This window comes from Trachinotus anak, unplaced genomic scaffold (assembly GCF_046630095.1).
Source record: "Trachinotus anak isolate AG129_WGS33_773 ecotype Australia unplaced genomic scaffold, CSIRO_AGI_Tana_v1 ptg000015l, whole genome shotgun sequence".
NCBI classification, from domain to species: domain Eukaryota; kingdom Metazoa; phylum Chordata; class Actinopteri; order Carangiformes; family Carangidae; genus Trachinotus; species Trachinotus anak.
The window spans coordinates 17,430,288-17,496,906 of NW_027273866.1; the positions used below are offsets into that span (position 1 = coordinate 17,430,288).

Genomic DNA, 66,619 nt, shown 5'->3' on the forward strand with positions numbered 1-66,619 from the left:
TGTTTCAGGTCTGTGGTGGAGGTTGTGAAGATGCTGCTGGACTTCATAGAGACCCTGGAGGAGAAGCTGGACTCGGTCCACAGCTGCATCACCACCAGAGACCGGCTCACTCAGCTGGTCAGTGCCCTGATGTCTCAGGTTGACTGTTGGTCTCAGGATCAGGATCAGGATCCGGATCAGGATGATGTGATCCTGATCCGGATCCCTAACCTCAGAGTGATTTAGAGAACAGATCTGGTATCAGATTATAGACTCTGTAAACCTCAGTGTGTGGAGCTAAAACCTGGTAAAGGTGTAGCTGTGTCCCAGTTCAGGGGCCACATGCTTCAGAGGACCTGGTCCACGAAGGTGTGGCCCCGTAGACCATGAAGTCTGAACCTAAATGAGACGGTCTGGTCTACGGAGGACTTCCTCTTTTTGTCACCAGCTGTTCCCGCCCTTACTGTTACATCACAGAGTGCAGCTCCTGTTGCCTAGCAACCTTGACAACAGGTAACTTGTCATCACAGCAAGTTTTTGTTTTCAGGTCCTTGGTTTTAACAGTTGTACTGTTACTGTTGAACTGAGCTGAAACACAACACTGACAACAGCTGATCCTCGGACTCTGTCTGTGCTGGTTGATGACAGATTATTATTATTATATATATTATATGTTGACTATTTACTGGTGCAATGAATCCTGGGATATGTTGGAATATGAAGGATCCACCTATCCCAGGTAAAGAAGGACACACCTGAAGGAGCCTCTGAACTGGGGCAGTCTGGTCTCTGCTGTGACACAGTCGGTTACAGGAGCGCAACAGAGAGCGTCCTCAGTTGGAAAATAGGAGGGACCTGTCCCGGGTGGTTCAGACTGCTCAGAGGATTGTGAAAGCTGTACTCCCGACCCTGGACTGTGTATATGCTGACCACCTGCAGAGGAAGCCAATCAGGGAAGAGACACCACACCTTAAAAACCTGGACTAACAGGCTGAGGAACAGCTTTTTCCCCAGAGCTGTAGATAATGAGCGTGTCAGTCCTGACACTAAACGTACCTCACCTCACAACACTGTGACTCTGTGATGTTGACAACATGGAGATCTCCAGCATCTGTGAGACGATCTGTTCACCAAACAGTAAATGTTCTCTGTAGAACCCACATCATAGAACAGTTCATACGGTCCCTCTAGATGTTCTCCAGCTCCAGAGAAATGAAGCAGCTTCATCAGGTCGACCCGGTGTGATCGGAGCCAGAGATGGAACCATGTCAAAACGACTGAACCATCACAAGATCAGGATGTTTCTGTGAACAGGAGAAACATCACACATCAACACACAGGTTGTGTTGGTCCTGATGGTCCTGATGGTCCTGGTGGTCCTGGTGGTCCTGGTGGTGCTGGTTGTGCTGGTGGTGCTGGTGGTCCTGGTCACACAGGTCCTGATGGTCCTGATGGTCCTGGTGGTCCTGGTGGTGCTGGTTGTGCTGGTGGTCCTGGTGGTCCTGGTCACACAGGTCCTGGTGGTCCTGGTGGTCCTGATCACACTGGTCCTGGTGGTCCTGGTGCCCCTGATGGTCCTGGTGGTCCTGGCCACACAGAGGAGAATCCACTACTTTAGTAAACAGAATAATCATCTGTAATTATTTAATCTGTATTTGTTTATTTCTGTTAGGGTTCGTGTTGCAGGCTGTTCCTCGTGTTTTCACCTGGATGATTTCATTTACCTCTGAGTCTATCTCTCTCTCTTTCAGAATACCTCTCTTGCCCAGCTGCTGGCTCAGGTGGCAGAGGTGCAGAGTTTGTCCAATCAGGTTCTTCAGTGGAAGGAAGTTGGGAGCAGCCTGCAGAGTGACAGCTCTGCCTGACGACCTCTGACCCCCTCCTCCTGGATGTGGACTCTTTGACTTGAGGACTGTTGTTTTGTTTTTTGTAATAAATCAGATTTTGGTAGAAGCTCCTCTCAGCAGTGACACTGTGTCTCTGTCCTCAGACATTTTGATAAACACCAGGGCCCAATTCTCCAGATCATAATCTTCATGATTTGACACCAGTCTGGATTCTCTGGTTCTTTGGAGCTGGAGCTGTTGTCATAGCAACAAGTCCTTAAAACCAACCCTGTATAAGTGCATCTTATAGAGAGGGTCAGTGGGGTCACAGGGTCAGTCTGTATATAAATGTAATTATCAGTCTGTATATATAAAGATAATTATCAGTGTATATATAAGGATAATTATCAGTGTATATATAAGGATAATTATCAGTGTATATATAAGGATAATTATCAGTGTATATATATAAAGATAATTATCAGTGTATATATAAGGATAATTATCAGTGTATATATATAAAGATAATTATCAGTGTATATATAAGGATAATTATCAGTGTATATATATATATATATATATATATATAGAGAGATAATTATCAGTGTGTGTATATATAAAGATAATTATCAGTGTATATATAAGGATAATTATCAGTGTGTATATATATCAGAATCAGTTTTATTGCCAAGTATGTTTTCACATACAAGGAGTTTTTTCTGGTGATTGGTGCAATTGAGGATCAGGGGGGTCAGCAACAGTGGGGCTCTCTAGCCTTGTTGATGAGGCTAATAGCAGATGGGAAGAAGCTATTTTTGTGGCGAGAGGTTTTGGTCCTGAAGGACCGCAGCCTCCTGCCAGAGGGGAGTGACACAAAGAGTTTGTGTCCAGGGTGGAGGAGTCAGCTACAATCTTCCCTGCACGCCTCAGAGTCCTTGAGGCGTACAGGTCCTGGAGGGACGGAAGATTGCAGCCAATCACCTTCTCCACAGAGTGGATGATACGCTGCAGTCTGTTATTGTCCCTCTCCGTGGCAGCAGCATACCAGATGGTGATGGAGGAGGTGAGGATGGACTCAATGATGGAGGTGTAGAAGTTCACCATCATAGTCCTTGGCAGGTTGAACTTCTTCAGCTGCCTCAGGAAATACATCCTCTGCTGAGCTTTTTTGATGAGGGAGCTGATGTTTAGCTCCCATTTGAGATCCTGTGTGATGGTGGTTCCCAAGAAGCGAAAATGCTCCACGGTAGCCACGGGGGAGTCGCACAGGGTGATGGGGGTGGGTGGGGCTGGGCTCTTCCTGAAGTCCACTATCATTTCCACTGTCTTCATTGCGTTTAGCTCTAGGTTGTTCTGCCTGCACCAGGTCACCAGACGCTCAGTCTCCCACCTGTAGGCAGACTCATCGCCATCAGAGATGAGTCCAATGAGAGTGGTGTCGTCTGCAAACTTCAGGAACTTGACAGACTGATGGCTGGAGGTGCAGGTGTTGGTGTACAGGGAGAAGAGCAGAGGAGAAAGAACGCAGCCTTGCGGGGATCCAGTGCTGATGGTCTGGGAGTCAGACACGTGCTTTCCTAGCTTCATGTGCTGGCATAGGTCCCTGAGGAGTCCAGGTGCTGGAGGATGAAGTGGAGAGCCATGTTGACGGCGTCGTCTACAGACCTGTTGGCTCTGTAGGCGAACTGCAGGGGGTCCAGGAGTGGGTCAGTGATGGATTTGAGGTGGGACAGGACAAGGCGCTCAAATGATTTCATGACCACAGAGGTCAGGGCAACAGGTCTGTAGTCATTTAGACCTGTGGGCCTTGGTTTTTTGGGGACAGGGATGATGGTGGAGGATTTGAAGCAGGCTGGCACGTGGCAGGTCTCCAGTGAGGTGTTGAAGATGTCCGTGAACACTGGAGACAGCTGATCAGCACAGTGCTTCAGGGATGATGGAGAGACAGAGTCAGGACCGGCTGCTTTGCGGGGGTTCTGCTTCTTAAAAAGCCTGTTGACATCTCTCTCCAGGATAGAGAGAGACGTTCCTTTGGTAGGGGAGGAGGAGGGGGGTTCTGATGTGGCTCTGATGTGGAGGTTAGTGTCAGGCTTGTCCCACTGTCTTTCAAAGCGGCGGTAGAACTCATTCAGATCGTTGGCCAGACGGAAGTCGTTAATGGAGTGGGGGGGTTTAGGTTTGTAGTTTGTGATCTTTCTGAGCCCTTTCCAGACAGAAGCAGAGTCATTGGCTGAGAACTGGAGCTGAAGTTTCTCAGAGTACAGTCGTTTAGCTTCTCTCACCGCCTTGCTAAACCTGTACTTGGACTCTTTAAACTTGTCCCTGTCCCCACTCCTGAAAGCTTCCTCCTTTTGCCTCCTGAGCTGACTGAGCTGAGCTGTGAACCAGGGTTTGTCATTGTTATAACTCCCCCTGGTGCGTGATGGGATACAGCAGTCCTCACAGAAGCTGATGTATGACGTCACAGCCTCTGTGAACTCATCCAGACTGTTGGAAGCAGTCCTGAACACCTCCCGTCTTCCTCTCCTCCGGCGTTTCACTGCGAGAGCAACGGTCAGTGACCTCTGACCAAAATGTCCAATAATTCCACAGGTGAGTCGAGAAAGGTGGAAAAATCCTCTGGAGTTGTTTCTCTGATGTTAATGAGCTCTTCTCTGGTGAAAGAGCTCCGGAAACCGAGGCAGAAACTGAGTTTATAAAGAAAATAAGGTAAAAAAGTGCGCACCAACACACCGAGGCAGCTTCCGCGGCGCCATGGCGACAGAACAGAATAAAGATAATTATCAGTGTATATATATATAAGGATAATTATCAGTGTATATATAAGGATAATTATCAGTGTATATATATATAAAGATAATTATCAGTGTATATATAAGGATAATTATCAGTGTATATATATATATAAAGATAATTATCAGTGTATATATAAGGATAATTATCAGTGTATATATAAGGATAATTATCAGTGTATATATATATAAGGATAATTATCAGTGTATATATATATATAAGGATAATTATCAGTGTATATATAAGGATAATTATCAGTGTATATATAAGGATAATTATCAGTGTATATATATATAAGGATAATTATCAGTGTATATATAAGGATAATTATCAGTGTATATATATATATAAAGATAATTATCAGTGTATATATAAGGATAATTATCAGTGTATATATAAGGATAATTATCAGTGTATATATATATAAGGATAATTATCAGTGTATATATATATATAAGGATAATTATCAGTGTATATATAAGGATAATTATCAGTGTATATATAAGGATAATTATCAGTGTATATATATATAAGGATAATTATCAGTGTATATATATATAAGGATAATTATCAGTGTATATATATATATAAGGATAATTATCAGTGTATATATAAGGATAATTATCAGTGTATATATAAGGATAATTATCAGTGTACACACTGACTGTGTACAGGGAGGTGTATCACAGTCTGCAGCGGGGGAACGCAGATGTGCGGTGCGCTCCGTCCTGCGGGAGGCGCTGCTGTGTTCGAGCCGCGCATCAAACACAAGAGAAGAAGAGCTGCTTCGTGTTTCCGGTCTGGTTTCGATGACGCTCCACTGAGAGTTTCTGCTGCGGTTTGATTAAAGTCATCGAGAGGCGGTAAAAACTGGTTAATTTACCTTTATTGGTCGGTGGTTGAAGTCGCCGATGTTCCTGCTACGGCAACAGACGGTGTTCTGTCTGTTCACCGCGGCTAACTGGGCTAACGGCTAACCTCCACTCTGTCAGCGCTGACTGCTAACGGCTAACTGCTAAGCTAACGTTAGCGCCGCAAACAGCTGACATGGTGCTGGTTTATAACTGATCGGCGGATAAAGAATAAATCGGTGTGATTATCGATATGTTGATTCGGCTGACGTGTAAATGACAGAGCTGTATTTTTCTCGTGTTTTGTGGCTTTAAGGGGCAAATTGAACTAAAGACGTTGTGTCTGAACTGCGACTGAAAACAAACCGGTTCAGCTCTGAGTCAGACACTGATAAAACACCCAGGACATGATCACAAGTGTGATCGATCTGGCACTGGAGGAGATACAGTCGATCAGTTATCAGTAGTACTATTTATTGTTGAGTAATCTGACGCTGATTGATTATTAGTTTGGTTTACACAACGAAAATCGTGGGAAATGCAACTTTACATGATAGAAAACGGTTTGTGTTGGTTCCCAAACAGGCCTTTGTGTTTGCCTTTGTCACATGACCAGAAACACAGAGACTGAAAACACTGCGTGGTCTGACAGGTGTGTCTGCGCTAACAGAACTGTACAAACCTTAGAAGCTTCTTCAACGTTCAGATTAACTTCACTCAGGCATCACCTGAGAGCAGTTTCAGGTGTAAACCTTCTGTCATTGGTGTCCTTTTTCCCAGGTGAAACACCTGCTGTCTGTGGTGAAGGTGTAAAGTGATGAACAGGACTGAGATGATTGATCAGTTTATTGATAAATTCTGTGATTGGTTGTTGCAGACAGTTTTTATTTTTCCATGTTTTTTGTCTCACCTGTACAGAAAGCGTGTGGCCGTGTGCTGCGTCCTGCTGACCTGCTGATCTGCTGACTCACTGAGCGTGCTCAGTAGGGGGGTTTCCCTCCACACACACTTTCTGTTGTAACATACACACGTAAGTCTGCACCTCCATCGCCCACATTAACTTTCACCTTATTGATTATGAGACATACCTAACGTTGAAGTAATGGTGATGAGTTCATTTATCCAGTTCTATCAGTCTGTTTCCTGTCGGCCCACGGCTCCTCATTTCTGACCCACTTTGTTTCCGTTCCTGAACCAGGTCCTGACACAGTCTCAGGGTTTAGATCAGGTTCAGGTTTGGTTATTTTCTGTGTTTTTCTGTTCAGTTCAAACTGTCATCATGGTGTTAGCTGACCTGGGGAGGAAGATCACCTCGGCGCTGAGGTCTCTCAGCAACGCCACCATCATCAATGAGGAGGTAACCGACAGACTGGAACTGAACCTCAGTTTAACACGAAGTCTGTGCTATCCTCTGATTATTGAACATTTCTGATGAATGTTTCTGATGATGATGTTGAATTGTTTTGAAGCCCACTGTTGGTCTAACAGAGATACACTTCACTACTGTTTCATGTTATTCAGGAATTTTCAGAGCTTCAAAGCTCTCAAACAATGAGGACCTGATGCAGGTCCAGGTCCAGGTGAGATGTGGACTGTGATGGTCTGTCTGTGTGTTCCAGGTCTTAAATGCCATGTTAAAGGAGGTATGTGCCGCTCTGCTGGAGGCTGATGTCAACATCAAACTGGTCAAACAGCTGAGAGAGAACGTCAAGTGAGTCCTGATCCAGGATCCAAACCTGAGTCCTGGTCTGAGATTTGAACCTGGTTCAGTTCAGTCCAGCAGCAGTGACTGAGCTGTGTGTTTCTTGTCCCTGCAGGTCTGCCATAGACCTGGAGGAGATGGCCTCAGGTTTGAACAAGAGGAGGATGATCCAACACGCCGTCTTCAAGGAGCTCGTCAAGGTCAGATCACAAGGCCTGGAAAAGGCCTGGAACAGTCAGGGCATTAAATAATGAAAATTTCATTCTTTTAGCAATCATCACACTGTAAATAGTAAAGTACAGGTTAAAATAATGTTGGCGTGTGCAATGTTTGGAAATGTGATTGTGATTTTATATCTTGTGTGTGTGTATTTTATTGTGTGTGTGTGTGTGTGTGTTTGTTATCAGCTGGTGGACCCCGGTGTGAAGGCCTGGACTCCCACTAAAGGGAAGAACAACGTCATCATGTTTGTTGGTCTGCAGGGCAGCGGGAAAACTACAACCTGCTCCAAGGTGAGGTGACAGATGTGAAACAGCTGTTTGAAGCGGCGCACCTCTGTCTGTCTGTTCTCACTCTGCTCTGTTTGCTGCAGCTGGCGTATTACTACCAGAGGAAAGGCTGGAAGACATGTCTGATCTGTGCTGACACCTTCAGAGCCGGTAAACACCACCTCACCACCCGACGCCCAGTGATGGACGTTGTCATAACTTCCTTCTTTCTTCTGCAGATTTTATTCACACTGTAAAATGTGTAAAAGATTTTCACACATCATTGATCATTTTGAAATAGTGCAACTCATTTTTGACATCGAGACATTGAACGCACCTGTTGTGTGTCTGACATCTGTTGTCCTCACTGACCTCAGACTTCTTCATTCTCATTGGTCCATCCACACTGTAAACCACTCCCACTCTTTCACTTCTCTGACTCTTCACCTGCTGTCACTCATTACCTGTCAGTCAAGAGTTGAACTAATTATATTTTCCGACTTTAGACCTGAGTGACATTAAACTGCTCACAGAGCTCAAGCTTCAGCACCTCCTCTCAAACTGACCTTTCATCTTCACTATTCATCTCTGAGCTGCCTCTTTTTAAAATGTGTCAGCTGAGACGGCGGCAAGCACACCAACATCTCCTTCAGTACATGATCCCCCTCTCCTCTCTCAGGTGCCTTCGATCAGCTCAAACAAAACGCCACCAAAGCCAGAATCCCCTTCTACGGCAGGTGAGTCACCCCTCAGCTCACACAGAGCGCCCCCTGCTGTCTGCTGTATGTTAACCGCGTGTATGCTACTCAGTTACACAGAGATGGACCCGGTGGTGATCGCCTCCGAGGGCGTCGACAAGTTCAAAGCCGAGAACTTTGAGATCATCATCGTGGACACGAGTGGACGACACAAACAGGAAGACTCACTGTTCGAGGAAATGTTACAGGTCTCCAACGCTGTGGTGAGTACCTGAACGCACCACCACTAGTCTGTAGGGACGGACCTGAAGGTAGCGCCGCAGGTCTGTAGTTGCTACTTGCAGTGTAGCCTTCAGGTACTTGTGCCAGTCTCAGGTGTGTTTCAGCTCCTGATGTTTCTCTGCTGATGTTTCCATAGCAACCAGACAACATTGTGTATGTGATGGATGCGTCGATCGGTCAGGCCTGCGAGTCTCAGGCTAAAGCCTTCAAAGACAAAGTGGACGTGGCGTCAGTGATCGTCACCAAACTGGACGGACACGCCAAAGGAGGAGGAGCTCTGAGCGCGTAAGACCATCATCCTCTGCTGCACGATGATGTCACAGTAGTGTCTGATGTCAGACTGTTTGTTTACCACCTTCTTCTTGTGCTGTTTCCTGTCAGTGTGGCGGCCACCAGGAGTCCCATCATCTTCATTGGTACAGGAGAACACATCGACGACTTTGAGCCGTTTAAGACTCAGCCCTTCATCAGCAAACTTCTCGGTAACCATCCTCACCTGAGGTCAGGGTGGTAACGACGCTACAGTCGGACACAGTCAGACAACACAACAAACAGTGTGTCGTGTGAAAATACACACACACACACACACACACACACACACAGACACACAAGGATACGGACGACACTGATCAGACATCCTCAGTCCATGGTATAGAATAATAAATGAATCCTGTTTCCAACAGTAAACAACATGTTGTCTTCAGTGTTGCCATGGAAACCCTCAGTAACCCCTCCTCTTCCTGTCAGGGATGGGTGACATCGAGGGCCTGATTGACAGAGTGAATGAGCTCAAACTGGACGATAACGAGGAGCTGATAGACAAACTCAAACATGGTGAGAAACTACACTGACTAACCTGGTCAACGTGCAGTGCATCATGGGTATGACGGCTGACCTGTGACCTTTGACCTCCAGGTCAGTTCACCCTCAGAGACATGTATGAGCAATTTCAGAACATCATGAAGATGGGACCCTTCGGACAGATCATGGTAAATACCTGCTGTTTGCTGACACCTGAGACACTGGACACACCTGAGACACCGGACACACTTGACACACCTGAGACACCTGACACTAGACACACCTGAGACACCTGACACACTGGACACACCTGAGACACTGGACACACCTGAGACACTGGACACACCTGAGACACCGGACACACCTGAGACCAAGTCACATGATATAGACTCAAGTCACAGGACTTGCAGGTCTTGGACCCAAGTTTTGTGTATTGGACTCAATTCAAAAGATTTAGATTCTGGTCTTGGTCTCTGGACTTGGACACACTTGACACCCCGGACACACCTGAGACGCTGGACACACTAGACGCACCTGAGACACTGGACACACATGAGACACCCGAGACACCTGAGACACTGGACACACCTGAGACACTGGACACACCTGAGACACCAGACATACCTGAAACACTGGACACACCTGAGACACCGGACACACCTGAGACCAAGTCACATGATATAGACTCAAGTCACAGGACTTGCAGGTCTTGGACCCAAGTTTTGTGTAATTCAATTCAAAAGTCTTAGATTCTGGTCTTGGTCTCTGGACTTGGACATTTGAAAACTTGAAGAAGCTGAGAGAGTGAATCTGGCTCACTGTGTGTGTGTGTGTGTGTGTGTGTGTGTGTGTGTGTGTGTGTGTGTGTGTGTGTGTGTGTGTGTGTGTGTGTGTGTGTGTGTGTGTGTGTGTGTGTAGGGGATGATCCCCGGCTTCGGTACAGACTTTATGAGTAAAGGAAATGAACAGGAATCAATGTCCAGACTGAAGAAACTGATGACCATCATGGACAGCATGAATGACCAGGGTAACACACACACACACACACACACACACACAGAGTCTGTCTCCTTCAGAACTGTGTTCCTGCTGGAATCCATCTCCTCTGGTAAAACCTGCGTCTCTTCAGTTAAAATGTTTCTGTCCTGCTACATGTATCTCGTCCAGTTAAAATCATTAGTGGGCCATTGCAACATTTACGTACAGGGTGTTTTCTTCACATGATGTAGACTGGCTTATAGCATCGCCTTAGTAGCCAGGGCTGGTTGGCAGCGGGGCATTAAAAAAAGGTAGTGTTATCACCAAACTTCTTTCAGACAAGATCTTGTCGTCAACACGGCTGCACTGGTCAAAATATAGACATTACTGCAGCATCTGTAGTCCTGCTTCAGAGCATTTTATTGATATTCTAGCTCAGAGTAAACTGACCAAAAAGAAACAGGAAGAGGGTCCTGCCAGCTTAAAGCAACTGAATGGATGCAGGCCAAACAAGGACGCGTATTTTCACTAGATGACATAAGGCCTTGTTTTCTTTCTTCCTTCCAATAAGGACTTGTTTCGTTATGATTTGAATAACATATAGTCTGTAGGGCGGCCCGGTAGTCGAGTGGTTAGGGCGCGTACCATGTGTGAGCGCAAGACACTCTTAGCAAGCAGTCACCGGTTCGACTCCCGACCGGTCTGACTCTTTCCTGCATGTCAGTCCCCTCTCTCTACCCCCTTTCCTGTCAGTCATAAAGGCACAAAAAGCCCCCCAAAAAAACAAAAAAAAACATATAGTCTGTAAGAGACTCAGCAGGTCTCCCATTCACCAGCGACTCTCAGCTGCTGAGGCAGCAGGGGCGTCTCCACCGGGTGATATTTGATGGTACAGGCTCCATGCAGACCCCTGTAATAAAGCTCCACGCTCACTGAGCAGAGAGGAGCCAAGGCGACATTATAAGACACGGTTACAGGAAGGAGACTTTTGAACCGATTAAAAACAAAGATAAATATGTTATGTGTTGCCAATTATACCTGGGCGGCCCGCCCAAGTAAGGTCTTTGTGGAAAACCCTGTGATGTGACGAGACCACAGTCTGACCCCCACTGGTCTCACTGGTGTAGAGCTGGACAGTAAAGACGGGGCCAAGCTGTTCAGTAAGCAGCCCAACAGGATCCAGAGGGTGGCTCGGGGGTCAGGGGTCGCCACCAGAGACGTCCAGGAGCTGCTGACCCAGTACACCAAGTTCGCCCAGATGGTCAAGAAGATGGGGGGCATCAAGGGGCTATTTAAAGGTAAAAACAGGGAGCGGGGGGGGGGGGGGGGTGCAGTGGAGACTGACGAACAAACAACACATTTTTAAACAGTAGAAGAAGAAGAGCTGACAGTGTCTCTGTTCTCAGGGGGAGACATGTCCAAGAACGTGAACCCGTCTCAGATGGCCAAACTGAACCAGCAGATGGCCAAGATGATGGACCCCAGAGTCCTGCACCACATGGGTGAGACCGCAAACCTGCATCATCACCTTTTAGTCACAGACTGATGAAGACGAGCAGAGTTCTTCATCAGTGTCAGAGAAAACTCCCATGATTCACTCTGTCTTTTGCTGTCATTTCAGCAGCAGCTCTCACTGAGCCCTGTGTTTGTTTTTAAGGTGGAATGGCAGGTCTTCAGTCCATGATGCGTCAGTTTCAGCAAGGAGCCGCCGGAAACATGAAAGGCATGATGGGATTCAACAACATGTGACCGACAACCAATCAGCTGCCTTAAAACATAAAAAAGTTGAAGCTCTGCCTCCTGACAGGTACAGGTGGAGGGGTCGGGGCTTAGAGAGCGAGCAGGAAGTGTAGAAAGACAAAATAAAAAGGAGGATGTTTGTCCTCTGCTGCTTTTAAAAAACACCAGAAGAAGAAAAATGATGGTTTAAAGGAGCAGTTTCCAGCTGTGTCAGATGGAAACCAGTGTGACCTCTGCTGATCCATCTGAAACATCTGGCCACAACAAAAATGTTGGACTGTTCCTTTAAACAGGGAGGACGAGGGGAAGGAGGAGGAGGAGAGGGGGTGGACAAGAGGAGAAGGAGGATCATTGCTGGTGGTTGAGCCTCGTTAATTTAATTCTGTATAAGATGTTTATGTATAAGATTTAAATGGAGTTGACTCAGTCCTGATTGGACGAGCTGACACCACATGATGATGATGATGATAATGATGACATTAGTTAGTGACAGTATTTTTGTCATATAATAAACATTTGTATTGCACCATTTTAAACCTGTTGAGTCTTTAATCGGATCAATAATGTTCCTGTTTTAAATTTGATTGGACGCCTTTATTGGACAGGATGGAGTAGAGACAGGAAGTGACATGCAGCAGAGAGTCCATGTGTTGGCCCCTCACTCAGCTGTGTCGACACAGTGAGCGTCAACATTCAGAAACTCCACATTCATCTGAGACACTGCATCAACACTGCATCAGAGTTTAAACCAGACACAGTGAACAGGGGAATAAAGAATCAAGAGTCCAGGTTCAGGTTCAGGTTCAGGTCCCGGTCCCCTCACCCTCAATAGGAAGAAACTCAAATCAGACCTGTGTCTTCATTACGCACCTGCAGCGTTTCAGTAATTATAAAGCCCCGCCCCCAATTAATCAAAGACATCCTGAGTTCTGATCAAATATATAACAGGCAACGGCCAATTACACCAACAGATTTTGGTTAATTCTGGACTCAGAGCAGGTGCACATACATCGATCAGCGATAACATTAAGACCACCCACCCAATATTGAGTAGTTCCCCCTTTTGCCGCCAAAACAGCCCTGACCCATCAAGGCCTGGGCTCCACTAGACCTCTGAAGGTCTGCTGTGGTTCTGGCACCAAGCTGTCAGCAGCAGATCCTAAGTCCTGTAAGTTGGGAGATGGAGCCTCCATGGATCAGACTTGTTTTTCCAGGAGGCCAAGTGTACACCTCAAACTTGTGTTCCTCAAACCATTCTTTAACCATTTCTGCAGTGTGGCAGGGCGCATCATCCTGCAGAAAGAGGCCACTGCCATCTGGGAATACTGTTTCCATGAAGGGGTGGATTTGGTCAGCAACAATGTTTACGTAGGTGGTATGTGTCAAAGTAATATCCACATGAATGGCAGGATCCAAGGTTTCCCAGCAGAACATTGTCCAGAGCATCATGCTGCCTCCGCCGGCTTGCCTTCTTCCCATTGTGCATCCTGGTGCCATGTCTTCCCCAGGTAAGTGGCACATACATGATGTAAAAGAAAACGTGATTCATCAGACCAGGCTGCCTTCTTCCATTGCTCCATGGTCCAGTTCTGACACCCATGTGCCCTTTGTAGGTGCCTTTGGCAGCAGATGCCTGACCAGTCTGTAGCTACACAGAACAAACATCAACTTTTTTAGTAATTTGAGCTCCAGTAACTGTTCTATTGGATCAGACCTAACCCTGACCAGCTGTCGCTCCCCACGTGCATCAGTGAGCCTTGGCCGTCCATGACCCTGTCACTGGTTCACAGTTGTCCTTCCTCAGACCACCTTTAGAGGGTCCTGACCACTGCAGACCAGGAACATCCTACAAGAGCTGCAGGTTTGGAGATACTCTGACCCAGTCGTCCAGCCATCACAATTTGGCCCTTGTCAAAGTCGCTCAAATCCTTACGCTTGCCCAGTTTTTCTGCTTCCAACAGATCACCTTCAAGGACAAAACGTTCACTTGCTGCCTAATATATCCCTCCCACCCACTGCCAGGTGCCAATGTAATGAGATAATCAATGTTATTCACCTCACCTGTCAGTGGTCATGGCGATAACATTGTCATGCCCCTCTTAATGTTTATTGGTCACTGTGTTGAAAACTACAGAGGATACCAACAAACTGCAATAAGCTAGGTCCCAAGATTATCTGGAGACAGTCAGTAGGACTGACAGTGTGAGGGGCGTGGCCTTTCCAAAGTTTCACCTGTCAGTCTTAAATACAGCACATGTACATTATTTACAGTTAATAATGTGGCCAATTAATCTGTTTCAAACTCATCACAGAATGTGCTGTGACCCTAATAATAACAACAACAATAATAATAATAATAATAATAATAATAATAATAATAATAATGAACTGACATAAAATCAGTGCTCTTCTGTCTCTTGTTGAAGTTTCATGTTGACTCTGTAAATCAAAGTCAGGACAGGGTCAGAGACAACAGTTCTCATCTCATCTTTGACCTTTGACCTTTGACCTGACCACTTCGGACTGTGAGTGAACTTTTTTCATGATGAGCTCTTTTTTCTGAAGCTTCATCTCAGTGAATTTTTTTCCCCTGGACTGGGTGAGGCAGCACCAAAGATCGTATATTATCGTGGTGACTCACTCCGATTTTGACTGTGGTCTCTGTGGTTGTATCCTTCTTAAATTACCACATTTTTATGTTGTAATGTTGTGACTTTATTTGTGTTACTTTATCTTTTCCGTAACGTTCAGATCTTTTCTCGGCTTCCGTACTCGCTGTGTCTTGTGATATTAGAGTCGTTTTACTGTGACACTCAGAGACTTCGCCTCCCTGAGGTTGTGTCTGTGTCAAAGACTCATGGGAGCTGTAGTTGTTTAATGCTAACTAAATGAGCTTAGTTACACCTGGGTGTACCTGAAACATCAGATGCTTTGTGTCAGAACTTTTGCTGCCGCTCGGTCAGGAGTGTGGTCCCTGAATATCGGTCAGAGTGAGTCCTCTCTATGTTTGAACTCTCTGTGTCCTGACGTGGCGCCGGGCCGCCGCCATATTGTTTTGCTTCGTTGTCAGTACAGAACAAGGCGGCAGTGGAGAGGAGGTAAGTCCCTGGTCTACCTATATAGACACTCTCACCTGGGCCCGACGGACCCCCCCAGCCTCACCTGGACTCTGTCAGCTCCTCCGTCTGTTGGTCCTGCAACTGTCACCTGTGTGATGTTAGTGACGCTGCAGTTTACCTGCGTAGTTTAGCAGCAGTTAGCTGTGAGGCTAACTGAGCTGAGCCTGCAGTCTGAACTCTGGGAGAAAACTCTCAGTAACTGTGTTTATATTAAAACTCCAGGTCCAGGTGAGTCACTGATACAGGTACCTGTACCTGTAATGTCATAAAAGTACCTGGTGACGTCAGCAGCTGTGGTTCATTCAGACTGCACTTTAAATATCAGCTGATGAAAGAACTGATGACATTGATTGTCAGCTCTGATTGATTACCTGCTCATTGATCTCAGGTCCGTAGACCAGATTCTGTTCTGGACCAGACATCAGAGACAAACTGAAGCCGTTCAAATATTTCACTGTTCAGTGTTTTTATGTTTGATTTTTGTTGTAACGTTTCGTATGTGACGTCATTTTATTTTTTACCTGTGACGTCACGCCTGGGTTGTGGTATCTGAACTTTGCCGGTAACATGTTGTGAATGAGTGAACGGTTCAGTCTGATTTTCTGATCGTGTTACATGAGATCAATCATCATGTTAACTTCAGATCAGGTGTTTTTGTGTTTATGGTGCCAGAGGTGGAGGTAAACCAGGTGTGATGTCATCTGTTGTAGAATGGACCCAGTCAGTGAGCTGGGATCAAATACGCAGAGTGAGGGGTCTTCCCTTATTATCTCTGCTGTGTCCAGCCTCTGGAGGACTGAGTGTTTCCTGTTGAATTTACTGAAGCTCATCAGAACAGAAGAAGAAGAAGCTACGATCATTATAGTGGTGACAGTTTTTGTTAAAGGAGAAGACGTTGGAAACGTTTTCTTTTGTAGCTGGATGTGTGTGGGCAAGACTCTGTGACAGAATATTTCTCAGTCAAATATTAGAAATATGACATCAGTGTCATCTGCAGCAGCGTGTCATGGAAAAATTCTGTCATAAACACATTATTTTTGTTTTGGCCTTTGTCACCCCAGCCTTTACCTGACAGTGTGTCCAACCCCCCCGAGTCCCTGTGTTGCCATGGCGACCTTCCCAGAGTACATTGCTCAGAATGAGGAGCGCGACGGCGTGCGCTTCAGCTGGAATGTGTGGCCCTCCAGCCGGTTGGAGGCGACCCGGATGGTGGTGCCGGTGGCAGCACTGTTCACTCTGGTGAAGGAGAGACCAGACCTGCCCCCGATCCAGTACGAACCAGTACTCTGCAGCCGTGCCACCTGCCGAGCCGTGCTCAACCCCCTCTGGTACGCATCACTGCATGCATGTGTGACATCATCAACAGAGGTCAGAGGTCACCACAAATCACAGACTGTTCTGACACCTGTCTGTCACCTGTCTGACACCCACCTGTCTTTGTGTGTTTCAGCCAGGTGGACTACAGAGCCAAGCTGTGGGCCTGTAACTTCTGCTACCAGAGGAACCAGGTACTGGTTTCCATTTCAGACACCTGAGTCTGGTTCTGCTCCAGCGTTTGACAATGACCTGTTGTGAGAAGAGTCACGTCCTGGTTGCTGTATTGTGACGTTTTTCTTAATCTTGTTGCTTTGATGGTTTGTTGTGTTGTGTGTTTGTTGTGTTTCAGTTTCCTCCGTCCTATGCTGGGATCTCTGAGGTGAACCAGCCTGCCGAGCTGCTGCCTCAGTTCTCCACCATCGAGTATGTGGTCCAGGTAAGACTCACAGACAGGTGCAGGCAGAAACCAGAGACACATATCATCAGACGTGTAACTCAGTCTGGTCTCTGTCCTCAGCGGGGTCCTCAGATGCCACTGGTCTTCCTGTATGTGGTGGACACCTGTATGGAGGACGAGGACCTGCAGGCTCTGAAGGAGTCTCTGCAGATGTCCCTGTCTCTGCTGCCTCCCACCGCACTGGTCGGACTCATCACCTTCGGACGCATGGTCCAGGTCCACGAGCTCGGCTGCGAGGGGATCTCCAAGAGCTACGTCTTCAGGGGGACCAAGGACCTGAACGCCAAGCAGTTGCAGGTAGAAAACAGGACCAACTAACTCAGTCAGGACCAGAACTAGTTTGTATGATGTGTGTTTCACCTGCACACCACTGACCAATCACTGAGTGAGGTTGTTGTGATGTCACAGTGTTTCAGAAATTAACAGGTTCAGTTAACACCACTAACTAAAACTGTAACTAATACTGCAGGTGGTTAATGCTGCTAACTAACGCTGTAACTAATGTTGCAGGTGGTTAACGCTGCTAACTAACGCTGTAACTAATACTGCAGGTGGTTAACACTGCTAAATAACACTGTAACTAATACTGCAGGTGGTTAATGGTGCTAACCAGTTGTCAATCTTCGGTGACTTGCAGGAGATGCTCGGTCTGACCAAACCTTCCTCCACCCAGGGACGAGGACCTCAAACAGCCCAACAGCCTCTGTCTAACAGGTACACGCACACACACTTCACAGCAGACTGAAACCAGCAGATAATGAATACAGGTCTTGGGGGTTGGGTGTGAACCATCAGGGAGAACAGCAAGTTTCAGGGCTGGAGGTTCTTGAGGTCCAGAACCTGGACTGGGGACTTAAGTTCTGTATGTTCTGCTCTGACTCCAGGTTCCTGCAGCCGGTGCAGAAGATCGACATGAACCTGACCGACCTGTTGGGGGAGCTGCAGAGGGACCCCTGGCCCGTCACTCAGGGGAAGAGACCTCTTCGCTCTCTGGGCGTCGCCATGTCCATCGCTGTTGGCCTGCTGGAGGTGAGGGGGTGGGGTTCCGGGTGGTGATGGGTTTCAGGGTCATGTGTGTCATTACACAATCTCATCAGCTTTTTTTTTTTTTTTTTTTTGTTTTTTACCCACAGTGCACCTTCCTGAACACCGGCGCTCGGATCATGACGTTCATTGGCGGCCCAGCAACACAGGGTCCCGGCATGGTGGTGGGAGACGAACTGAAGACCCCCATCAGGTCCTGGCACGACATCGAGAAGGACAACGCCAAGTTCATGAAGAAAGCCACCAAGGTGAGTGAGAGCTGCATACTGACTATTGAGTGTAAATATTAATGTGTTTGGACCTGTCTGAGGCTTTTTATTAATGTTTTTATTGTTGTTTATTCATGTTTTATTAGTGTTTTTATTAATGTTAAAATCACCTGTTTATCGTTGTCCTTGTTTTATTCTTTCATTGTTGTTTATTTCTTTTCATTTGGTTTTTGTCTTTTTAATCCTGGTGTGTGTGCGTGCGTGCGTGCGTGCGTGCGCGCGGGCGCGTGTGTGTGTAGCACTACGAGTCTCTGGCTAACAGAGCGTCCACTAACGGTCACATCATCGACATCTACGCCTGTGCTCTGGATCAGACTGGTCTGCTGGAGATGAAGTGCTGTGCCAACTACACCGGGTACACACACGCAAACACACACGCACACACTTATTAATAAGCTCAGACAGGTTCCAGATCAGTATTTTTTGTGATGAGAACATGACCTGTGTTTGGTTGTCTGATGCTAATGTGTGTGTGTTTGTTGTGTCTCTGTAGAGGCTACATGGTGATGGCCGACTCCTTCAACACGTCTCTGTTTAAACAAACCTTCCAGAGAGTTTTCACCAAAGACGTCCAGGGGTCTTTTAAGATGGCCTTTGCCGCCACGCTGGAGGTCAAGGTACAAACACTGAGAACATAGAGGCCTCGTCCCCAGGTCACTTGTGCCACAGGTGAATAAACTGCTGCGTTCTCTGTTTCAGACGTCAAGGGAAATCAAAGTGTCTGGAGCGATCGGACCCTGTGTGTCTCTGAACGCTAAAGGACCCTGTGTCTCTGAAAACGTATGTAACCACCAACACACAGCTGACCTTTGACCCTTTGGTCCAGTTTCATCTCCAGGACAGATTTACAGGTGTGTTACAACATGTGTTACAGGAGATCGGCACCGGAGGCACGTGTCAGTGGAAGATCTGTGGTTTGGATCCCAGCACCACACTAGCGCTTTACTTTGAGGTCGTCAACCAGGTACAAACACCTGACCTCTGACCTTTAGACAGTCTAAGCAGCTGGTCTGAGACCAGTCTGATGCTACTCAGTGACTCATGATGGTTAAGGTCAACAAAACACACAGAATGGGACACGTTGTGTGTGGGAGAAACATTTCCAGGTTAACAGAGGACAGTTAGCTTCCTGTGAGACGTCGTAGTCACTGGATGTTCCTGCTCCTGTGTGTGAGGAGCATGCTAACATCAGTGTAGCAGTGTGGTTTTCCAATAATCTAGAAATACACAGACATAATAAAGCTCACACTAAACAAATCAATACATATGCACTGACAAAAGGTAAAAATTTCTGTGCCTAGCCATGCTAGTCTATGTTACGCCCAGTCAACATTAGCGAGTCCTCTCACTGTGCTGCAGGCTGAGCAGGTCACTGGTTCTCAGAGTTAGCCGCGCAATGCTAACTCAGCTGTCAGACTTTGTGTCGTAGTCACTGGCGCTAAATGAAACTTGTTCAGGGATCTGGACCCTTTATTATTTATTATTATTATTATTATTATATCAAACTTCAGTTGAACATGTAGCCTTGACAGTGACTCCTCACTGTTTACAGACTGATCTCATGTTTCAGTCAGATTAAACAGTAACTTCACATTAAATCCACATTTTGACTAAATACATGAACCGTCACTTTAGACACTTTATCTACAGACGCTCTATCTACAGACACTTTATGGTCCCAATTCATAAAGTTATTTCAGTGTTTTAAAAGGAAGTGTCCTGACACTGAGGGCAGGGCCCTAACTGATGACTGACAAGGATTTTGGCTGATTAATGAAAAATGATAAAAGAGAAATAATAAAAGATCTATGACACTGTTAAAATATCCTGAGACATCAGAGCCATCCGAGCAGGTGTTCTCCACCACAGGTGTGAAGGTAAGAGACTGACACAGACTGACCCCTCACAGTCCATATGTTCTGTCTGTTGAGTACTGAGGTAGACCTGGTCTGGTTGTTTAGTTTGAGGTTGAAAGCCAGTCTCTGTGTGTGTATGTGTGTCTTCGTTTCTGTGTGTGTGGGTGTGTCTAGCTCTCTGTTTGGACACTGGATTGCATTCTAAATAGAACATAATCTTGTCGGTAAATGGTCGGTTAACAGTCGGTAAACAGTCGGTAGATGAGTCGTCGATCATCCCTCTCTAGTGTGAGCATCCAAAAAGCAGCAGGTGATCAACTGTCAACTGGACTCAAAGTTCTGAATGTGCTGGTGAGAAATGTCCTCAAATCCTATGAACTACGTTTCCTAGAATGCAATCTGATGGTCACAGGTCAGCCTGGTGGTCCCTGCAGATAGCCCAGGTATTCCTTTCTTTGGACTGATGATGACGAGGCTGTGTAGGTCATGGTGGTGTTGGCGTTTTTGATGACTATGGTGGAAGTGTTGACGTTGTTGTGCTGATGCGGTTGGTCGTGCACAGGTGGAGGGCGGAGCTCTGTGGACTTGACTCCAAAGGTGTCCCAGAACACGGGCACCTCTGCATAAACATGCCAACACTCCGCCGTACTGCCGCCCTGTACCGACTGGAGACAGACAGAGGTCATCATACAACATGACATGATCAATGCAGCATCACAACGGTTCATTACGCCACAGAAAATCTAACCCTCCACGACTGTACTGGAGCCACTGGAGGAGGAGCTTGCATCACAATCTTTTTATGATATTTTTTGAAATGAAACAATCAGGAAACAGTGAGCAAGTATTCAGACCTGTTTATGATATACAGCCAACACCCTGCCCCACCTGCCCCACCCCTCTGAATATGAGGTGAAGTCAAATATGTCAGAGAAGAGCTTCATTACATCAGGTCACTCAGCCACAGAGATGCTATGGGGTTTGAATCACGGGGATCTGATATCTGAGTCTGAAACTGAGGACGTGTTTGGAGAGTTTGGGTCATGGTGCTGAGAAAGTGCAGACATCAGAGATAAACAGTGTCTGATCCAGCTGAAGGGAAACAGCGTTATTATATATTTACATCAGTTGTTTTTAACCCACAGTTCTGCCTGAATTTAAACCATCTTCGGGATGTTTATGCTGATTGGACTGAAGACAGGAAGTAGCCAGGTGACATTACATCTTTACCCCTGCTGAGTCTTACTTACGTCTGCGTCATGCAGGTGATCCAGGGGTTGAGTGCAGCGCTGGTCAGAACCAGCCAGGCAGAAAGGGCAGAGGTCACGGCAGGACTCTGATGACCACTGAACGTCTCGTACAAACACACTGAGATGTAGGGCAGCCAGCAGACCAGCAGACACCCTGGGAGCAAAACAGGACAAAGCGCCAGCTGACCAGATCAGGACCAAACAGGCCTCCAGCAGACTAGTTGTAGAGGTCAGAGGACTAGTTGTAGAGAAATCTGAAGACTAGTTGTAGAGGTCTGAGGACTAGCTGTAGAGGTCTGAGGACTAGTTGAAGAGATCAGAGGATTAATTGTAGATAAATCTGAAGACTAGTTGTAGAGGTCTGAGGACTAGTTGTAGAGGTCTGGTGTCAGCTGGTTACAGCTGAATTCACATGCATGATCATCATCTCATACATACACAACACTTTGACATCATAAATATGCTAATTAGCATATCACATCATCCAGCAACATGTAGCTACCTCTCCAGCAGCTTCAACTGCTTTCCACTGATGGAAGTTTTTTACAGATTTCTCAACAGGTTTAACTACATCCTCAGACCAAACACGCTCCAGCAGATACTGGGTTTTGACCTGGTGTTGTTCTTTATAAGAACAGCAGCTGATGCTCATGGGTATTGTAGTGTTAAGCCTCAGGGGGCTTCCCAGTCTGTGCAGCACCCGCCCCCTCTCTCCTCAGACTCCTGGACAGGGAGCATGAAGGAGGAAACGTGAGCAGCAGCTGTGGTTATAACATCACTGTAATGGGAGTCATTAATATAAACATGGAGGCTGATCCTCAGTGACTCTCAGCTCCCTGCTCAGGTTTTATCTCACACATTCAACATAGCGTCTCTGCTCTTGTTGTCATGGTAACACGCACATATGATTCTGCTGTTTGTGTTGAGTTTTATGACCTGTCTCCATGTTCTGTCAACATCCATTCATCAGTCAGGTTTATCACCTGAACACCTCACGTCTGCTCTGCCATTCCTCTAATCACTGTCAAGTTACTGAAACACTTCCTGCTCAGATGTTTCACATTAAAAGAGTTTGAGGACAGGATGGGATCCTGCCACATTTAGCCACTGGTAGACTTTTAACGTGAAGCATGTAGTAGCTTAACATGAAAGCAGCAAAGTGGGAGCAGCTGATAATAATCAGGATGTGAACAGAGAGAGTGAGTGTGACATGATGTCTCTTCTTCTACTGTGATGAGCCTCAGCCTGTTGCATCACTTCCTGATTGAGACTCACTGCAGCCATCAGTCTGTCCTGATGACTTAGAAAGAAATTATAATCTGTTGTCTTATAAAGACAACGATTGCTGAAGCTTCTATAAAGAGACAGTCCCCACCACCTGCTACTGACAAGAAACAACTTTCAGCTGCAGAGGAAACTGACAGTTTTCAGGTCATCTGTCTGTCCCATTCTCATGAACACAAGAACTTAGTGACACCTTGAGGGAACTTCTTGAAATTTGGCACAAACGTTTTGTTTGGACTAAAGGACAAACTGATTAGATTTTGCTGGTAAAAGGTCAAAGTCAGTGTGACCTCACGAAACACTTTTTAACTTTTACTTAAGACTTCACAGCAACTATGACAGAATTTCACACCAATGGTTCTGGTTCACCAATGGTGGTTTTGGTTTGGGAGGTGGAGTCTCCAGAATTTGAAATAACTTTAAGTGAATTTGAACAAAGTTTGGACAAACAAGATGAATTTGATGGGGCAGGTAGGTCGTGTCAGGGACCAATCAGAACAGTGCATGAACTCACCTGAGATTGTGACCATCACAATGGAGCTCCTCAGGTAATTGTTTGCAGGAACATAGAAGCAGTGCAGCTCGTTGCACATGAACGTTCCCCTGCGGGCCTGTTTTCTGGCCACGTAGACGATGTATCCGTACAGAGAGCACATGGTGAGGATGGGCGCCACGATGCCCAACAACATCCACATCATCACAAAATACCTGTTTTCAGGTGTGAAGCTTGGGCAGCAGAGGAACCGTGACTCGCTGTATACGTAGCTGCCAAAGCCCAGCAGGGGCAGGGTGGCATTCGCCAGACCGAACAACCAGACCAGGACCAGCACTGCCCGGCTCCGCCCGGCCGTCCAAATGCTGCGGTAGCTGAGGGCAAAGCAGATCTCTGTGAACTTATCTACAGTCACCCAGGTGAGTGAGTGGATGGAGGAAGTCTGCAGGAGGAGGAAGATGAAGCCGCTGCCCTGACAGAAGGCACCTTTGCTGGGGTATCCAGAGGGCTGGGACAAGCTGTTATGGGCTCCGAAGGGGATGGTGGACAGTCCAAGGGCCAGGTCACTGAGGCTGAAGCTCAGAATGAGACCCAGTGTGTCTGACCGAAGCTCCTTGTTGAGGAGCAGCACCAGCAGGAGGAGGAGGTTCCCACAGATGGAGGCCATGCTGGACAGAACCATCAGAGCAGCATACAATGTCCTCAGAGCGTCCGCCATCTTCACAGGACATGAAGTATGTCACTGATTACATCACAGACCAGTCCAGACAGGTAGGACTCTTAGACCTGTCTGGAACCAGCAGGAACACAGAAATGTTGAGCAGCAGTTCAACATGTCTCTACAACAACTTAGTCAGCGTTTGTGACCACATGATCAAAGTTCTACATCTAGCTCCCATGACAACAACCAAACTATCTCCATGACAACCGATCAACTCAATCAAATGAGGAATGCCAGGAGATGTGGTTGAAGGCTCCAGAAACATAATTTGGATGTTGCAGGAGATCATCAACCTTCAGCTCGTCACTGATGTAACATTACATTTATAAATAAAGTTCAGTGACAAGGTTCTCTGAAACAGTTTTAAACAAACTGTGATGTCACAAAGGGAGTAATAAATAATTATCCAAAGTAAAAATATTCATTCATACACAGATAAAAAAGTGATGGGAGCAGATGAGGATTAAGAGAAATGATGAGGACCAGGTGAGGACTGGGCAGACTGGTGAGTGACCAGTGAAGAGGTAGAACCCACTAAGTTTCTGATGTTGTTCTGTTGCAGCTCGTAAAACATATAAAACCATAGATTTGCTTTTCAACACATACTGTCCATGAAACATAAAGAATAAATTCCACCTACATGGTTGAAGTCACGATGTGACAGCTCCACTTCTGCTTCCTCCAGGTTTAAATCCAAACTGTTCCTCTAGAACCCAAAGCTAACAGAACCAAACCTCTGTGGTCCTCTGAGGTCCAGACTTGATATAAACAGACTGTAAATCCCTACGTTCTTCAGATACATGCTCCATGTTCTGTCAGTCTGAAGTCCAGATCACAGATCCAGGTCCAGATTGCTGATCTAAACAGACAGTAAATCCTACAGAGCTGGTTGGTTGGACCTCAGTCACCACAGAGTTGTGATCAGCTTTGAGTTTGATGAGTCACAGTGACTGAACCTGATGTTAAAATATCATCAGAGATCCAGGAAAGACAGAGCGGCTGCTGAGAGAATCCATCTGCTGTCGACCAGGGTCTGATTCAGTTCCTGGACTCAAAAAGTCCCCCTGCTGAGGGGCAGTGACCCAGGAACTATCAGGGTCTGGTAGTTCACAGAGTGGTCACAGCGAGCAGAGTTCAGATCAACTGAAACTACTCACTGATTAATCCAAAGAGTCTCCAGTTAATTGTCTAATGCTCTCAGCTCTACCTGGACCTGTCCAGTCCAGTTCTCGGAGAAAACTCTCATCCTCTGGAGCCAAACAAAGGTCAAAGGTGAAACCAGGTGATCAGCTGATGTTGCTCATATTAATTGATGACCTGTTTGGTCATTTAAATCTGATCTGAGACCCTCAGAGTCTGATCAGCTCTGAGTCTGAGGAAGGACTGAACAAGGTGTGTCCTGCTGTGTGTGTGTGTGTGTGTGTGTGTGTGTGTGTGTGTGTGTGTGTGTGTGTGTGTGTGTGTGTGTCTCCAGAGGCAGTGTTGCCGTGGTGCACCTGTCAGTCACCTGCTGAGATGATGGTGAGAGGAAACACACACACACACAGGATATTGGATGTTCAGGTAGTGTTGACTCTACAGTCAGCAGATAACTCTGTGTGTGTGTGCGTGTGTGTGTGTGTGTGTGACTCAGGTAATAACAGGTGTACAGGTGTGTAATCATCATCATCATAAACCTGCTGCTGTTGAGCCTCAGACCGCTGAGGGTTCAGGCGTGAAACAGCCAATCAGAGAGCAGGATTGTGACTCACAGTTTGTCTAATGTTATATTTCACTTCCATGACTTGGATTCAGATTTCAAGCTGCTGGAGTAGTGCAGGTATAGACATGTACACACAGGTATAGACCGGTACACACAGATCTAGACAGATATACACAGGTATACACAGGTACACGCAGATATACGCAGGTACATGCAGACAAAGACAGGTACACACAGGTATAGACAGGTACACGTAGATATACACAGGTACATGCAGGTATACACTTGTACACGCAGGTATACACTTGTACATGCAGGTATACACTTGTACACGCAGATATACACATGTACACGCAGGTATACACAGGTACACGCAGGCATAGACAGATACACACAGACATAGCCAGGTACACGCACAGGTACAGTGACAGTTCTGTTTGGTGGGATTCTAACATCCTTCAGTCAGTTACACCAGCAGGTAAAACTCAGAGACCAGTTGACTGTCTGGATCAGGTTATTGATTATTGATCAGCAGCTCCACTTGTTAACCTGGTCTCTTCTTCTTCTCTTGTTTGTTTTGCAGCACAACGCTCCGATCCCTCAGGGCGGCCGTGGAGCGATCCAGTTCGTGACTCAGTACCAGCACTCATCAGGACAGAGACGGATCAGAGTCACCACCACCGCCAGGAAGTAAGACAACACTCACACTTACTGTTTATGACACACACACTCACACGCAAACACACACACACACACACACACCTGCAGACTGAAGCCTTGCTACGCTCTGATGTGTTCACTGACATCATGTAAAGTCTGTGAGCTGGATGGTGCCTTGATACAGGACTGAACGTCTCCGTGGAGATGAGTTAAGGTTCCTGTGACTGTGAGTCCTTCTCTGATTGGCTGATAGAGCTTCTCCTCCTCTCAGCTGGGCAGATGCTCAGACACAGATTCAGAGCATCGCAGCGTCATTTGACCAGGAGGCGGCAGCCATCCTGATGGCGAGGCTGGCGGTGTACCGTGCAGAGACAGAGGAGGGGCCGGACGTCCTCAGATGGTTGGACAGACAGCTCATCAGACTGGTACGAAGACCAGGGTCAGGACACAAATATGGACCCTCAGGTTCTCAGACTGATGTGTATTAACCTTTGTTTCTCTTCAGTGTCAGAAGTTTGGAGATTATCACAAAGACGATCCAAACTCCTTCAGGTTCTCCGAGACCTTCTCCCTGTACCCCCAGGTGATCCACATCCCACAACGCTCTGCAGTACCTGAAAAAAGATTGTAAATTAGAAGGGCACAGAGAGCATAGACCAGATTACTCAAATCCAGATTATTTTCTCGATTATTTTCAGATTGTTACCAGATTATTAAAACATGACCTCCTTGTTGGAGGTAATTAACCTGCAGGTGGAAACTTTTCAGCACATTTTCCAGTTTATCCATGACAGTTTAAATGTGACCTGCTTCACTTCCTGTATCTCACCTGTGCATCTGTGTTTCAGTTCATGTTCCACCTGCGGCGCTCTCCATTCCTGCAGGTGTTCAACAACAGTCCAGATGAGAGTTCATACTACAGACATCAGTTCAACAGACAGGACCTGACTCAGGCTCTCATCATGATCCAACCTGTGCTGTACGCCTATTCATTCAGTGGCCCACCTGAGGTATCCACACACACCTGTACACACACACACTCTTGAATCAATAAAAGTTTTTTGTGATGAAGATGAGGACAAACACCTGCTCACCTGTGCAGTATCACCTTCATCCTCTGTTATTAACACTGACCAAGCAGACGTAGGGATAAGGTGAAAACATTTTTTTTAATATGTTTTCATCTTAATCCTTTAACACCGGAGCCTCAGAATGTCCGCCTGGTGAAATTACCATAATGACACCTATATGCCTAAAGCGCAAGGTCTTAGCTTTCAGAAACCGTTGGACGACAGACTGTCAGGTACCATCAGTCTGTTTGTTTGCTTTTTTCTTTCATCTGTAATAATTAAACATTAATTATGTTCATTAATTAATGTAACACACACACACACACACACACACACACACTGTCAACACTACCTGAGGTATCCACACACACTTGTGCACACACACTCATCCACCTGAGGGTGTAATGAGGTTGAGCAGCTGATTGGCTGCAGGGACACAGTCAGACGCTGAGAATCCGATTTTCAGACAACAAAGCTTTAACGTTGAGAAACAGACAGTCTGAGTTATTGACCAATGTGTGGTGCTGTGAATTAATTTGAGTGATCGATTAGAGTGATTGATCGGAGTGATTGGTCAGAGTGACTGTGTGTTTCAGCCGGTCTTGTTGGACAGCAGCAGCATCCTTCCAGACCGAATTCTCCTGATGGACACATTCTTCCAGATCCTCATTTACCACGGAGAGGTACAGACACACACACTGATACACAATGGAACATCGACACACTCGGAATTATTAGCTTTGTTTCCATGGAGACCACATCCTGTTTCTGACGTGGCTTTAAAGGATCCTGTCAGAGAGTCCGAGGCTCTACACAAACATATGAACACTACACTTTAATAAATCTGCTGAATGACATCTGCTGAATGACATCAGTAAACACTTTTAAAGTGCATTTTACAGGTCTCTGTTTAGGCCCCGCCCCAAAGGAAACTACATCACTGATCGATTAACAAACCATCAAAATAAAGTTCTAATGGAAGGAGAAGTGAAGGTGTCACTGCTGACAAACAGGAAGTATGTGTAACGTGTGGTTAACCCCTGGTCTGTCGCCGGCAGACCGTGGCTCAGTGGAGGAAGGCCGGTTATCAGGACATGCCTGAGTACGAAAACTTCAAACACCTGCTTCAGGCTCCAGTGGACGACGCACAGGAGCTGCTGCACACTCGCTTCCCCATGCCGAGATACATCGACACGGAGCATGGAGGCAGCCAGGTGAGGGCGCTAACACACCTGGATATTCACACACATCGCATTATCATTATTATCACAGTTTATTATTATATATGTATGGACACCATACCTTACTAATACATGAATAAATAAATCAGCAACACATCAGCATGTGTACTGCACAGAAGTGTGTGTACTTTACATCAACACATGACTAAACCTCAGCAGAATAATAATTATAATTTTTACACACAGTTAAACACACATATATACATATTTATATAAACTATATACATATTTATATAAACAGTGTATGTGGAAATGGACACACTGTCCATTTCCACATACACTGTAAATTATACATATGAAGCTGCTTACGTACATACTTATGTATAGACTGAATGAATACATACCTACATATGCACATACAAACATATTTACTCTATATATATATATACACACACACACACACACATACACATACATACATATTTACACACACACACACACACAGATAAATACATATATTTATATATATCTGTATAAACACTACATTGTCAAAACACTCACCCAACCAAATACTTGAAATCAGGTGTTCCAATCCCCTCCATGGCCACAGGTGTATAAAATCAAGCACCTAGGCATGCAGACTGTTTCTACAAACACTTGTGAAACAATGGGTCGCTCTCAGGAGCTCAGTGAATTCCAGCGTGGTACTGTGATATGATGCCACCTGTGCAACAAGTCCAGTCGTGAAATTTCCTCGCTCCTAAATATTCCAGAGTCAACTGTCAGTGGTATTAAAACAAAGTGGAAGCAATCGGGAACGACAGCAACTCAGCCACGAAGCGGTAGGCCACGTAAACTGAGAGCGGGGTCAGCGGATGCTGAGGCGCATAGTGTGCAGAGGTCGGCAACTTTCTGCAGAGTCAATCGCTGCAGACCTCCAAACTTCATGTGGCCTTCAGATTAGCTCAAGAACAGTGCGTAGAGAGCTTCATGGAATGGGTTTCCATGGCCGAGCAGCTGCATCCAAGTCATACATCACCAAGTGCAATGCAAAGCGTCGGATGCAGAGGTGTAAAGCACACCACCACTGGACTCTAGAGCAGTGGAGACACATTCTCTGAAGTGACGAATCGCGCCTCTCCATCTGGCAATCTGATGGACGAGTCTGGGTTTGGCGGTTGCCAGGAGAACGGTACTTGTCTGACTGCATTGTGCAAAGTGTAACATTTGGTGGAGGGGGGATTATGGTGTGGGGTTGTTTTTCAGGAGCTGGCCTTGGCCCCTTACCTCCAGTGAAAGGAACTCTGAATGCTTCAGCAAACCAAGAGATTTTGGACAAATCCATGCTCCCAACTTTGTGGGAACAGTTTGGAGATGGCCCCTTCCTCTTCCAACATGACTGTGCACCAGTGCACAAAGCAAGGTCCATAAAGACATGGATGAGAGAGTTTGGTGTGAATGAACTTGACTGGCCTGCACAGAGTCCTGACCTCAACCCGATAGAACACCTTTGGGATGAATTAGAGCGGAGACTGAGAGCCAGGCCTTCTCATCCAACATCAGTGTGTGACCTCACAAATGCGCTTCTGGAAGAATAGTCACAAATTCCCATAAACACACTCCTGAACCTTGTGGACAGCCTTCCCAGAGGAGTTGAAGCTGTTATAGCTGCAAAGGGTTCGGGTTAGGACCGACGTCATATTAAACCCTATGGATTAAGAATGGGATGTCACTTAAGTTCATATGCGAGTCAAGGCAGGTGAGCGAATACTTTTGGCAATGTAGTGTGTGTGTATATATTTATATATATACACATATACACATATACACATATACATACATACATACATGCAACTACCTACATGTATGTACATGCTGGAAATACAGACACTCACTGGCCACTTTATTAGGTACACCCTTTCAACTGCTTGTTAACGCAAATATCTAATCAACCAATCACATGGCAGCAACTCAGTGCATTTAGGCCTGTAGACATGGTCCAGACGACCTGCTGAAGTTCAAACTGAGCATCAGAACGGTGAAGAAAGGTGATTTAAGTGACTTTGAACGTGGCATGGTTGTTGGTGCCAGACAGGCTGCTCTGAGTATTTCAGAAACTGCTGAACTACTGGGATTTTCCCGCTCAGCCATCTCTAGGGTTTACAGAGAATGGTCCGAAAAAGAAAAAAAATATCCAGTGAGCTGCAGTTCTCTGGGAGAAAATACCTTGTTGATGTCAGAGGTCAAAGGAGAATGGCCAGACTGCTTCAAGCTGATAGGAAGACATCAGTCACTCACATAACCACTTGTTACAACCAAGGTTTGCAGAAGAGCATCTCTGAACGCACAACAGGTCAATCCTTGAAGCAAATGGGCTCCAGCAGCAGAAGACCACACCTGGTTCAGGCTGGTGGTGGTGGTGTAATGATGTGGGGGGGTATTTTCTTGGCACACTTGCTGACCATGTCCATCCCTTCATGACCACAGTGAACCATCTTCTGATGCTGCTTCCAGCAGGATAACGCACCATGTCACAAAGCTCAAATCATCTCAAACTGGTTTCTTGAACCTGACAATGAGTTCACTGTCCTCAGATGGCCTCCACAGTCACCAGATCTCAGTCCAACAGAGCAGCTTTGGGATGTGGTGGAACAGGAGATTTGCATCATGGATGTGCAGCTGACAAATCTGCAGCAACTGTGTGATGCTGTCATGTCAATATGGACCAAAATTTCTGAGGAATGTTTCCAGCTCCTTGTGGAATCTATGCCACAAAGAATTAAGACACTTCTGAAAGTAAAAGGGGTCCAACCCGGTACTAGAAAGTGTACCTAATGAAGTGGCTGGTGAGTGTATATAATCACATATATTTATACAACACAGGTGCATACATACCTGCACATACACAGACATATGAAGATCACACACTCACACCATCTCTGTGTGAAGCACATGTGTCGTCATGTAAACACGTCTCAAACATGTGAACTGTTCATATTCACTTACATGTCAACTGATGATGTCATCCAGGCTCGTTTCCTGCTCTCCAAAGTGAACCCCTCCCAGACCCACAACAACATGTACACCTGGGGACAGGTGAGACCCTCTCCCTGCAACATGATGTTGTGTTGATATGAAACCAGTGTTTAACACCTCGTTGTCTGTGCAGGAGTCTGGAGCTCCCATCCTGACGGATGACGTCAGTCTGCAGGTGTTCATGGATCACCTGAAGAAACTTGCTGTCTCCAGTGCTGCCTGATCTCACCTGTCTCCACCTCACCTGCCTGTTTTATGTTTACTGTTTTGTTTTGCATTTGCTGCCTAAGTTCTCCACATTGCTGTTACCTGTCAGCGGCCAGCCTGCCAGCCAATCAACAGCAGGTTCAGAGCAACGACAGCCAATAGTGGCATAGCTCTGAGCCCTGAGTGAAGACTGCTGCATCATCACTTCCACTGTTTGACTTGTTTTTATGTTTGTGGACATTTTCAGCTAAAACAGCGTGAAGAGGAAAAGTTAGTTTGAACTGATGTGATGTGATGAAACAGAATCCAACCTGAGAACAGAGCAGCTGATCAGCAGGTTTACATGTTGAAGCCTGTTTTCACAGCAGGTGAACATTTACTGTCATTTTACAATTATCTACATTTACTCTCCCACTCACTTAGTCTCATTGCAAGAATCAATCAGGATGTAAAACTTGATCAGTGTGTTCCTGTTTGTCACCAGCAGGTGTCAGGCTTCACACAGGTTAGTGTTTGTAACAGCTGATGTTTCTGTCACAACTGTGAGATCAGATTGTCCCTGCTGAACAACAGCAGTCAGACCATCAACAAACTACGTCATGACAACAAGAGTCTGATGAGAACCTGGGAATGCTGTGTCATTTCATTCAACGTCTTTTGCTCTGCATGCAGCAGCTGCTTGATCCAAATTATGTGGAGGTTTATAGAAAGACTGGAGGTTTTTCCGACAGGAGCGGTGAGGATGTCAGATCTACACAGTCTCTGATCTGTTGGTGTTTGTTGAGTTTCTCTTTAACGCTGGCGAACACTAAAAATCCTCCACAAAAAAAAAAAAAAAAACACAAATTGTGTTTTTCCTCAAGTTCTGTCTTTATTTTCATGTTTCTAATAAAACTGTTGAAGTTCAATTTCTGTTTTTTACAACATGAAAGTTACAAAACAGAAAAAACACAGGTACATACAGCCACGTGTACATGCTGTACTATAGCATGTTGATGACTTATTATGACACACACATGTACATACATGTGTAACCCGTCCCTCCACACCTCCCCAGGCCTGAGTTGTGTGTTGGTGTGATGTTTGTGGAGGAGTGTCGTGCGGAGAGAAAGGCACCGGGCTCGGGGTTGTGAGGCCGGAGCTGAGCCTTTATTCCAGTCTGTGTCCTCACCAGCACCGAGGCTGCTGGCTCCAGAATCTTGCGGGGCAAGGAAAGTAAACTACAAGCATGGCGCCCACACGGACTTGACCGTGACACTACGGTGTCCTGGAGGGACATCTTGCTAGACTCTTATTACATAGACTGCGCAACAGCCACACCTTGTGTCATAGTTAGGCAATATATATATGTATATATATATATATGTATGTATATGTATATATATATGTATATACATACATGCATGGGTTGGGACACTGGTCAGAGAATCCTCTGGTGTTGGACAGTTATTTAGTTCTACAACTTGGTCATAGAAGCACAGAGGTGCATGTGGTCTGAACCAGGTCTAGGATACTGCTGACACTGCTGGACTGGATTCTACTGTGTTTACTGTCTGATAATTCTACTGACTTTACTCCCACTTCTACTATGTTTATTCTCTGACTTGGTTGCCATGGAGACAATTCTCCTTTTTGACTCACCCTGATTGTTTTTGTCATCATGATCCTCCCTGAATCTGATGCCAGGGTGACAACCCTCCTCCATGTCTTTGTTGCCATGGTGATGATCCTCAACCAGCTGAACAAACAGAGGAGTAAAAACAAACCTGCTTCGGTTTGTTCACCATTGCCATGGAGATCACCGCTGCAGTGATGCAGTGAAGACCAGCACTCTGGTCTTATGTGGGCCAGCGCCGCAGGTTGAGTAATAGAGTTTAGTTTTCATCTTTTATTTTGTTAATTAGTCTGGTCCTCTACAGGAAGTTGTTATTTCCTCAGTAGAGCTCCACCTCTGACTGAGAGCAGCAGGACAGGGATCAATAATCTGCATTGGCTCCTTTAAAATCCTCCTCCTCACCTGCAGAGATATTAATGTTCAGACACATCGTATCTTCAAGAGCTGATAGTTCCCTATGATCCTAACAGGACACTCTCCCTAACTAACCCTCTCTAAACACAGGTCTACTGTGGTTTCTACTGGGGGCAGAGCCTTCAGTTATCAGGCTCCTCTCCTGTGGAACCGGTTCCCAGTCTGGGTCCAGGATCAGAGCCCCTCTCTACATTTAAGATCAGGCTTCAGGTCCTCTTTGATAAGTCTCATAGTTAGACCTGAACCACCCCTTAGTGATGCTGCTATAGACCTGGTCCCCTCCCTCTCTTGAGATCTCTCCCTCCACCTTGTCCTCCTGACTCCTGGACTCTTAAAAAAAATATGGTAACTGACAGCACAATAATCAAACTGTGACTTAATATTTTGCCAAACATTTCAAACTTTTTTTCTGTGTAATAATGTAATTGTGGTATATTATTAGTATATTATTACATATTTCTATTTCTTATTTCCTGTTCCCACATGTACTGTTCTAGTATCTTTACACATTTTTATTTTTCTTATTTTTTTTATTTGTCTTATAATTTTTCTGTGCTCTGTTCCCCTCTTGAATCAATAAAAGTTTTTTGTGACGAAGATGAGGACAAACACCTGCTCACCTGTGCAGTATCACCTTCATCCTCTGTTATTAACACTGACCAAGCAGACATAGGGATAAGGTGAAAACTTTTTTCCTTTCCTTTTTTTAAATATGTTTTCAACTTAAACAAACAGCTTTAAGTGAAATAGGTGAACCCACATAAGGATAATGGAAAAACACACTGGTCTGTTAAAGACCGGTGATGAGCAGCTCGCTGTTAAGAGACTGAGGGGGGGGGGGGGGGGGGGGGTGCTCAGACGACAGACTGTCAGGTACCATCAGTCTGTTTGTTTGCTTTTTTCTTTCATCTGTAATAATTAAACATTAGCTATGTTCATTAATTAATGTAACACACACACACAGTCAAGTTACTCATAACAATGTTACCATGACAGCAGCAGTCCATTATTTGTAGCTCCGCCCTCCATGATCTTTGACTTCCTGTCATTCTTCAAACACTTCCTCCAGGAAGCCTCTGGGTCACCGTGACAACAGAAGTCCTCCATGTCCACTGTTTGTTCAGATACAAAAACTGTGTGTGTGTGTATGTGTGTGTGTGTGAGAGAGAGAGAGACACAGTTTGAACAACATAAAAAATCTCTGAAATGAAGGACCTAAAAAGTCTAAAATCATTATATTTGTCAAGCACCTTTGGTGTCTTCCAGTGAAGCTCTTAAAGCTAACCCTAACCTTAATCTACTCAAGGATCCTGGAACCTCCTCAAGAACCATTTGAACCATCACTGATCACTTGTGTCTTCTCAAAGTCCAGACATACAAGGTTCTGACCTGGTCTTGTTTAAATATTCTTTTATTTTATATTGTTGATACAGTGGAAACACTAGAAAAAAGAGAAACAGTAGATACCGTAGATGCTGATAATATGAAGCTTCTTGTCTGTATCTGCTCTTGTGTTTCTGTTTGCCTGTGCAGGATCAATTAAGATGATCTGATCTTAATTTGAAAAACTTCGGAAACAGACAAACATCACAGTCTGAATTCAGCAGTGAAGTTTCCTCAGTGTGAGCGACAGTGTTGGTCTTTCTCTGGAGGAAACTGGCTTGCCGTATCAAGACAAACACACTTCCTGTCCTGGGGGGGGGGGGGGGGGGGGGCATTGAATAAGGGGTGAGGCCACCAATAGTCAGTCTGTCAGCAGAGTTACTCTGGAGGAAAACCAGCAGAAACTGGGAGAGACTGGAGAGACCAGAAGTAAAGAAGGAGAAGCTGGAAGAGAAAGAGCAAAGAAAGAAGAAATCTGGACAAAGAGGAAGAAAGAGTAGAAACTAGAAGTGAATGAGTCAGTTTCCTTGTGTTGAACATAAAGACGAAGGTAAGAAAACTTAAATTCAGATTTCTGTCATTTTCGCACAAACATGAGATGTAAAATAGTAAAAACCATCAGACTTCCAGACAGGAACAGGACCAGTCTCTGTTTTCAACAAGGAAGGTTCCTGATTTCCTTCTTGCTCACTCACTCTTTGATCACGTCTCCAGTCGATAAATCAAAAAACACATCCTGTTGCCCTTCACCTCTTCAGTTCTTGGCCTCAGTAGCAGTGTGATGGTGTCTTGTCAGTTAGACTGAGCTCAGCCAATCACTGCAGGTTTTGGGTTGTGCTGCAATTAACGATGGAGGAGAGGTTAATTAGTAGAGCCTGATTGAAACTGTACAATAATTCATGATCCTCCTACTGAAACAAACTGAAAATATTTACTGGATGAAAGGGAAGTTACATGAAATAACTGTAGTCATCTGGTCTTTCATTACTGTTATCGTTCAATTACATGATGGTTGACAGCTGATCTTTTCACAGAATGAGTATCTTGAAAAGTGTTTGTTAAATAAAATGAATTATTATTATTATCATTAAAATGTATCTATTTGATCTTCTGCCCAAGTGGAGAACCAAAAGCACTGACTTTGGTGGTCTGTTGAGTTGAAGACATATCTAATCAATAATCTGATCAATGCAGTGAACATGTTTCTCAACTTAACATAGAAATGTAGAGTTGAGTATCATCTGCATATTATGGTAGAAAGTAGTCCTCACGTTTCAGGCACTGTTTGAAAAACTGATATTCTTCATTTGCAAACAGACTCAAACATTTTCTGCTGTCACCTTCATTTTGACAGAGTATCATCATCATCATCATCATCATATTCATCATCATCAGAGGGAAAGGAGTCAGGAAAGATGGCCTCGTGGTTCAGCTCCTGTTGGATTCACCTTTGGATCTTCATCCTGTCCAGAAAAGCCTTGGCTGACTTGGCTTCACCACGACATTACACCATCAATCAAACCAAAGTCAACTTTGACCAGGCCACAGAGGTCTGTTCTCCTGGTGTACTGACCACCCTCACCACTGAGCAGGAGGCCACCAAGATCCTCAGGCTCATCTCCATGTCAGTATTGCCTCAGAATGAACTCAGGTTCTGGGTCGGACTGAGGAAAGCCAAGAATGAGTGTGTCGTCCCCGCACTGCCACTCAGGGGATTCAAGTGGACAGAGGATGGCAGCGAGGAGTCTCAGGTGAGCCATTGGATGAAGGAGCCAGAGAACACTTGCACAACAGTTCGCTGCGCTGCTCTACAGGTGGAGGTTGATCAGTCAGCAGTGACCAGATGGGGTCTGATTCCAGTCTCCTGTAAGAACACTTATAAGTTCATCTGCAAACTTAGAGACAGACAAACAAAACAGAGATCTGAGGACAGAAAGACCACTACTACACCTGCTACACTGGAACCAGTGACACCTGAATCTGCTGCACCTGAACGACCCACACTTGCTGTACCTGTACCACCTACACCTGCTGCACCAGAAACACCAAAACTTGCTACGCAAGGACCAGACCTGAAACTTAAACCTGAACCTGAACAGCAGGGACCTGAACTTGGGTCTGGACCACCACTAGGGTCAGACTCGTGTGTGCACCCCAATATATCTGGTGTCCGCTTCTTCAGTCTGGACTCCAACAGCACCAGTAGGATCACGGTAAAGTGCTGGTCCAGAGTCCAGCTGGAGCTCCACTGCTGGGGTCGTCCTGCCGTCTGGCGTCTACTGGATGACTCCCCTGCTAACTTCACGACCATCTGCCAACCATGCAGTGAGGGCTTCCAAAAAGACGCTTTCGGAAACTGCGTGGACATTGACGAGTGCAGCAAAGGTGCCCACTGCAGGTACACCTGTCTGAATATCGAGGGCTCCTACAAGTGTGTTTGCTATGACGAGAATGGGAAGTACCACAACGAGAACTCATCAGCGTGCACAGATAGTGGCTGGCTGTCGTTGGGCATCCTGATCCCGGTTGTGGTTGCCGTGGTGGTGCTGGTGGTGGTTGTCGCAGTGGCAGTGAAGTGCTGCCTGATGAGACGGTTAAAGAAACGTGCCATGAAGAAGTCACAGAAGATGGCAAAAAAGAAGTCGGATGGTCAGGATTCCTTCACAACAGCCAATGAGAAGACAGCAACATGAGCAGGCAGAGCTGTGATTGGTTGAAGTCATATCAAAATAATCATGTGGCAGATGAACTGACTAAAACTTCTAAGGAAAACATAAAAAGTTTATTTTCAGTTTAAAGGGTTAGGGTTATTATATAAACAAGCTTGACTCAGTTTGTTTCTGTGGCAGATGAAGATCTGGATTCAGACCAAATTCTTCTGAATTTGTCTTTTGGACATTAACCCTAGAACACTAACGTTGGGTGATTTTCACCCACACGATTCTTGTCATGTAATTTTCATTGTGTTGCTGCTGTCTGAGTTGCATTGGTCCTTGGGTAGATTTCATTTTAAAAACAGAAACTGAAATCCTTAGTGTTGGCTTAGCTACATGTTGGTTCAAGATCCATAGGTTCAAAAGTGTATTATTAGAATATATTGTGTTTGTATTTCATATACATATATCTATATATATATATATATATATATATTGTATTGTATTATATTATAATATATGAACAAACCATGTGCACAAACATTTAACTGCGTGGTGATTTTGTTCCAGTGAGATAAAAATAATAGTAAATGTCTGTGTTTATGCAGAAATATGTGGACAGCCTCTGTAGTAATCACCGTGACACACAACTGTCTATATAGTTTTGGCCTGGGGGTGTGTTCACTCCACTGAGACAGTTTGAGAGAAATCAGTTTATGGTAAGAACTACTCTACATTAATCACATATGGGCAGAAAATTCTGCTCTCCGCATACTTTTGGCCATGTACCGTTCAAATGAGATCATTTTAGACAAATCAGAAAAAACTGTCTGTGAGCACACTCTATGGCCAAAATTATATGGACAGCTGTTAAGGCCAACTCTGTATTAACCTGGAGTCCAGCTGTCCGATTACTTTTCATAGATACTGTAAGCGGACAGGAAATGGTAAGTGTGTTTACAAACTGGTTTTCCTGTTTCCTGACGACAAACAGGAAATTACATCCCCCCCAGCTGACTCATGGGAGATTGTGATGACTTCAGAAGATGTGTGAGTGCTTATCAACCTGGGGGTTGGGATCCTTCAGGGGTCCAAATGTAAACATGAAGATGATTAAAGCTTAATTATTAAGCTTTAATTATTATTAAAGTTCAACATTAAACTCCAGCTGATTAATAACTGGATCAGATCCCACTGCACCTGCTGCACGTTGTTGGATCAGTAGTTATATTGATTATCCAAGTCAACTCTCACTCCCTCTCTCTCTCTCTTTCTATTCCTCTCTCCCTCTCTCTCTCCCTCCCACTCTCTCTTCGACTCTTTCTCTCTCTCTCCCTGTCTTCTATCCCTCTCTCACTTGCTCCCTCCCTCTCTCTCCTCTCTCCCTCCCTCTCTCTCCCTCTCTCGCTCTCTCACTCCCTCTCCCTTTCTCTCTCTCTCATTCCCTCTCTCTCTTTAATTTGAGTAGAAGCTGCAGCTCCTTTTCCTGCCTCTTGAGTGTCTGTTTTTATTTCTCTGGATGAACAGATGAATCTCTCCGTCATCAGTCTGTGATGCAGCTCACCACCTCTTCCTCCTCCTCCTCTTCCTCCTCCACCTCTTCCTCCTCCTCTTCCTCTTCCTCCTCCACCTCTTCCTCCTCCTCTTCCTCCACCTCTTCCTCCTCTTCCTCCTCCTCCTCCCCCTCTTCCTCCACCTCTTCCTCCTCTTCCTCCTCCTCCTCCTCCTCCTCTTCCTCTTCCTCCTCCTCCTCCTCCTCCACCTCTTCGTCCTCCTCCTCCTCCTCTTCCTCCTCCTCCTCCTCCTCTCCTCTCCCGGTCACTCTGGAGGACGGGGCGGCTTGTCTCTGCTTAACGGCTCCAGCGGCGGGCAGCACGGCTCCATCTGCTCGGTGGTGTGTCCGGTGGGTCTGAGCAGGAACTCCATGGTGATTTACGTCATCGGCCACCAACCTGTACCTGCCGAACCTGGCGGTGGCGGACGAGCTGCCGATGCTCAGCGTGGACCCCTACACCACCGTGGTGCACCCGCTGCGGGCGTCCCGGGACCTGCTGGTGCCAGATGCTGGAACCGGAGCGGCGCTGGATGGCGGTGTTTGCGATGTACGCCTTCCTGATGGGCTTCCTGTTTCCGGTGCTGGCCATCTGCCTGTGTTATGTGCTGATCTTGAGTCAGAGAGGAAGATCACCATGATGGTGTTCGTGGTGTGCTGGATGCCCTTCCATGTGGTGCAGCTGGTGAGGGTCTTCCTGCAGCGTCACGACCCCACCCTTAGCCAGCTGGCCGTTGTCCTTGGTTAAGCCAACAGTTGTGCAAACCCACTGCTCTACAGCTTCCTGTCCGCCGCTCCTTCCAGAGGATCCTGTGTCTGCACTGGATGGAGGCTTCTGAAGAGCCCCTGGATTACCTGGCCCGGGACCTGTTGCCTCCAAACACCAGCTCCAGGATGTGGTCTGAGCCCTGCTGACACCTCTCAGATTTAAAGGACCAGACTGTTTCATGTGTAGTCCTGCTGAAGCCATGAGGGTCTGAGTCCATGTCTGCAGGAGTCTGTGTTGACCGTCTGCAGGATGAACCGGTTCAGATTCTGCAGAGTAAACAGTGGTTTAGTTGTGATACAGGTTGGTGGGTGATGGGTCCAGTCCAGGGGGCCATTAGTACTGGACTGCAGGGAGCCTGGTTTAATTTGTCTAAATCCAAGGACTCTGTGGACACTTAGGCCTTGAGCCCCTGGACTACCCGTCCCCTCAGATTGGCCCACAACTTCAGGATGTGGTCTGAACTGTGCTTACACCTCAAGGATTTAAAGGATCAGTCTGTTTTTTATGTTGTAGTCCACAAGGGTTCACAAGATTCCACAGCCAAACATAACTTCATGGACCAAACATGGACTTCAGAAGTCTTGTATCAGACCTGAATCCCCCAGAGTCCCCCTCTGAAGTTTCTCTGTCTTGTCACTGACTGAAGTTTAAATAAAGATTCAGTTCAGATCTGAGATCAGCTAAATGAATGAAGCTCATTTATGTTGACAGTTCAATTCAATTTTATTTGTATAGCGCCAAATCATAACATACATTATCTCCAGGCTCTTCACAGGGTGAGGAAAGACCTGATTTTATTATAGAACAACCAACAGTTCCCATGAAGAGCAAGCAACAGAACTGTTCAAAGATCCTAACGTTCATCTACAGAACTGTTTCTAAAAGTATATAAAACAGAACCAAAGTATACTTTTTATTCCTCAGTGAACTTCATCCAAAGGTCACTAAAGAGTAAAAACCTTAGTCAGTATTTGCCAAGACCCTGCCTTTGCCTTTAAACCAGCACCAGGTCTCCTTGCACACCAGGTCTAGGTTCTTCAGGATCCTGTCAGGTGGGTTCTTCCAGCATCTTGAAGAACCTGCCTCAGTTCTTCTGTCTCAGTTTCCCTGTCTCCTCATGTGATCCATACTCACTCCATGATGCTGATGTAGCGGGCTGGTACTCTCTCTCTCTTGCGTTGTGTTGTCGGAATAATGGCGCACACACACACACAGTCGCTGTCCAGCTCGACCCACGTTTATTGCTGATGAACAACAGAGAAGTGAGCTCTCCACAGCCAGCTCTCAGCACAGTGCTACACAGCACACCCTGAAACTAAATGAAAGAAATTAAACTCGTTGCTCGTTTCACCGCCAGGATTAGCCACGACAACATCAAGCTAACAAAGTTACCAAAGACATGTTGAGCAACTAAAACACACTTTTACCCCTAAAGATAACAGTATTTTAGCGGAGCTCTATACAAGACAAGCCACCACAAGGTCCGGTAACTGCAGCCTGTTAACTAATTACAGGGTGCACCTGAGAAGTCTGCAGGGGCCCTTCAGAGTGTGGCGTTCAAATACGGTAAGAAAATACGGTACTAAATCAGCGGTCAATGTACAAAGCAATAAAAACAATTGAGACAGCAATCAACATAATGTCAAGACAGATAGTAATGGCAAGTGAGATCACTACTCTACTTACTCCGTTACACTGAGTTCAGGACTCTGTGGGGACCAGGACTCCCGGTTCTTCTTCTCTGATTTGTAGGCCTTTATGAATCTGTGTGTTTGGATCTGTTCTCCTGCTGCAGGGTGAATCTGAACCAATCAGACTGCTCAGTACTGTGGGCTTACAGACGAGGTGAATCCAGGTTGCTATACCACACAGTATAAAGATGTAACGTGGACTGACACATCAACCTGGTGGTAGCCCTGCCCCCTGCTCAGACTCATACAGGTGGATCTGGACCTACATAGACTGCTGATTTGTTTTGGTGTGTATGACCTTTGACCTCAGTGAATGTGACTCCTCCCCCTCTGTCAGAGCAGTGACAATCATTAATCATTATTAATAATAATAAAAATCAACCTGCTTCTGTCAGAAATCATCTGGTTTCTGTCCAGAACTGAAGTCTGAACATTTCAGGCTGCTGCAGCAGAATCCAGAGACACTGACTAATATTTCAATATTATCAATATAAATGACTTGATAGAAAATAGATTTATTCTGAAGGTGTTCTGACTTCCTGTCGGTGGTTCCTAGGATGTGACATTGTTTCTGCTCTCACAATAAATTCTCTTCACATTCCTCCAACAGAGACAAAGGTTTCTTGTTGAGTTAGTTACTTTGTTAGTTTATTTGTTCATTAGTTTGTTAGTCAGTTAGTGAATAAACTCTTGAGACTCAGGTCAGTCTACATTCAGTGTTCACTTTATTAGGAACACCAGCTGATCCTGCAGTGCTGTAATAAACCCTCCTTCATGAGCAGTTCTTGTAGATGAACTCAACAGGTGTTGATTCACCTGTATGGTCACTGTGGAGGCTGCAGGCTGTGCCTGTGGACAAATAATAGGCACACCTGTCAACAGCAGCACAGACTGAGCATACAGGTGAATCAACACCTGTTTAACACTAACTGAACAGCAGATCCTTCTTGAAGGGGGGTTTATGACAGGACTGTTGATCAGACTGTGTTTGAGCCCTAATAAACTGACAACTGATAACCAGGTTAGGAAGGTTTCCTCCTCCTCTCTGTCAGAACTGTACAGTCGCTGTACAGCTGCAAGGTGATGATGAAGGTGAAGTCTGTGTATTATCACAGCACTGACCTGATCCTGACTGTTGGAGCATGAATTTTCTGAACCCTCATGTCACATCATTGCTTTATACAATGATATTCTTTTTAACAGCTGTTCTTCCTTTAAAGTGACACATACAAATACAACCCTGTTTCCAAAGAAGTTGTGACACTGTGTAAAATGTAAATAAAACAATGTGATGATCTGTAAATCACGTAAACCCATATTTAACTGAAAATAGAACAAAGACAACATATCAAATGTTGAAACTGAGAAATTTGATTGTTTTATGAAAAATATTTGCTCGTTTTGAATTTGATGTCAGTGGCACGTTTTAAAGTTGGGACAGGCTCATGTTTACCTCTGTGTTCATCACCTCTTTTTTTACTCTTTTACTCTGTAAACGTTTGGGAGCTGAGGAGATCGGCTGCTGGAGGTTTGAAAGTGAAATGTTGTCCTATTCTTGTCTGATATAGGATTTCAGCTGTTCAACAGTTCAGGGTCTCCTTTGTCGTATTTAGAGTTTCATGATGCTCCAGATGTTTTCAGTGGGTGACAGGTCTGGACTGCAGACAGGTCAGTTTAGAGTCTGGACTCTTCTATTACGGAGCCATGCTGTTGTAATATTCTCAGAATGTGGTTTGACATTGTCTTGCTGAAATATGAAAGGTCTCTGAAAAAGACGTTGTCTGGATGGCAGCATATGCTGCTCTAAAACCTGTATATACCGTTCAGCGTTAATGGAGCCTTCCCAGATGTGCAAGTTACCCAAGCCATGGGCACTAATGCCCCCCCACACCATCACAGATGCTGGCTTTTGAACTGTGCACTGATAACAAGCTGGATGGTCCCTCTCCTCTGTAGCCCGGAGGCCACAGCATCCATGATTTCCAAAAAGAATTTGAAATTTTGATTCATCAGACCACAGGACAGTTTTTCATTTCACTTCAGATCATCTTTAATGAGCTTGGGCCCAGAGAAGTCGGAGACGTTTCTGGATCACGTTTAGATTTGGTTTCTTCTTTGCGTGGTAGAGTTTCAACCTGCATTTGTGGATGAAGCAACAAACTGTGTTCACAGACAATGGTTTTCAGAAGTGTTCCTGAGCCCATGCAGGGATTTCCACTATAGAATCATGTCTGTTTTTAATGCAGAGCTGCCTGAGGACCTGAAGATCACCACCATCCAGTCCTAGTTTTCAGCCTTGTCCCTTTACTTACATTGATACTTACATTGAGGAACATTATTCTTCAACTGTTGCACTGTTTGCCCACAGTCTTTCACAGAGTGGTGAACCTCTCCCCATCTTCACTGCACAGAGACTCTGCCTCTCTGGAGCCTCTTTATACCCAATCATCTACTGACCTGTTGACAATTAACCTCATTAGTTGTGAGATATTCAACCAGGTGTTTTTTTGTTGTTGTTGTTTTTAGCATCACACAACTTTGCCAGTCTTTTGTTGACCCTGTCCCAACTTTTATGAAACATGTTGCTGCATCAAATTCAAAACAAGCAAATATTTTTCATAAATCAATAAAATTTCTCAGTTTCAACATTTGATATGTTGTCTTTGTTCTATTTTCAGTTAAATATGGGTTTATGTGATTTACACATCATCACATTCTGTTTTATTTACATTTTGCACAGTGTCCCAACTTCTTTGGAAACAGGTTTGAACAAAGTTAGAGCAGATCTGCCAGGAAACTGAACATGAGGGTCAGAGCTTTAATAACACAGATGTTTAGAGTTTAGAGCAGAGAGATGCAGGAGGCAGCTACAGACCTCAGAATACAGTCTGACACACATACACACACACACACACAAACTGTCTTTGTGACTTACATGGACATTGCACTGAGTTATAATCATCCTGGCAACTGATCTGAGCCTCAAACCAGGTCTGAGTCCTGACCAGGAATCTCCTGTTCCTACTATCTATCTATCTATCTATCTATCTATCTATCTATCTATCCACTTACTTAGTTCTTTCCTGGCGCTCTCCACCGTTTCCAGATGCTCTCTTCAGCAAGTGGAACTTGCTCAGGTGTCATCAGGTGACCTCATCACTAGGTTACAACTGCAGTGAGGAAGAAGTACTTTGAGTTTTTACTGAAGTAAAAGTACAGAAGTATTATCAACTTCCTGGATTTCCAGTGTGGACTGGATGTGGACTGATGTGGATGTGGACCTGATGCTGTGTTTCAGTGGGATCTGGCTCTATCTGGTGGAAGCAGACCACACTCACTTCTTCCTGCCTCCTGCAGACTGATGACTCTCAGCTCACAGAAGGATTGTGGGTAATGTAGTCCTCTCATAAACTGCAGGTTTGACCCAACCTCCATCTGTTTAAATGTCTGAACTGTCAGAGGTCAGAGAGCAGCTGGACTGAATGTGAGTCTTCTTCATCTTCATCATTGTCCAGCAGGTGGCAGCATCCATCTGAACACAGGCTAACACACATCAACCAATCACAGTCAGAGACATGTTTCAGCAGTTTGAGGAACTCGTCAGTGAAACTGTTGGACCTGTTGTCACTGCAGAAGCACAGAACCACATAACCACAAAACAACAGAACAACAGAACAACAGAACCACATAACCGCAGTACCACAGAACCACATAACTACATAACCACAGTACAACAGAACAATAGAACCACAGTACCACATAACCAGAGTAACACAGAACCACAGAACCACAGAACCACAGACCAACAGAACCACAGTACCACAGAACAACAGAACCACATAACCACAGAACAACAGAACCACATAACCACAGAACAACAGAACCACATAACCACAGAACAACATAACCACATAACCACATAACCACGGAACAACAGAACCACAGAACAACAGAACATGCAGGTGGGCAGAGTTTCATCTGGTCCACACAGGGAACAGCTAGGTGAGACCAGAGGTCAGAGGTCAGCTGATCTGACCCTGATGTTCAGGTGAGACTCTAACAATCAGTGTTTGCCCTCCAGGTAAACTCACTCACCTGTAGCATGATGACTGACAGCAGAGGAAGCTGGAAAATATCTCACTGTGTGTGTGTGTGGGGGGTTGGGGGGGGGTGGGGGGGGTGGAGATAGTTGAACTGATAAAACAGAGTTGAAGAGTTCAGGGAAGAAACAAAGCCATCAACATGACTTTAATAACAGGGTGTGACACACAGACACACACACACACACAGACACACAACACACACACAACACAGAGACACACACACACACACACACACACAGGAAACATAGACTCCTCGTCACCTGACTTCATCCTGTCACCACCAGGGGTCATCTGGTGGTCTCAGTGTGGAGCTGATGAGCACAAGAACTCCTGTATCTGCTTGGGTCCAGGTTCAGGTTCAGTCTCCACCTGCCTCAGTGTCACGTCCTCATGAGCCCACTTCCTGTCTGCTGGAGTCTGTGGGTCTGTGTGGGGAGGTCATGAACAGGTAACAGGTGAGTCAGTCTCTGCAGTAACAGGATAATTATCACTGAGGAGCTTTTAACGTGACGGCTGCAGGATTTACAGTCCCAGTGAGTCATACCAAAACCCTGAACCTCCTCCTCCTCAGGATCTAGTCCTGAATGACACAGAGGAACTTCCGCATCCACACAAGACATGATCTCTGTCAGGTGAAAACCTCACATCTCCAGATCTGGATCACATGGACCTCCATGTTCTCAGTCTTGTAGACTTTGAAACATAAACACAGTTCAGCTCAGACCAGGTTGGCTCAGACTCTGTGTGTCCTTCTGTGAGTCTAACAGGACAGGGACTGATCAAACTGGACCTACTCCACCAGAGACTGGTCAAAATGGATCCCCAAGTCTGCAGCAAGGCTTTTAATCCAGGCCCAACTGGACTGAAACTCAGCAGTGGGGCTCTAATACTGAGTCCATAAGGTCCTGGTCGTGATAGAGTTCCATCTAGTTCCAAAATGTCCAGAATGCTGTAGCAAAACTCTTGATCCAGGTCTACTAAATCCTAAATTCTGCAGTCATGTTCTTTACCAAACTGGTTTAAGCTCTGCTTCAAGGTACAGGTCAAAGTCTGCAGCAAAAGTCTCATTCTAGTTCTAACAGGTCTGTACTTACCCTAGGTCCAAATGTTCCAGAACTCTGAAGCACAGCTCTTAGCCTTGGTTAACCTCATCCAGATATCTGCAGTCAGGCCTTTGGTCCAGGTCTAACTGGTCCAGACCTCTGCACCAGAGCTTGATTAAGGTCCAAAAGATCCTGTGGTCTAAAACAAAGCTCTTGATTCAGATTTGTTCTGTGCCTGGACTCTTGTTTCCAAAGGGTCAAGAACTCTGCAACAGGGGGCGGCCCAATGGCAGAGTGGTTGGGGTGCATACCACTTGGGCAGGTGCTCTTAGCAGGCGAGTGCCAGTTCAACTCCAAACCAGACCGAATCTTTCCTGCGTGTCATTCTCTCTCTGCCCCTTTCCTGTCACTCTCTACTGTCCTGTCAATAAAGGCAAAAATGCCCAAAAAATATATCTTTAAAAAAAAAAGAACTGTGCAACAGGATTGTCAGACCAGGTCTAACTGATTCATGACTTTGCAGTGAGGCCCTTAGTCCATGTCTATCTAGGCCAAAAATTCTGGCCCCTCGTCCAAAATGTCCATCTCTCTCTGATCTCTCTGGTCCAACATTTTGCAACAGGACCTGTATCCCAGTAGGCCAGGATCTGGCCTGGACTTCGAGCTGTTTCAGGGTCACAGCAGAAATCCAGAGGTTTACTTTGGTATCGTGGCTCAGAGTTCAGAACAGCAGACCAGTTTCTGAAGCATCTGGAGTCTGTTCCTGTTTGTTTGAGTTAATCCTGGACCTGATCCTGTGTCAGTGTGTTTGTAATCAGTTCATGTCAGTGTAATGTGGACCACCAGGGGGAATCCAGAGTCTAATGCTGATGCTTCATGAGGTAGACCTGGTCTTCTGGCCCTGGTTTTTGGTGTCTGTTCCTAATAAACTGGAAACTGAATCATAAGAGAAGAAACAACTGAAACAATAAATCAGTTGTTTCTCTTTACTGCGTTTCTCCTCCTCCTCCTCCTCCTCCAGGTTTGTGGTGTAACTGTCCTTTAATCCAGGATCATCCAGTTAATCCAGTGTGATCCTGGTGAACAGTGATCAGTTCTGCTCCGTTTCCCGCTCATTAACAACTTCAGACTGGAACCAGTCAGCCAGAATTAAACCAGACCAGGAGCTGGTCTGAGACCAGTTTCATTCACGTGTCACATCAGGTCTGAACAATACAGTCAGAGGTCCCTTCCTCCGCTGTGTTACAGAAACAGAATAACACACACACACACACACACACACATCAATGCAGCAGCTATTCGTCCACTTAAGGTCCACTTACTGTCTTTTTCAAGAGCTTTCTTCATTGAAGTGAAGTGAACTTTCAGAGCCAGATTTTATTCTTGACTCAAGAACTACTTGCTATGTTTCAGTAGAACTTTGAGCACATGTCATGGTCTTCTTCTTTTAAATATAAAGGGTTTTCTTCATTTGTCACACATGAATTTAATATTTTTCCCAAAGTGTGTTGATTTTTTAAACCAACTTCTAATAAAGATCAACTTCTCTCCTCAAACTAATAATCTGTTCATAGCTTCCAATAACTGATAAATTCATGTACCCTGAGCCTGGATCTGGTCTCTTTAATCTGGTTCACCTGTCACCCAACCTAAACCTGAGGGAAGGGGGACGGGGGCTCAAGACCTGGGTCTCTACAGTCCCGACTCTGGTCCCAACTTTCTCTCCTTTATCACACTGAATTATTTCCAATAAAATCAATAATCCATGAATTCTGTTCAATTAAATTCTATTTTATTTGTATAGCAAAATCATAATATACATTATCTCAAGGCTCTTTACAGGGTCAGGTCAGACCTGAGTTTATTATAGAGAAAATCCAAATGAGTTCATATTGATAATAAACGGGTTTATTGTGCAGCGAGTGAAGGAATGAGGTGTGTGTGTGTGTGTGTGTGTGTGATGGAGGAGGAGATGAGATCCGGAGGGCTGGACCTGCAGGAGGAGGAGGCTCACATCAGTCCGCAGGTCACCATCACCTCCTCCTCCTCACTGACTCTGCCTATCTCGGCTCCTTCTGGCCCGGAACAGCTACACCTGGACCAGGATTCACAAAACACACACACACACACACCGGGGACAGACCGGGAGACCGGGAAGGGACGTGCAGGATCCGTGTTCCGGCTGCGGGCTCCCGTCATGCTGGGCGCGGTGAAGATGGAAGGGCACGAAGCTCCGGACTGGAGCGGATACTACAGCGAGGAGGTCGGTCACTGTCAGCCCGTTTACCGTCACTGTGAGGCCGTTAAGACCCGGGTCAGGGCGCTCTGGATCAGGTCCTGCTAGATCTAAAACTGAACAGGGAATCCTCCCAAAGTTTAAACTTTTTAAACTGTTTTAATCAGATTGTGTCCCGGGAAATTACCGGAGCGTCGTTTTTATCAGACGGAAAAATGTTTGTGACTAAAAGTTACTAATGAGATGAATAAAGGTCCTCACAGGTAAATTATACAATTCACATGGCGGGAAAAAGAAAAAATGAACAAACTGTTTGAAAATAAAATTCATGAGAACGAGCTTTGAAACAAAGCGTTTCTGATTCAAATCTTAAAAACGAAACTCTGAGATAAAATTTGAGATAAAATCATAAATTTGCCGTCAGATGAACATAAAGAGACAAACTGTTCATTATGTGACACATAATTATTTTTACTGTGATGTTGGTTTGTGGCACTCATTAATAAGAATAAGAATAAGAAAAAAAAATAATGATAATAATAATCTACATTTATTATGATCATCGTTTTATTCAGTTTCTGTGATTACAACACGGTGAAGATGAATCTGTGTGGAAATTTACCACTGAGCAAAAATAATCAGAACAAATTAAAAAAGAAAAGAAAAGAAAAGAAAAGAAAAGAGAAGGAAGAGTGAGGAGATAAACCTGTTGAACTAACGGATTAAACAGAATCACGTTATAAAACCTGCTCCTTTATTCCCGCTCATGATCTCCACAGGTCCGAGCTGTGACCAAGTCCAAGAAAAGAAAAGAAAAATATTGACACGTTAATATTTAAGTGTCTTTGGAATCATGAAGCTCGTAGGTGTAGTTTTAACTCTAAAATAGTGTGTTTTTTAATAGGACTCTTGAATGAAAGCCTGATATTTAACAAAGTAAAAGTCTGATCCGATGTTATTGATCATGTGTCAACACAGGTTTTTTTTTTGTTGTTGGTGTTTTTACCTTCACACATTTTAATTATAATGGAAGAATAAAGAACAGCTGAAAATTATTTTCTTTCAAAGAGAACTGATTCATAATCTGATGCCGCAGGACAGTCCTCACACACATGTTGTCATGTTACAATCATTTTACAGATTGTTTTTTACATTATCTTTACATTTAAAAGAATAATTTCTAAACGCAAAATATCAGATTTAATTTTAGTGATTAAAGCGAAATTTAACGTGAATCCGCAGGTTGACGATATTATGAAATATTAATGATATTTATCTTTATTCTTTTAGAACCTCAGTGTTTTATTGTTCAAATGTGGATTTGTGTGAAATGAAAAAGCAGCGCGCGGGTCGAACCGGTTTCATCTGATTTGAAATTTAATGAGACTCAAAAACAAAACATCAGTGATAAACGACAGGTGATGTCCCACCTGTCTGCGTCTCTTCAGTCCAGGTTCAGGGCCAGTGTCCCGGATTCAGATCAGCTGTGAAATCAGATAATGAATTGATGAAATTAAAATCACTTCTTTGTTTTTACCTTAAAACACGTGGACACCTGTCCTCCACGTGATCATTGAATCGCGCTGTAATTTATTTATTATCAGCGGGATTTTAAACGATGTTAAATGTTTTTATGTGATATTTTATTTAAAGGAATAAAAACATTAAAGTGAACCAAACATTTTAAAGTCGTTTATTAATCTGGAGCCTTTAAAGGGCCTGGATTTCAACTCATTAAATATTTTCTTCATTTCTTAAAAATAAGGAATTTTCCTGTTTTTCAGGAACTCAAACTTTAATCCTTAAATTGACCATTGACCATTGATTATTATTAATTATTATTAAAAATTATTATTAAAAATTATTAATTTCAAATGAAGGTGTGATCTCATTATTTTAACACCAAAAGCTTTCATTTAATACATATTGTTTACACTCAGTGAGCACTTTATTAGGAACACCTCCAGATCCAGATGAGGAGCTTTAGTCAATGAGTTAAACTCTGAGACTGTGACTGTTGGTCTGAGTCTCAACAGAAGCATCAGTGAGCAGCAGCTCTTTGTGAATGAGAGAGGTCAGAGGTCAGAGGAGAATGGACAGACTGGTTGGAGCTGACAGAAAGGCCCCAATCGCTCAGATAATCACTCTTTACAACTGAGCTGAGCAGAAAAGCTTCAGAGTGAACAACACATCAACCTGGAAGTGGATGGACTACAACAGCAGAGACCACATCAGGGTCCAGGGTCCACCTAACCCTAACCCTATGTCACCAAGACAAGAAACCTGAGGCTGCAGTGGACAAAGACTCACAATGGGCAGGTGAGGACCTGGTCTGATGGATCTGGTCTGATGGATCTGGATTTGGATCTGGACAAATCTGCAGAAATGATGTGATGCAGTCTTGTCAACATGGAGCAGAGTCTCAGAGGAAAGTTGTGGATCCAGAGTGAGAGTGTTGTTCCTAATGAAGTGATCACTGAGTGTTTATAACGTTACTGGTGAATAACTTTTTTTTTTTACTCCTTTAATTTAATGTTTAAAGTTGCAATCAATCAATCGATCAATCAATCAATAACTGCTCAAATCTGCTTTATCAATAAACAAATACATAAATAAATGATAAATAAAAAATTGAAATATTAATTTGTCAGTTTGATGACTCACTCTTAGCTGTAGAGGTACTTTTATACCCGTTTGGCCTGGACCAGATCACTATCAGTCCACATCTGCTGGAGTCCCTGTTATCAGAGATCAGAGGTCAAATGCTAACCTGATGGAGACCAGACCAGATTAAAGATCAGACCAAAGAAGTAATAAATTCTGGTCCTGGTCTAACTTTCTCTAAACTGGTCTAACTAGTTCTGGTTTTGGTCTCCCTGCAGGTGTACTCTGCAGTCATGGGATGGGGTTATGTCTAACTGGTTCTGTTTTTAACTAAAGTCTGTTCAAGCCGGTTTTGGTCCGTCTCTAACTTTGAGAGTCTTTGGTCTCTGCAGATGTACTCTTTGGTGGTAGGCAGTGGAATGGGTTCTGATCTAACTTTATCTGGTTCTGGTCTCTCTGCAAATGTTCTCTTTGATGGCAGGTAGTGTGATAGGTTCTGGTCTAAGTAGTTGTGGTTCTGACCTAATTGTTTCAGGCTTAGGTTTCATTGGTTCTGGTTTAATTGTTTCTGGTCTCTCTGCAGGTATACTCTCCAATGGCAGGCAGTGGGATGGGTTCTGGTCTTGGAATGGGCTCCATGTCTGGCTACATGTCTAGCAGTGGGGCCACATCGGGCTCCTTCAACATGTCGTACAGTGGGACCGGTCTGAGTCCTGCACCAGTTGGGGGAATGGGCAGTTCGGCTCCAACAGCTATGTCAGGTCTGGGCGGTGGCGTGGCCTCAATGGGTGGGGCTCTGAGCCCGTCCAGTATGAGCTCAGTTTCGGCCCAGCAAGCATCAATGGGCCTGAACCCATACGGTGGTATGAGTCCCACTATGAGCCCTGGCATGGCTTACAGCGGCAGTGGACTGAACCGAGCCCGTGACAACAAGGCATTCAGACGGAGCTACCCACATGCCAAACCACCCTACTCCTACATCTCACTGATCACCATGGCGATCCAGCAGGCACCCAGTAAAATGCTGACTCTAAGCGAGATCTACCAGTGGATCATGGACCTGTTCCCGTACTACCGGCAGAATCAGCAGCGCTGGCAGAATTCCATTCGGCACTCACTGTCCTTCAATGACTGCTTCGTTAAAGTGTCGCGCTCGCCGGACAAACCGGGGAAGGGCTCCTACTGGACCCTGCACCCAGATTCTGGGAACATGTTTGAGAATGGTTGCTACCTGCGCCGCCAGAAGAGGTTCAAGTGCGAGAAGAAGATGTCAGCAAAATCAGACGGGAGGAAGGAGCAAGGGGGAGCAGGGGGAGGTGGTGGGGGAGGAGGAGTGTCTCCTACAGGGGACTCCATCAAACCTCCAGGACTCCTGGACTCTTCAATGGCCTCCTCCAGCCAAGCAGCCTCTTCTCCCGGTCTGGACCTGCGGGGAGGCATCAGCGGGGCATCAGACCTGAAGGTGTCTGGTTCCCAGCTCCTGTCCTCCCTGTCGATGCCCCCCCACTCCATGGCGCATGAATCCCAGCTGCACATCAAAGGAGACCCCCACTACTCCTTTGACCACCCATTCTCCATCAACAACTTAATGTCGTCCTCAGAACAGCAGCACAAACTGGACCTGAAGGCCTATGAGGCACTGCAGTACTCCTCCTACAGCAGCGGGGGGGCGTCAGGCCTCGGGGGCAGGACCATGGAGCCTCTGGAGGCCTCCTACTACCAGGGGGTCTATCCCAGACCGCTCCTCAACACCTCATAGTGCCTGCTGCACCTTCTGTTTTGGACTCTCTGCATGCAGCCATCCTGGACTTCCTGTCTGACTGTGATAATGCTGAACCGGATCGACTCTGCTGCTGGTCTGCTGGTTTCTGAATTCCTGCACTGTGACCAAACCAGGACACAAACAGACAGGTTAACTCTCAGCTGATTAAACTGATCCCAGGTCTGTTTTCTCTTTTACACACTGAGTCCTTGAGATTCTTGTCAAGGTTCAGGATCCCAACAGCCCAAGTATTGAATTACTTTAAACCTGCAACACATTATTCTTAGATCAAACCAGAATCATCAGTCAGTCCAGAATCCAGGAGCTCTGTTCATATGTGTTGATTCTGCAGCTCATACTTTAGTGTTTCCTTTATGTTGCCTCAGGACGGCTTCTGACCCAGTTTTAAACTGAAGATCAGAAACTGGTCCAGAGTAAACCTGAGTGAGGTCTCCTCCTCTGCTGTTGTGTTGATGGAGACAAACAGCTGGTGGAACTGATTCTCATAAACCACCACAGAAGAAGAAAAAGAGGTCAAAGGTCAGACATTGGAGAACATGATGTGAGGAGGGTTCAGCCTCCTCATCATTGCTCTCTTCATGTTGGTCAGGCTGTTTCATCAGGGTCGACATCACGGTGTGTGATTTATCAGCTGTGTGCAGGTGAGACAGTAGGCGGGACATTCGGATCAGACAGAAACAGAACTACACAGTGTGTGGTGATACAGCAGCTGGTTCCCTGAATGTAGGTCAGATCCAGGACTTCCTGTGTTGGTCCTGGACGTTTGAACTGGAACTAACACTCAAAGCACCAATCACAGACCAGCTCACCTGTTCAGAGAGTTTGTCTTGAGGCAACAGCTGATCAGTGATCAATACTCAATGATCAATGGGTCTTTGTCATCATTGCCTCTGGGTACCTCATCCTCCCACAGCTTTGGCGCGTTTGTCTTAAATTTGCATGTGCTTGATTAGTGAGCTGCACATGTCTCCAGACTCAGTGCTGGTCCAGGCTCAGCATTGGTTCAGGCTGGTTCAGGCTGATCCAGGCTCAGTGCAGCCCTGAAGCCCTGAGCTTCAGGTGAGACAGGTGTAGACAGGATGAATCCTACAGGCTGCTGATCAGACTGGATCTCAGTGGAGTCCCTGATCCCTGGTTTTTGTGGTCCAGGACCCTGTAAACCTGTGTCTTAGGCTCTTTTATATCCAGTCTTGATAATCACCTCGGGACCCTCAGATTCATCCTGCGACCCCTCAGAAGGGCCCAGTCCCTATTTTGGGAGCCACTGATTTGAAGTGAATGAAGGATGTTTTCTGTCCTGTCTGAGGTCAGCAGGTGTAGGTGTTGGTGTTTGTTGGTCAAAGGTCACCTGGTGACGACAATGATGTGGTTGCCATGGTAACAATGATGAAGCTGCAGGTGTTTACAGAAACATAAAGATTTTAACTGACCTATTTGATCAGAGATATTTCTCCCACGACCTCGTCTGCCTCTCAGCTGACCTCCTGAGGGGTTGCGACCCTCAGAGTGAGAAACACCCACCCAGATAAAAAGGCTTTTTATTTAAAGGGTCAGTTCACCCAAATGTCTTAAACACAGATTTTCCCGCCTTTCTTTTGTTGTCTGTATCCGGGCAGATTTGATCAGTTTGGTCTTTTCCAGCTGGAACCAAATTCCAGTCATTTTTCTGCTGTTTTTATCAGATCAGGTTCTTGTCTTCATAACAGTCAAAATCTGTGTCTGTGGGATGACGTGAACTTTTGTCACATTTTCACTTAAATTTTGTGTTTAGTCTTTTTGTTGCCTGAAGAAAAACAAATGAAGATATTGATGATCAATGACTGATGATCATTTTCAGTTTGATGTGTTTCTCACTGAGGTGAAGGAGGAGAACTGGAGGATCCACTAACTTTACATAAATAACAAACATATTTATCTGTATGTTTGAAATCAGTTAATCAATAACAAATCATTTATCAATATAAAATATAATCAGTTCAGAAAGTTAAATGATTATATTAGAGACATGAAGTTATTGATCAGATTCATCTTCATCAGATTTAACAGAGAAGAAAAAATGTTTCTGCTGCACAAAATTCATTTTTTCTGATTTGAATCAAACTTTGTGACATTTAAAAAAACTGTTCACAAGTTCACGTGTTCATACACATACGTGTGTATGTCTGTGAGTATTTTGTGTGTCTTTTTTCTAACTAAATTATAATTCCCACGATTTAATAATTATCTGAGCTGCTCCTCCACGTTCCCTCTGAAGGAAAATCCTCCTGCTGATGTTTGGGAGTTGTGCTAAAGTTGTGAATATTGATTATTATTAATTATAGATTGATCATTTACTTTGTGAAATGTAATAAAACAGTAAAAACACCTGATCACCTGCGGGACTCATGATCTGACGGTAAAGAAAATACAGAGCGTCTTACAGTGACATTATTGATTAGAGAATATTAAGTTAAGATCATTATTGATTCGAGAATATTTCATTTAATTTATTTCAATGCAGGACAAAATCACAGAAGTTCAGGTCTGATCACAGATCAATGAATCAATAACGACATCATCACAGAAAACTAGATGATGTGAAAAAAAACACACAAATGATTTGTCAGTTATGAAACTTTTTGATTAATTGAGTACTAAGATTAATCAATGAGCCTGGTTTTAGAGGATCTTTGTTTGGTGACTCTCACTCTGTGTGTAAAAGGAGAAACCACTTACTGTCTGTTTTCTGACTGTTGATATGTCTGATGATAAATATTCACTCTGTGTATTTAAACTCTTCTGTCCATCGCTGATTATTGATTATTGATTATTATTACAATGTGCATGAATGAAGTCGGAGGTGGTCTTCTTCTGGAGAAAAAATGAACATTGACACGGACACGGTCCTGCTCCTGAGAGAAGGAAAGAAAGAAAGAAAGATGGAGGAGGATAAATGCACAAAAAGACCCCCCACCCCCACCCCGGCTTGTCCTTGTTGTGTTTCTTCCTCGTTGGGTTTTGACTCTGATGCATGTTCTTAACTTATTCTGTCATTTTCAAATAAAACAAGGACACACTGGACATGTATTGATTTATTGTTAATTTCTGATCATTGTCGCTTTAATTATATTTTATAATTCATGCTTTTTAGAGATACTTCCCAAAGATTGACCTTCGGTTGCCATACATAATAACATTATTATTGATTAATAAATAATTTATTATTAGGTCAAGAAATAGAAGAACTGGGCTTTGAAATTATGACTTTTTTAATAAAGACTGACAGGTTTGTTAATGAGCCAACAACAGTTATATTGATATTAATATTGACAGTACTATTGATCAGTGATTAATAAGGAATTTATGACACTCAACTATCAAGCTGTAGACTAAATATTCACATATTATTTTAATGATATTAAGGATAAGGTTTAGGCTGATGAACTGAAGAGACAAATTAAAACTAAATTTATTAATTATTTATCAACTATCAATGAACCAGGTACAAAGGGTGACGTCATTTCTTAGGTCAGAAAAAATCCTGTTTGAGTCCTGAGACCAGAATCTAGGCTAATTAAGTAAAATTATGCCATTAAAATGATTATTCTTTGTGTCAGCTTTACTATTATCACTGTTACAATACTATTACTATTACCAATACTACTACTACTACTACTACTACCTATTATTATTAATAATAATAATAATAATTGTTATTATTATTACTATTGTTGTTATTATTATGTTTTTAAGAGGCCTATTGTTATAATCAGACTTTGATAATTAGTGAGGAGATGCGGACAGAGGCTGGTGATCGATTCTCTGTCAAAATTATCTTTTTAATTTAATTTAATTTTCTCTGATTTGTTTCTAATATAAAACCTCGTATCTCTAGTTTTGGGGATTGCTGATAATTTAAAGATTATTTGAAAGTATTTTCAGAAGTTTCATAAAAACTTTTCTGTTTGTTGTGACAGAAACTGACATCGTCACATTTAAGGGCGGACATACGAGGTTTCCACTAGAAATCAGAGCGTTAGACGTTAACTAAGAAGTGAATATTTAACGATGATATTTTTATTTCTCATTAAATTATCACGTCGAAACCGTTTTATTTTTTAAGAAATAAAAACAAAAATTGAGATTTTCTGGTTATTGTATTACCCATATTTATATTATTATGTTGTTATTTTTTATTATATTTATGTTTTTATTCGAAGATGTAGGCTTAGAGAAAAAATATCAGTTGCTGACTTTTTGAAAATTGTTTTCAGCCTGGTTCTTTGCCTGTTGTCCTGGGGTTGTGTTGTTGACCTTGGTGTTTATTAGTTAATATTAGTTTATTGTTTATTAGTTTATTAGTTCATTCTTTATTACTTGATCAGTTTATTCTTTATTCGTGTATTGTTTATTAGTTATTTATTATTAGTTATTTATCAGTTTATTAGTTAATTAATTTATTCTTTATTAGTTTATTAGTAATGTATCAGGATGATGTTTATTTGTGGTTTTCTTTCTTTTCGTGTTGTTTTCTTGTCTCCGTTTTATCTTGGTTTCTCTGTTTGCTCTTCTTTTTCTTTGTCTTGTCTCTCTTTTCTTTTCCTCCTCTCTTTCTCCATGTCTCCATGTCTCCATGTCTCCGTGTATCGTCCTTGGGGACTGGTTTTCTTGTCCCCCCGGTTCGGATGTCTCTGGGTCTCAGATCTCGGATGCGGGACTCGGGTTGAGCCGGGTACCCGCGGCCCTCCTCTCCCTCCTCCAACCCGCTGCAGAACAAGCCGAACACGGTGAACCTCCTACGGCATCAAAGCGGCTCAAAGCGCCGCCGCTGTAGCCGGATTTGGTGCGTCTTTGTGGGCTGTAACCTCCGCCGCCGCTCCGTGAACCTGAACACATCCCGACAGATTTCACTTTGATCTGAAGCTTTTTCTCACATTTTGGCCGTGGAGCCGCAAAATGTCTCTAATGATCCTGTAATTATTCGCTAATTACCCGTCAACATGATCCCGGAGCGAAAACACAGGCCGACAGCAAGGAGATCCGACTCGGAGCCGAGAGGAGCCGAGCGGCGCCGAGCGGCGGTTGGAGGTTTCCAACAAGAATAAAAATAAAATCATATGTTCCGCTTCTGAAATTACAGAAACACACACATGAAAATCCTCAAAAGCTTCAAAAATAAGAAAAAGAATCTAAATCTTCGGCTCGTGTTTGTTTAAGAAACATTTCAAGAGCTCATGTTTCATTAACTACAACTGAATATTGTTCCTATTCTACTTTTAACGTGTAATAATAATAATAATAATAATAATAATAATGATAACACGATGTTTCATTTTTAAATAAATGTGTCCAGTTTATTCATTCATTTATTGTCATGTACAGACTTTTTGTTTGTAAATCTTCCCTCATAAAGATGAACATAAGAAACATAAAGAATATATTTCAGTACATTTCTAACAAGTTAGAATATATTTATTTTCAATATGTGGGATATTTGTCAGTTCATTTCTAAAATGTAGAATTTCTGTACATTTCTAACATGTACAGTATATTAATGTCTAACATTCAGTATAAACAGTTTGATCTGTTTGCGTGTTTTTCTCACACAGTGAGTCAATTTATTGGTAAGTCAACAAATTATGATTTAACAAATGACCAAATATTTTGAATAATTATTTCTGGCCTGATTTTGAGTCAAACATCTTTATTTTGTCTGTGCTGATAAAATTACAATCTCATTGATATTGAAGGATTTTGAAGTGATCAGCTTCAGTCAGAACATTTAAACCAGAACAAAGAGAACAGGTTTTTATTTGTGTTCATTTGACAACAATAACTAATCTGTGGCTGCTGCCTGTGTATCATGTGTATCCTGTATAACATGTGTATCATGTGTAATATGTGTGAAATGACATCTAATTTGTCTGTGGATCAGCTGCTTGTTGCTGTTTTACTGACTTGACCTTCATGATTAAACCAGAGACGCTTTTATTGTGGAGGGTCAGAACTGTTGGGTCATCACTGAAGAAAAAGATTATTTAAATGTTAAATAATAATTTCTCACGTCAAATACATTTTTATTTAAAATGACCAAAACATGTTGTGCTTCACAAAAGTGACTCTCTCTCTCTCTCTCACACACACACATACACTTTCTTACCTGTTCACTGTTGCAGTGAAAACCTCATATCTCCGTGCTGAAACCTGCCTTTCTCTTCTTCACAGGTCGAACCTAGATTTTACAAATACTCAGGTCAAGAGTCCACGTCCCCCCATGCACACTGAGACCAGGACCTGGGGACCTGGGGACCCAGGACCCATGGATCCAAGATCATGTATAAACACTACACTACACACTAATTATCCGCACAAATGGACTTTAACTTGAACAATACACTAACGAGATAATTACTCACATGAAGGAGTCAGAAATCCTGAGAGCAGGATCATAACAAAATGAAAATCTGGACTTTGACATCATTTGCGAGGATAGGATGTAAATCTGGAAATCTGGTGTGAAGGTCACAAGACACAAACACACAACCAAACGAAGGTGAGACGACAAAGGCCTTATGTCAACACAACAACAATTAGCATAAACAAGATAAAAACCAGAACAAACAAAATATGGACAAAAGAATAACTCTGATATGGACCTTTAACAAGGTGATTTCATAGTAAACCAAAAATACACAAAACAATATCAGACAAAAAATAATCACTTTGTTCAGAGCAGGACACAAGTGATTGGTTTAAACCGGCTCTAGACCAGACCTGGATGTGGAGGGGTCCAGTCAGAACTCACCAAAAACCTAAAACCACTTGAACTGGAGCAGACCAGGAGTCGAGTCCTGTTTATTGACAGAAACATGACGGTTCAACAATGATAAAATATGAACTGTACAATAAATAAATTACAGCTGTGAATGTATGAGGTCGACATGAGGCCTGTTGGAAACATTATTCATTCAACAGTTATCAGATTATTAATGTTACAACCTGAGTGAAGCCTCTTCTGCTGCGTCACATTTTCATCTTATTCATTTTAATTAGTGAGGATTAGATGTCATTTCTTCTTTGTCTTTTACAGCACACACACCTTTTCCTCCAGTGGGATCTGAATCTTTAAATAAAGTATGATTTGAATTTAAAGTATTTTTGGTTAAAACTGAAACAGGAAGTGATTTCTGAACGTTTGAGTCTATAACTGAGTTTTCCCTCCAACTGTTCCTCTGCCACCCAGTCTGCTGCTGTAATACAAGCCATATGTTCCCGGTGGGGTGGAGCGGGGCCACTCGGGCCCTATGGCTGCAGCAGCGGCCCCCAGCATAATTTCACTAAAGCCCTCAGCCCCTTTTCTCTACACTCGCGCCTTATGGAGGAAAATGTCGGTCACAATGCATCGGCCCTCGGCCCTTTTCTTACCCTCGCCTTTCATTCTCGGCACTAGAAAGCCTCGAACAGGGGCCCTGGGGCCACTAATGCCTTTTGATGGGGATTGGAATTAATTATCTCCAACAACACAATTGTGCTTGGCCAACGAAAAGAGCAAAGAAATCCCCTCCAGAATCAGAGAAGAAGAAGAAAAGGAGAGGAGGAGAAGGAGGGCGATCAAAGGAGAGAGAGAGAGAGAGAGAGAGAGAGAGAGAGAGAGAGAGAGCAGCTGCTTTTCCATTAAAAATGATACGAAGGAAGTTTATTAGAGCTTTGTGAGGTGGTAATATGGCTCAGCCTGGAGGTTGGTGGTCGGGGGGGGGGGGTTCATTACAGATCATGGAGTGGTGGAGGGTGTGTATGTGTGTGTGTGTGTGTGTGGGGGGGTGATTGGCAGGCATGGTTGTTGTGGTCAGACTGGTTCAGTGCAGCGAACATGTCTGTGAACGTTACGTTTCAATAACAAACTACACGCACATTTACACACACACACACACACATACTCTGCTCCTGCTGCAGGCAGAGAGCATCATGGCCCTGGACTGATGATTCTGGAGCATCAGGAAAGACTGACCAGAGCCCCCCCCCCTTACGCTGGCTTCCTGTTCATTGTAGGACTTATTTTAAACCCTGCAGCATGTTCTCTGGACTCCTCAGCTGATCAGAACCAGGACTCCTGGACTCTTGGACAACAAGCTTGCCCTGGTTCCTGCTTCGTCGTCCTGATTGATTCTTATTTGTCAGCAGCTCTTTGTTGTATTTTATCATCTTCTGTGATGCACCTCATTGCCCTGCTCTGTCTTGTGTAAATTAAGTTTGACTCACTTAGTATCTGATCCAGGAGATCTGATCCAGCTCTGATCCAGATCTGATCTCTGCAGAAGCATCTGTTATTAATATTTGTACTGAAATTAATAAATTCCCTCTGAAGTCTGGGACTGAAAGGACGATTCACATCAGGACTGTTCCTGGACACTGACCACAGGCTTCAAACCACATCAGAAACCAGTGGGTGACATCACAGTAGGTTTAAATTGTTGCAGAGGTGTGTCCTGCAGCCTCATCACACAGCTGATTCACACCATTCATGTCTTCACTCATGTTCAGTCACAGTCCAATGTGAAGTGATGTGGACTTTTTGATAAGAACAAAGTCTCATTTTTTTATTTGTTCGATGTTGATGATGAAACATCATCATCTTCACACAGACCAACACTCAACATCTCACTGTGTGTTGGTCTGTGTGAGCAGCACTGTGTGTTTTACACAAACACACACACACACACTCTCTCCTAGGCGGCGTCAGAAGTTGGAGCTCCAACAAACTGAGTCTTTCTTCAGAACAAGCAGATTAACGGCTGCAGGATTAAAACCAGGACACCCAAGTCGACCACAAGTGGTCCACTGTAACCATGGCAACCAGGACAGAGACAGGGGTGGGGAAGGGGAACACAGACAAATATATATATATATATACACAACCCCATTTCTAAAAAAGTTGGGACACGTAAATAAAACAGAATGTGATGATGTGTAAATCACATAAACCCATATTTAACTGAAAATAGAACAAAGACAACATATCAAATGTTGAAACTGAGAAATTTTATTGTTTTATGAAAAATATTTGCTCATTTTGAATTTGATGTCAGTGGCACATTTTAAAGTTGGGATATGCTCAACAAAAGGCTGGAAAAGCTAATGAGGTTAATTGGCAACAGGTCAGTAGATGATTGGGTATAAAAAAAGGCTCCAGAGAGGCCACAGTCTTTCACAGAGTGGTGAACCTCTGCCCATCTTCACTGCACAGAGCAGTACAACAGTTTAAGAAAAATGTCCCTCAATATAAAATTGCAAAGAATTTGTGAGTTGCAGCATCAACAGTTCATAATATCATGAAAAAATTCAGAGAATCCAGAGAAATCTCTGTAAGTAAAGGGACAAGGCTGAAAACTAGGACTGGATTGTGGTGATCTTCAGGTCCTCAGGCAGCTCTGCATTAAAAACAGATATGATTCTATAGTGGAAATCCCTGCATGGGCTCAGGAACACTTCTGAAAACCATTGTCTGTGAACACAGTTTGTTGCTTCATCCACAAATGCAGGTTGAAACTCTACCATGCAAAGAAGAAACCAAATCTAAACATGATCCAGAAACGTCTCCGACTTCTCTGGGCCCAAGCTCATTAAAGATGATCTGAAGTGAAATGAAAAACTGTCCTGTGGTCTGATGAATCAAAATTTCAAATTCTTTTTGGAAATCATGGATGCTGTGGCCTCCGGGCTACAGAGGAGAGGGACCATCCAGCTTGTTATCAGTGCACAGTTCAAAAGCCAGCATCTGTGATGGTGTGGGGGGGCATTAGTGCCCATGGCTTGGGTAACTTGCACATCTGGGAAGGCTCCATTAACGCTGAACGGTATATACAGGTTTTAGAGCAGCATATGCTGCCATCCAGACAACGTCTTTTTCAGAGACCTTTCATATTTCAGCAAGACAATGTCAAACCACATTCTGAGAATATTACAACAGCATGGCTCCGTAATAGAAGAGTCCAGACTCTAAACTGACCTGTCTGCAGTCCAGACCTGTCACCCACTGAAAACATCTGGAGCATCATGAAACTCTAAATACGACAAAGGAGACCCTGAACTGTTGAACAGCTGAAATCCTATATCAGACAAGAATAGGACAACATTTCACTTTCAAACCTCCAGCAGCCGATCTCCTCAGCTCCCAAACGTTTACAGAGTGTTGTTAAAAGAAGAAGCTTGGGTCCTATACCAGAGGCCTGGGAGTTTTATATATATAAAACTCCCAGGCCTCTCTCTCTCTCTTATATTAAGGCTGTCAAAGTTAACGCGTTATTAACGTGATTAACGTAACATGCCTTTAACGGGAGTCCTTTTTTTTACGTGATTAACGCTTGTGACATTTGAACCTCGGGCCACTCCGTAGCTCGGGAAACCAGGAAGCAATGCACCGAGGTCGATGCCGTCATGAGCAGTAATGGATAAAAAAGATATTTTGAATGGCGAGTTCAGCTTCAAAGTCTTGACAGGACAAAAGTAATTTGTATTTATTGTCGCGGTGAATTTACGTACCACCGGAGTACGTCTAGTCTCAAATACCACATTACTATAATGTTACAGTTAGTAAATTGGTATGCCCATCTGTAATTTTTTTTGTTGGGCTTTTGTTTTAGTTTATTTCAGCATCTTGTTTTACAATGCAGTTTGCACGTTAGTTACTTGAACTGAGAGTATTTCTCATTGTAGCAATAAATAATCATGATTTTTTTGCATAAAGCAAGCATTTGTCTATTCTCATGTTGAAAACAGTATTACAATTTGAAAAAAATCAGTTTAAGGTACATTTAGAACAGATTAAAAATATCATGATTAACTATGATCACTCATACAATTAATCGTGATTAAATATTTTAATCAATTGACAGCCCTAATATATATATATATATATATATATCCTACATGTACCCTACATTTAACTGTGGTTGGATGGAAACCTTGTAACTCCAGACCATGTGTGAGAAACATAAAATCTGCAGGTTTCACTTAAAACAGGAAACAGCTTCACTGTTTTCATGAGTCAGTGTTTGCACTGACTTTATTTTGTCTCTGACTGTTATTTGAACCTTAAAGCCAGCGTTTGTGTCATGTGACCTCCTCCTCCTGAGTTTTTACTACTTTAACCAAAAAAATATTTTCTAATCCAAAATAACTTGGCTTGAAGTATTTTCATTACAGCAAATTTCAGATTTACTGCAATTTCTCCAGTTCTCCAGCCAAATGTAAATCAAAAATAACTATTAATATGTAAATATTTTTTATGGGAATGGTAATTCTTCATATGGTTTCACTCTTTGAATGTATACAAATAAACAAAAAACAAATAATGGAAAAATAATGAAAATAATTTTTCTACCTTCTCTGCAATTTTCACCAGATTCTTTTCAGGAAACTTAATTTACACTGAAATTATATATTATTAAAAAAAAAAACGAACACTGAACAACAGGTTAGAAACAAACCTGTTTAACTCTTCTTCTTATTTTATGCTGTTTTATTTCCTTGGTTTATAAATTTCATCTTTGTTTTATTTGTGTCCATATAAAAACAGCATAAAGTTATAAAAATATAAACTGTATTTGAACAGACCTGTAAATACAACAAGGATCAGCTGACAACCTAAATGATACTGTTTCATTTCTGACTCTTTTTAACTTCACAGCTGAGTAAAAAAAACTCACTCATTGGGCCTTTAACTGTTTGTGTTTTTAGGGGCTTCCTTTTGCTCCCAGGTTTGTCTGACAGGCTCTAACTTCAGAACATTTTAAACATCGACCTCATGAAATAATATTCACTCTTCACTGAATATCACACAGACTGGGTCTAAAATTCATGTTCTGTCCTCAGGTCCTATGGTGTAAAAAATGTTTTTTTGGACTGGAAAGCAACAGTTTGATAACCCTTTACTAACAAATGTATCTGATTGAATGACTGAGTGAATGACTGAGCAACTGACTGACTGACTGAATGACTGACTGAGTAATCATAGTTCCACCATTGGTCAGCTGAGTGCCACCTGACTGAGGTGGGTGCTCTTTCAAAATGATTTGACACAGTTTCTATCAGGGGCGTTGACAGCTGCAGTGTTGATAACCTAGAGACTGGATTTAGAGACTTTTTTTTTAAACAATCACCTGGTGACAAATCTTTGGACAAACCTTGTTACTCAGCAGAGTCTCCATTTCTGCTCTCTGTCTCTCTCTCTCAGCAGTTTGTTACCCAGACAGAGGCTGTGCTCTGTGTGAAAGACACAATAAGAAAGATGTCTCTTATAACTTTCTCTCTGATCATTTTACAGTGAATACAGCTGAAACTACAGTTCAATTTTTGTCTTATACTGATGGGAGGATTTTAGCAGCAGCTGAATGTTCCACGTTTTACTTTGTTTCAAACCTGTTCCATTGTCATGACAACAGAAAAACAGTTTTATTCTGAATTCAGTTGTATTAAAATACTATATATATGAGCACAGAGTGAAGGAGACAAGAAAACAGATAAAGAGCTAAAATCACTTGACACTAGATTGGAACCAGCTGATTATAGACTGAAACCAGGTGGTTATAGACTGACACCAGCTGACACTAGACTGAAACCAGCTGATATTAGACTGACACCAGCTGACACTAGACTGGAACCAGCTGATACTGGACTGAAACCAGCTGGTTATAGACTAAAAAACCAGCTGGCACTAGACTGAAACCAGCTGATACTAGACTGACACTAGCTGACACTAGACTAAAACCAGCTGTCTCTAGACTGAAACCAGCTGATACTAGACTGACACTAGCTGACACTAGACTAAAACCAGCTGTCTCTAGACTGAAACCAGCTGACACTAGACTGAAACCAGCTGATACTAGACTGACACTGGCTGAAACTAGACTGGAACCAGCTGACTATAGACTAAAACCAACTGGCTCTAGACTGAAACCAGCTGACACTAGACTGAAACCAACTAGCTCCAG

General features: G+C 44.0%; 7 protein-coding genes and 1 long non-coding RNA gene across 17 annotated transcripts in view; 6 read left to right on the top strand and 2 right to left on the bottom strand.

Annotated features, from left to right (window-relative positions):
- The window catches only part of haus2 (HAUS augmin like complex subunit 2), a 4,991-nt gene extending 3,054 nt beyond the window's left edge, over positions 1 to 1,937 (top strand). For all 3 annotated transcript variants that reach the window (XM_071498647.1, XM_071498649.1, XM_071498648.1), the window contains 2 exons: positions 9 to 117; positions 1,731 to 1,937. In XM_071498647.1, the coding sequence (XP_071354748.1) occupies positions 9 to 117; positions 1,731 to 1,844 (223 nt within the window). In that variant the 3' untranslated portion in view covers positions 1,845 to 1,937. The remainder of the gene's footprint in view (positions 1 to 8; positions 118 to 1,730) is intronic.
- Positions 1,938 to 5,307: 3,370 nt separating this feature from the next.
- Positions 5,308 to 12,674, top strand: srp54 (signal recognition particle 54). Of its 2 annotated transcripts, none has more exons than XM_071498624.1 (17): positions 5,308 to 5,461; positions 6,368 to 6,479; positions 6,648 to 6,806; positions 7,069 to 7,160; positions 7,267 to 7,351; positions 7,559 to 7,663; positions 7,744 to 7,810; positions 8,319 to 8,376; positions 8,450 to 8,600; positions 8,756 to 8,904; positions 9,001 to 9,101; positions 9,367 to 9,453; positions 9,535 to 9,608; positions 10,339 to 10,447; positions 11,526 to 11,696; positions 11,805 to 11,900; positions 12,056 to 12,674. In XM_071498624.1, the coding sequence occupies exons 3-17, from the start codon at positions 6,729 to 6,731 to the stop codon at positions 12,145 to 12,147; spliced, it is 1,515 nt and encodes a 504-aa protein (XP_071354725.1). In that variant the 5' UTR covers positions 5,308 to 5,461; positions 6,368 to 6,479; positions 6,648 to 6,728; the 3' UTR covers positions 12,148 to 12,674. The 2 variants fall into 2 exon arrangements, with proteins under 2 accessions (XP_071354725.1, XP_071354724.1); XM_071498623.1 differs by having other exon boundaries at positions 6,715 to 6,806.
- A 2,416-nt stretch (positions 12,675 to 15,090) lies between these two features.
- sec23a (Sec23 homolog A, coat complex II component) lies at positions 15,091 to 32,712 on the top strand. 5 transcript variants are annotated; one of them, XM_071498598.1, is made up of 20 exons: positions 15,091 to 15,236; positions 16,319 to 16,585; positions 16,708 to 16,765; positions 16,924 to 17,010; positions 17,092 to 17,328; positions 17,669 to 17,745; positions 17,916 to 18,060; positions 18,165 to 18,323; positions 18,584 to 18,699; positions 18,838 to 18,961; positions 19,044 to 19,124; positions 19,219 to 19,308; positions 26,234 to 26,340; positions 26,582 to 26,735; positions 26,816 to 26,893; positions 27,159 to 27,320; positions 27,977 to 28,063; positions 28,439 to 28,594; positions 31,592 to 31,657; positions 31,731 to 32,712. In XM_071498598.1, exons 2-20 carry the CDS (start codon positions 16,365 to 16,367, stop codon positions 31,818 to 31,820), a joined length of 2,295 nt encoding a protein of 764 aa, XP_071354699.1. In that variant the 5' UTR covers positions 15,091 to 15,236; positions 16,319 to 16,364; the 3' UTR covers positions 31,821 to 32,712. The 5 variants fall into 5 exon arrangements, with proteins under 5 accessions (XP_071354699.1, XP_071354701.1, XP_071354697.1 ...); XM_071498600.1 differs by having other exon boundaries at positions 27,195 to 27,320; XM_071498596.1 differs by having other exon boundaries at positions 27,959 to 28,063; positions 31,731 to 31,959.
- On the bottom strand, positions 21,182 to 24,179 carry LOC139633160 (histamine H2 receptor). The gene is made up of 2 exons (XM_071498657.1): positions 23,249 to 24,179; positions 21,182 to 21,604 (listed from the first exon to the last, which is right to left on the bottom strand). The coding sequence occupies exons 1-2, from the start codon at positions 23,943 to 23,945 to the stop codon at positions 21,447 to 21,449; spliced, it is 855 nt and encodes a 284-aa protein (XP_071354758.1). The 5' UTR covers positions 23,946 to 24,179; the 3' UTR covers positions 21,182 to 21,446.
- Positions 32,713 to 33,609: 897 nt separating the features above from the next.
- On the bottom strand, positions 33,610 to 41,865 carry LOC139633162 (uncharacterized). Of its 3 annotated transcripts, none has more exons than XR_011693696.1 (4): positions 41,326 to 41,865; positions 35,912 to 36,053; positions 34,822 to 34,966; positions 33,610 to 33,821 (listed from the first exon to the last, which is right to left on the bottom strand). It is a non-coding gene; the product is annotated as an uncharacterized lncRNA (long non-coding RNA). The 3 variants fall into 3 exon arrangements; XR_011693694.1 differs by lacking the exon at positions 41,326 to 41,865 and adding an exon at positions 36,557 to 36,685; XR_011693695.1 differs by lacking the exon at positions 41,326 to 41,865 and adding an exon at positions 36,557 to 36,685 and having other exon boundaries at positions 35,301 to 36,053.
- clec14a (C-type lectin domain containing 14A) lies at positions 35,626 to 38,400 on the top strand. Its single transcript, XM_071498625.1, has 2 exons — positions 35,626 to 35,766; positions 36,571 to 38,400. The coding sequence occupies exon 2, from the start codon at positions 36,632 to 36,634 to the stop codon at positions 37,907 to 37,909; it is 1,278 nt and encodes a 425-aa protein (XP_071354726.1). The 5' UTR covers positions 35,626 to 35,766; positions 36,571 to 36,631; the 3' UTR covers positions 37,910 to 38,400.
- sstr1a (somatostatin receptor 1a) lies at positions 38,589 to 40,876 on the top strand. Its single transcript, XM_071498646.1, is given in 3 exon segments — positions 38,589 to 39,700; positions 39,703 to 39,811; positions 39,813 to 40,876. Coding segments are annotated over 3 exon segments (744 nt in total). The 5' UTR covers positions 38,589 to 39,423; the 3' UTR covers positions 40,171 to 40,876.
- Positions 41,866 to 48,864: 6,999 nt separating the features above from the next.
- foxa1 (forkhead box A1) lies at positions 48,865 to 56,697 on the top strand. The gene is made up of 2 exons (XM_071498926.1): positions 48,865 to 49,291; positions 52,452 to 56,697. The coding sequence occupies exons 1-2, from the start codon at positions 48,959 to 48,961 to the stop codon at positions 53,625 to 53,627; spliced, it is 1,509 nt and encodes a 502-aa protein (XP_071355027.1). The 5' UTR covers positions 48,865 to 48,958; the 3' UTR covers positions 53,628 to 56,697.
- The last annotated feature ends 9,922 nt before the right edge of the window (positions 56,698 to 66,619 follow it).

What these genes read in the sequence shown, in the direction of transcription:
- srp54 (XM_071498624.1), top strand. Translation starts at nt 6,729, where the DNA reads ATGGTGTTAGCTGACCTGGGGAGGAAGATCACCTCGGCGCTGAGGTCT. An exon ending in CCACCATCATCAATGAGGAG is followed by an intron (nt 6,807 to 7,068) that starts GTAACCGACAGA and finishes TGTGTGTTCCAG; the next exon opens with GTCTTAAATGCCATGTTAAA. An exon ending in GACCCTTCGGACAGATCATG is followed by an intron (nt 9,609 to 10,338) that starts GTAAATACCTGC and finishes GTGTGTGTGTAG; the next exon opens with GGGATGATCCCCGGCTTCGG.
- sec23a (XM_071498596.1), top strand. Translation starts at nt 16,365, where the DNA reads ATGGCGACCTTCCCAGAGTACATTGCTCAGAATGAGGAGCGCGACGGC. An exon ending in TCTGCTACCAGAGGAACCAG is followed by an intron (nt 16,766 to 16,923) that starts GTACTGGTTTCC and finishes GTTGTGTTTCAG; the next exon opens with TTTCCTCCGTCCTATGCTGG. An exon ending in TGCTGTGCCAACTACACCGG is followed by an intron (nt 18,700 to 18,837) that starts GTACACACACGC and finishes GTGTCTCTGTAG; the next exon opens with AGGCTACATGGTGATGGCCG.
- LOC139633160 (XM_071498657.1), bottom strand. Translation starts at nt 23,945, where the DNA reads ATGGCGGACGCTCTGAGGACATTGTATGCTGCTCTGATGGTTCTGTCC. An exon ending in TGTGATGGTCACAATCTCAG is followed by an intron (nt 21,605 to 23,248) that starts GTGAGTTCATGC and finishes TTTTGCTCCCAG; the next exon opens with GGTGTCTGCTGGTCTGCTGG.
- clec14a (XM_071498625.1), top strand. Translation starts at nt 36,632, where the DNA reads ATGGCCTCGTGGTTCAGCTCCTGTTGGATTCACCTTTGGATCTTCATC.
- foxa1 (XM_071498926.1), top strand. Translation starts at nt 48,959, where the DNA reads ATGAGGTGTGTGTGTGTGTGTGTGTGTGTGATGGAGGAGGAGATGAGA. An exon ending in GCGGATACTACAGCGAGGAG is followed by an intron (nt 49,292 to 52,451) that starts GTCGGTCACTGT and finishes GTCTCTCTGCAG; the next exon opens with GTATACTCTCCAATGGCAGG.